Source organism: Podarcis raffonei, chromosome 2, assembly GCF_027172205.1.
Source record: "Podarcis raffonei isolate rPodRaf1 chromosome 2, rPodRaf1.pri, whole genome shotgun sequence".
Classification (NCBI taxonomy): Eukaryota; Metazoa; Chordata; class Lepidosauria; order Squamata; family Lacertidae; genus Podarcis; species Podarcis raffonei.
Genome location: NC_070603.1, coordinates 109,205,022 through 109,277,110, shown reverse-complemented (window position 1 = coordinate 109,277,110; position 72,089 = coordinate 109,205,022). Strand labels below are relative to the sequence as shown.

Here is a 72,089-nt window from a genome sequence, read left to right as displayed (position 1 = left end):
CACAAAATGACTAATCCACTCTGGCTTGCCCAGATGGATTATTTCTGGTGTCCCCTTTTCTTCCTCCTAAAATATAATAAAGACTCAGAAGTCTGTCTTTAAAAGTATAACAATAAGTTTACTCACAAGTTGTTCACAGTACACATCCTGGAAGGCAGGCTTTAAGCTTCAGGTTACAAACATACAATGTGGCTTACATCCTTTGTGAGGATGGGCCCAAGTGCTGCTAGCTGAGAGCCAGCAGCCAACAAAATGGAGGGGACTGAGTCGAACAGAGCTGAGACAAAATGGCTGCGTGACTCTGCTTTTATAGAGTCACACTCATTTGCTGAGTCACTTATGGGGGAACAGGAAGCGACACACATCCCACATTCAGCTGTCAGACTACTCACCGGGGCAAGACAGTTTGAGCATATAACACCAATCCTGGCCTAATTACACCAACAGCCAATCAGTTTTTGGACCCAATTCGAAGCGCTGGTTTTAACCTATAAAACCATACATGGCTCAGACCTCAAGGACGGCCACTCCCCATATGTATTGACCTCCTGGACCCTGCAGTCATCATCTGAGGCCCTTCTCTATGTGCTTTCTATGGAGGAAGTAATACAAAAATGATCCTTTTCTGCAGTGGCTTCCCATTTGTGGAATGCTCTCGCCAGAGAGGCTCTCCTGGCACCATCATTATATAACTTTAGATGCCAAGCAAAAACATTCCACTCCTCCCGGACCTTTGGCTAATTAAACAATCTATGGCCTTTAATAATGTGTGTGTGTGGGGGGGGAGGTTCTTTGTTTTCATTTGTTATTATGGTATGTATGTTTGTGTTTTTATATTGTAAGGCACCCAGTGATCTTTGGACGGAAGTTGGTATAAAGAGTTAATAAAGAATAAGAATAACCTTGAGCAGATCAGGATGAATGCTTAATAAATGGAAGAGCCCAAAGTTTTGCTAATGCATAATAAAATTACTGTGCATAATAAATTTACTACAGCAGTTATTATTTTCTGGTCAGGCTCTGAATTCTCTTGGTAATGTAAGGAGTAACATCTTCCTAAAAATCACTGCAACCCCGCCTCCCCACCCACAAGGCCTGGGTTGCTGTGTGTTAGAGTAACCTGGTGGACAAGCAGCGGCAAGGACAGGCCCATCCGCTTCATCCAACCAAGTCTCTGTTACACATGCCAGGTTAAGTCCTCCATCCAGTCATGGATGGCAGTGGTCTTACGAATCATTGACCTGGCATTGCACAGCAACACTTTCAGGTCATGTGGGTTTCCCTTGCTGATTACTGTATCCTTCCGGTCAGGACCAGACCTGGAGGCAGGGATAGTCCTCAAACAACGACTAAACCTGCCTCCTCAGTAATGACATGGTCTGGTCTTAGCATAACTCCTCCTCCTGCCCATGATCACTGAGATCGGTTGTCCCAGTGCACCCCCCCCCCCGTGGAACCTGCCCCAGCCATTTTGTTGGCTGGGACCCACTCCCAGGCAGCCCTGACCCCTCCCATTAAGAACAAAATTAAATTAATTTAAAAAACACACAAAAAAACCCAATACAAACCAAAAACAGGGATAAACATCTATCCCACCCCACCCCCCCACCAAAAATAATTTTAAAAGGTAAAAACACAATTATTTTTTTTGAAAAATAAAACATATTTAAAAGAACTCTGTGCTGTTCTGAGTTCTCCAGGGCAACAGCAGCAGCAGCGGCAACAGTCCCTATGAGGCCTGTCAGGCCCTGCCTAGGCCAGGTGGTGAGTGGCAGGGACAGAACCTGCAGGCACTCACAGCAGGGGAGTCCTCTGAAAAACACCAGACATTTCCAAGGAAAATGGAGTATTAGAAAGCTTTTCCCCAACTCCATTTTGAACATGTGGATTCAATTGTGCAGGTGGGGAGATTCATGGACATATCAATGCAAGACAGACTGTGCAACAGTCTTCCAGCAGTACTGGAAGAGCTGCTTCATTAGAGTCTTGAATGCCAGCTATATTCTTATATTAAACCACATTACATAGAGGGACCTTGCTTAAGAAGATGAAATGTTGGAGAGGGGCAGGAAAGTAAGGTTCCTGCTTCAAGGAACTAACTGGCATGTCACTTGTAAAGTAGCCTATTTCATTCTGAAGGAAAGGTATTTCGGATTCATCCTTGAAAACAGTGGTGGAGTTTCTGAGATTTGAGGGTTTGTTTTATTTAGACATGTATTTTGCACATGTTTTAACGTTATTTTATTTTAATGTTGACACTTTAGTAGTTTTAGCATGGGAAAAAATTCAGTTCTAGGTATGCATTTGTCAATGGAGCTTAAAATGGAGTTTATTTCAATGTGCTGTGAGCTTTGTCTGTTCTTTTGGTATGAACTATGGACTCGACTCACTAGTTAGTATCAACATAAGGACTTCTCTTTCTCTCGTCAGATCCAACAAACAAGTTGCAGATCCAATTTTGTGGCGAAGGTCTTTATGAAAAATTCTGCGGACTAGAAGAAGAGAAAGTTAAAATACAATGCTGTGATACTGACATGTGTTTTGACTGATTTTACTGTTCTATTCTTATATTGTTTTAACCCATCCAGAAACCTCATGGTAAAGGGTGGGCAGCCAATCTTTCTCCTTCTCTTTCACTTTCTCCTTTGAAAGACATAATATTAGAACATTTCATACCCTTTGCTTTTGACGGATGTCTGGTCTTCCTCCTGCCATTGCAATTCAAATGACAGAGCAAACACAGAAAAGCAACAAACCCCAATTGTCACAACTTTGGTGGTTTAGGCATTGGGTAGCCTTAGCCTTGGTTGGAGGGGGGGTTGTCCCCTGGCCTTCCACTCAAGAAATAGGGTATGCTGTTAAAGGGGTCCATGATGGAGTTGCGTCTGTCCATTTGCCCAGATGGGGGGAAGGGCTTGGGCCTCGGTGTTCCTAGGGGTGGGGATCCCTGCAGGGATCCCCCTCTTTGATGTAAGTCATGGGACTCTCCACTGCCGGGTTGACCCTGATGTCATTTCCGGTAGCCAGATCGGAAATAAATGCTTACCCAATGCCTATAGCCAAACCACTTCATCTGTAGTCAATACAGTTGTGGCCTGATTTGATCTCATTCCACTGTGTGGCCTCCTTTATTGGTAGCTCACTTGAGCAGAGGAAGGGTGCACACCCTGGGCCTGTAGACTCTGGGAGGCTTCCAAGAGAATATAAAAATACATAAAACCATCCGGCATTGAAAACTTCTCGATACAGGACTGCCTTCAAATGTCTCAAGGTCAGTCCTTAATTGCCTTGTTAGAGTATCCCATCCCATACTCACAGTCAAGATGGTCAGGGGGGAGGCTGGAGCCACTTCCATCCAGACTCTCCTAGGTCATTGTCCATCAGATTCTCAATTCATCTCTTCCTGGAGCTCATGGGTCACTGTTCTTCCCAACCCCTCCTTGGTTGGAGAGCTCAAATGTTTTCTGTTCTCTTTCTTGAACATTGCAATGTAACTGGAATGTAGCAAAGCTTTTAAGTAGTTTGGACTGGTGGGAGTTCTAGGTGGTCAATCAAGATAGAGATCAATAATAATAGTTAAAATTACTGCTAGTTTTGCATGCAGAAATAACGTGAGAATAATAGCTTGTAATAATTGTTTTACCTTACATATCAATGCTTTCTTTCATTAAAGTTTAAAAGTGAAGTTGTAGTCTGTATTTTATTTTGGTTCCTGTGTAATTATTGTACCTTGACCACACAAGAAATTGCTGTGCAGTGGTACCTTGGTTCTCAAAATCTACCGTTCTGAAAGTCCATTCCAAAACCAAAGCATTCCAAAACCAAGGTGTGCTTTTCCATAGAAAGTAATGCAAAAGGGACCTCCAAGATGTTATTGTTTGCAGACCATAAAGTCATCTGCGGGGCATACCAGGAGAGGCAGTCCCATAGGTACGAGTGTCCCAGGTCATATAGGGCTTTAAAGGTTAGAACCAGCACCTTAAACTTAACCCTGTACTCCACTGGGAGACAGTGCAGCTGATATAGCACTGGTTGGATGTAGTCCCATGGTGAAGACCCTATAAGTAGTCTTGCCACAGCATTCTGCACCTGCTGGAGTTTCTGGGTCACCTTCATGGGAAGCCCTGCATTGAGTCAGTTACAGTAATCAATCCTGGTGGTGACCATTGCATGGATCATAGTGGCTAGATCAGGGTGAGAAAGATAAGGAACCAACTGCTTGACACGGCGGAGATGGAAAAATGCTGCCTTTGCTGTAGCTGTAATCTGCGCCTCCATAGAGAGGGAGGCGTCGAGGGTTACACCCAGAGTTTTGACAGAAGGTGCTGGCACTAATTGCTCCCCTGCAAGGGATAGGAGTTTACCCCCCAACCCTATGTCGTCTCAACCCAACCAGAAGACCTCTGTCTTTAAAGGATTTAGCTTCAACCGGCTCCCATGCAACCATCCAGCCACAGTTTCCAAACATCTGGTCAGTGTATCTGGGGCTGAATCAGGATGGCCATCCATCAACAGATAAAGTTGGTGTCATCAGCATATTGATGACAACCCAGCCCGAAGCTCCGAACAAGCTAGGCAAGAGGGTGCATAAAGATGTTAAAGAGCATTGGGGAGAGGATTGCGCCCTGTGGCACTCCACACGCCAAGGGGTACCACGATGACAACTCCTCCCTTAGCACCACCCTCTGTCCCTGACCTGAAAGGAAATAGTGCAGCCATTGTAAGACAGTGCCTTGAATCCCCACGTCTGCAAGGCGATGGTCCAATAGTTCATGGTCAACCATGTCGAAGGCTGCTGACAGATCTAGAAGAAACAGCAGCCCAGACCCACCTCAGTCCAGCTGCCTACAGAGATCATCTGTTAGGGCGACCAGGGCCACCTCGGTCCCATGTCCAGGGTGAAAGCCAGACTGGAATGGATCCAAGGCCAATGTTTCACCCAGAAACCTATCAAGCTGTTCAGCAGCCGCTCTCTCAATTACCTTACCCAGGTACGAGAGGTTCGAAACCGGGCGGTAATTGGATAGATCTGGAGGATCTGATGATGTTTTCTTTAAGAGCAGACGCACCACTGCCTCCTTCAACTCCCCTGGGAATGTCCCTGTGCCAAGGGACAAATTGATGATATCACCCCGGGGGACCCGCACCTCGTTCGGGCACACTCTAATCAGCCAGGACGGGCACAGGTCAAGGGGGCAAGTGGTGGGCTTTCCAGCTTGGAGTAGTCTGTCCACATCGGCTGGGGGAGTATCTGGTCGAAGTGGTCCAGTGGAGGACCCAAAGACCACCGAGGTGCCTCTAGTTCTGTTGCTGTATCCAAATTGGCAGGGAGGTCACGGTGGAGTAGCAAGACTTTATCCGAGCTCGCAAATGTCTCACAGCTATGAATCAAATTCGTATTTAAATTCGGTTGTTTCTCTGGGGACGTTAAAGACCTAATTATACTAAAAAGTTGTGCCGGGTGAGAGCTAGCGGATGCGATGGAAGCTGAGAAGTAAAACTTCTTAGCAGCTTTCACTGCCATCTCATAGGCTTTCATAAGCGTCCTATAAGATGTTCTTGAGGCTCCATCACGAGCACGCCACCATATTCACTGTAGCCATCTAAGGTCTCCCTTCACTTTCCAGAGCTCCTCGGTAAACCAAGGGGCCCTGTTTCAGTGGGGTCGCAGAGGGCGCCTAGGTGCGATCTCATTGATGGCTGCCAAGAGTCAGTTATTCCAACCCTCAACGAGCTCATCTAATGAGCCGCTGGGGGAGCAGGGCCGCAAGTCCTGACGGAATCCATCAGGATCTATCAGCCTTCACAGATAAGCCCAAATAGGCTTGCCACCCAGGCAGGGGTGGGTGGGAAGTCAATCCTAGCTTTCAGAGCGTAGTGATTGGACCATGGCACCACCACAGGGTCTGATCATGTCTATACCTGTGCCAAAGATCAAGTCCAGCGTGTACTATCCAGAGTCCCTATCCAGAGACTATCTAGAGCATGTATTATCCACCACGTGCTATCCAACGTGATCAACTCCTGCCCGGAAACCAGTATCCCCACTGTGGAAGTACGTGTGGATCCAGAATTGGCCTCCACAATCACTTACGGACTCATTGTTAAAACCGTGTTTATCGAAGACAGTCTTACTCGGCTACAAGTGATCACCAAAGAAGAAGAAAGAAGATCCAGCGTGTACTATCCAGAGACTGTGAATCTGTTAACTCTCTCTTTTCTAGTGTTTCTTCTGCTAGCTATTCCCCATCCAGTATTTCCCTGCCTTCTGAACTATGTCCCTCTGCAAACCACTGTTCCAAATCTATACTGAAGGAATGGGTTTCTGTGCAGTCAGTTTGAAACTGACCCAAAATCCGCATTTTTCCTTCTCCAAGGGAGCATTTCTAAAATGCATTAACTTGAGCTGTTGAGCAAATGCATAACAGAAACCCAGCTGTATAGACAAGTGCTCAAAGCCCTCTCCCTTATCAGTCCGTGGCGGCAATGTATGGCCTTGACTGTTCCAGTGGAGCAGGGATGACGCATCTGGGTCTTATCTTACACTGAGGCACAGACCTTGTCAGCCACCCGGGAACGGCACCAGGACTTGGTGACCTCTTACTCCAAGATAAGAGTGCCAGAACAGGAATACCCTTATATGGACAAGAGTACAGGAAGAGGAAAACCCTTTTATGGTTAAGAGTACCGAAGCAGGAACATCTGTGATGTCAACCTGTGTGTATAAGCTGACGTGGCTGGATTCCTGGGGAAGGGGGGAGAGGGTGCCTGGAGGATATATATACTGCATGAAATTTCTCATTTCTTCTGCTATCCGGAGAGCAGAATAAACTCTTTCTCTGAACCAACCCTCGGTGTCATTTGACTTCCTTCCTCCCATCCAGGAGCAACGCTCACCCTACCAATTGGTAAAGTCCAATAAGGCTACAATACTGTCCTCCTGCTCCTGGGATGATTCAGGAGGAAGGGGTGGCTCCCACCATTCTTCCTCAGTGCAGCCTTCCTCAGCATGATCCCTGACACCCAGCACTCAAGGCATGCCTCTGAAAACCAGTTACTGAGAATTACAATTCAGGAGAGTGCTGTTACACTAAGGACCTGCTTTCTGTCTTCCTCCAGGGATGTAGTTGGCTGGTGTTAAAACAAGATGCTGGACTGGATGGGCCACTGGTCTGATCCTGTAGGTACTTCTTATGTTCTTATCCAATGCATTCTGTGCAGCATCCAGGTGATCTTTCAATCTGTTTGTATTTCTCCCATTAATGAGTCCATTGTATCACCAAATAGCTAGAGGAAACTGCTGCCCACATCTCCTGTGTCCTTCAGAGCCACCCCAAAATATTGCTAGAGACGTATAGGTAAAAATGAAGAGATGCTGCACAACACTCCTCTGTCATATATGGTGCTGTTCAAATAAAAATATGTACATAAATCATGGCTCAAAGTCCCTAAATTACATGAGCCCAGTCAGCAACTGGACTTGGCAACCCTAGAGTATTAGCTAAGCCATAGCTTTTTATTAGTAGCGTCCACCCTGTGGAACGCCCTCTCACCAGATGTCAAAGAGAACAACAACTACCAAACTTTTAGAAGACATTTGAAGGCAGCCCTGTTTAGGGAAGCTTTTAATGTTTGATGTATTACTGTATTTTAATATTTGGTTGGAAGCCGCCCAGAGTGGCTGGGGAATAAATAATAATGATGATGATGATAATAATAATAATAATAATAATAATAATAATAATAATAATAATTAGAATCAGTGCTATTTTTCTAGAAAAAGAAGTGCCGGAACTAACTGTGAATGTCTCTCTTGTTCTCATAATGACACTGGCACCCACCTGAGAGGCACCAGAACTCAGTTCTGGTGAGTACCTGCTGGGGGGACCTCAATTAGGATGTTTCTGCAAGTCTGCATTGCAGTAAGTTGGACTAAATGATCCTTAGGGTCCCTTCCAACTCTACAATTCTATTACTCCTTTCGGAAATGGGGTGATTAAGGAAACAAGTCCTGAGTGACTGAAGTAAGGCTGCCATAGTGGGATTTCAAAGGCGGGATTGACGTCTGGGGGAATTTCTGAAAGGTGGTGCTTTGTTGTGGATCTTAGAGAAGTCAATATTTAATTGTGAACGACTTGACGACAATATAATCACAATGGATTATTATTTATCCAGGGAGCTCCAGTCACAGTAATTTGGAGAAAGGATGCTAACTTAAAAGTATCTGTTTTTCAGATAGTTCTGCAACTTTTGTCTAAGAAAGCATGGCTTTTCAAAGAGTGGTGGACAATTGCCATCCTTCCCAATCGCTTTCTGTTTCCTGACTAGCAATACAAAACTCAAAGTGGATCTTTTAAAGGTCTAACAGCCAATTTCTACGCTTTACCTTGCTGCACATTTTGTGATCTTAAATCTCTGCTGGGGCTCTCTCACCAAATGCTACTTGCCCCAAATCTGAATTTAGGCACTTGTGGAATTCTCCTTTTATTCTTTAACTAAATTACTGAAAGCCAACAGTCTCTGCTCCATTCATCCTCACTCAGGACAGTCAGATCTGAAGTCATCGCCTCAGGTGATCAAATTGATCAAAAAGAGCTAGTGAGAAATATGCTTCCTGGAATCTTTGTCCCATGAGACATCATGAGGATCTAGTGAAGCAAAACCATGGATCTCGGCTAGTGAGTAAGTAGCCTGATGAAATGCAGTCTGAGAAGGACAGAAACAACAGTAAGAATGGTGGCAGGAGCTGAGCTGGGCATAGGTGCAGAGCTGGGTCTTGCCACAGGAGGGGGAGAGGAGAAAGCTGATATCAGAAAGAAGAGTCTCTTTAAGCTGGCACCGTGCATCTAGAAGAAAGCTTAATTGCATTGAAACAGGAGTAGGCTGAGAGACTCCCTGGGATGAAGACATAGGAGTAGGCTAAGATGCAGTCTGAGATGCAGGAAGAGCCCCAGACGTAAACTTCCTTGAAGTCTCAGGTGAGCCCTCAAACCCAGCAAAAGCCTCATATCAGCAAGCCAGCTCTGCTGCTCTGGATGAGGTCACTGGGGTATCACAAGCACTTAGCAATGTTAAAATTAAAAGCTGTTTGTAACTCTTTGTTCTGGGCCTCAGAGCCCAATCAGCTTCTGAACTTGCCTGCCCTGGTGCACCATGCTCCTGTTTTGGTTCGTGTGGCCCACTCAACCAAGAAATGTGGAGCTGTGCAGAGAACCCATTAAAAGGAACAGGCCTGCCTCCACAAAAGATAGCATCAGAGGACCACTGAGGTCTGGGACATTCTGTAGAGCATCCAGCTAAACTCACGTCCCATTAGGATTTGTTAAACAATCAGGACACGATGCACTTAATGGCTCAAGGAACCACCACCCACATCTCTGCTGCTCTTCAGAGCCCCCCCAGAGCCCTCTTGAACCTTGAAGCCCATTAGAATGGGGCGAGCAGCCAAGAAGGCCCCTCTCGGCCTTATATAATGACTGTCTTGAGCCTCAGACGGAGAGACGTGTTGCTCAACAGAGAAAGAGCTGCCCCTTCTACTTTCTGCCAGGAAACCTAGTCTGCTGTCTCCAAGCTTACAGCCTTCAAAACAGCCTCAACGTACCAAAAGTCTTTCCCATGGGGCAGGGCTTTTTCCTTGCTAACTGGACACCACGCTTAGCTCACGCCTGGCCGCTTGGAGTCTGTGTTTTTGCTCTGCCTTAGTTGTGGAGGTAAGTCCCACCTGCCAGTGGAAAAACATGGTAGGCCACCAGTTCAAATGTGCTGTATGTCTCTGGAGAAGAAAATTTCTTCCTGCCAGCAGCACTCTGACAGAAGCATCTTCTGTCCTTGTAATCCCTGCACAGTCCCAACTTTGGGTAGTTTTCTGCCGGAATGACGTTATGTTGGGGGGTGGGTATTATTTACTTGCTTAATAAATAGCCTCCTACAATCTCCTTTTGTAAACAAAAACAAAAACCAATTTCCAAGCAGTTTACTGTATTCATAGCACATCCTCCACCCCCATCCCCATAAAAACATAGTTCACCGGCTAAGTATTCTGCAGAAAGAGTTTGATAATTGTCTGCGTGGCTTAATGTATCAGCTGCAGGCAGCACTCCTATGAACACGCCTTTAGAGTTTAATGTGTGCAATCCAGTGGAAGCTGCAGCCTCTGCTCCTTCTAAGAAAGATGCCCTGTCTCCTTCTTAGGACTCTCTACTGTTAACACTTGCTGAAGTTGCCATTCCAGCTGCTGCTGCTGCTGCTGCTGCTGCCTGCTACTCACAGGAGGCTCAATGAAGGACCCTTTCTCCAAGATAGCTTCAATGCTGGAGCTGTCCTGACAATTAGATACCTGTTATGGGGATGTGGTTGTAGGCAGCCTGAGACGCAGCCAAAACTCATTGAAAGGAACAAGCATGCCTCCATCCATCAGATGGCCTCAGAGGTCTGGCACATTCTGTAGAGCATCCATCAGAACCCATGAGGATTTGTCTGGACAATCAGTACATGATGCACTTAACAGCTGAAGGAACCACAACCTCTGCTGCTCTCCAGAGCAACCCCAACTTATTGCCAGAGACTTCATGTACCTTTCAAGGCCATTAAAATAGGGTGAGGAGCCAAGAAGGCCCCTCTCGGCCTTATATAATGACTGTTTTTAGCTTGGCTCCTCAGACAGAGAGTTCAGTAAAGGCGGAGCTCTTCCTCCTTCTTATTACCAGGAAGCCTAGCCTGCTGTGTCCAAGCAATCACTCTTCAAAACAGTCTTTCTAATCGAACAGGGCTTTTTCCTTGCTAACATGAAGCCACGCTTGGCTCAGGTCTGGCTGCTTGGAGTCTGTCTTTTGCTCTGCCTCAGCTGTGGAGGTAAGTCCCACTTCCCAATGGAAAAACATGGTAGGCCACCAGTTCAAATGTGCTGTATGTCCAGCACCTATCTTCCTAAGAACTGGCGAACCCGTAAGCTTTTTTCTTTTTAGCTCTGGCACCTACTTGGGGATAATGATTGAAAGTCTAACTTTGGAAATAACGCAGACCTGGAGAAAAGTTTAGATGCTATTAAGTAACAGATCAATACAGCATCATCACCCACCATGCTTGGGTCAATGTCAGGGTATTGGCAGAGATGATTTCCACAGATCCCACTATGTCTCCTGTCCTTGTTATCCCTGCACAGTCCCAACTTCGGATAGTTTTTCAGTGGAATGATGCTGTGTTGCCATTCTAATGAAGTTGCTGTAGGGTTGCCATATGTCGGTGTCCGGGTGGAAATCGCTAAAAAATAGCAACCCATGTTGGCAGTATCGTTTTTGGCGATTTCCCTTTAAAATAGCTCAAAAACTTCATTCTTAACTTTTTTTAGGTCTTTCCAATTTTGCCCAAAAAGGTCAACAGCTTTGGCCAAAAGAAAATAATAATAATAATAATAAAAGACCGACATCTTTTGTGTTCGGATTTTCACTTTTTGAAATATGGCAACTCTAAGCTGCTGCTTGGCACCTGCCACTCTCAGGAGGCTCAGTAGAGGACCCTTTCTACAAAGTCTCTACAATGCTGGAGGTGGCTGCACACTAAGTTGCCTGTTATGGGGATGTGGCAGAGGGGAGGGTCCTCCTGGTTGTAGGCAGCCTGAGACGCAGCCAATCACGTTCTGCGGAACTCCATGGGGCTCAATTTACACCTTGTGTAAGAACCCCCAATGTCCTTTTTAGACTCAGGGCATCTCAGAATTTTTCGTTTTTGAAGGAAACAACGAGTTTAGTGACTTAGACTTTCTTTCTTTTGGTGACTTTATTTCTTCTTTTAACAGCAAATGCCTTAAAATGTAGTGTGTGCACTTCAGGAGGTCCAGAAGAGCCGTGTATACCACATCCCCCCAAAATAGAGACATGCTCTGATCATCCAAGTACAGGACACCCTGCAGCCTGCGTCTTGTACACAATCTCAGCAAGTGAGTGATCCTTCTCGTCTTTCTCTCCCCCTTATTTTCAGTGCATTTCCATGGGTGGGTGGTGGGCATGGCTAGTACAACTGGGTGCAGAAGGGGCTGGGGATCTTGCAACTTCAATAGTACAAGAACGAGAGAAGCACCTCGTTCCAATGGAAGCTCTAAGCTACGCTAATGCAATTTCTATACGAAAACTGATTGCAAGCACTCAGGAACATGACGGAACGTATCCCCCTTAAAATTCTTTGAAGCAACAATACCTGCAGGCAGTGAGAGAAACATGAATTTTCTAAGTTTACCTTTAATTCTTGAGGTATCTCAAGTCAGGGGCCAGGTTTGGCGCTCTGGCCAGTGGCATCCCAACTGCAGTGCTTCACTTAATACAAGGGAAGAGTTGCCATTCATTCTTGAGGATAAGCAGGGGTGTTGGGTGCTATACCTGGCAACAGTGGTGGCAAAAACCTGCCTTTCAGCACAGACCCCCATTTCCCCAGCTGTCTCTGATGCAAAGAGTGCATCCTTCCATTTCCGTCAGGCATCTTTCACTACTTGTTAACAGTAACCCGGATACTTTTCTTTCTCTTCCCAGCGTTTTCCGGTACTAAAAATGTGATGCGCTACTACAAAAAATGTGGCTACTATACAAAAGAGTGTGGAACTCGAAAAGTCGATAAGGATTTACCGCAAGAGTATGAGCTCAAGTGCTGTAAAGGCATAGACCACTGCCTTTGAATGCTGTCTAAGGAGGATGCTGTATTAAAAGAACTCCTATGTGAACAAATGGCTGTGCAATTTGTGTTAGGTTGTGTTGCTGTGTGGGGATGTCTATGTGAGTGGGCTCTGTGTGTGCCCAGTGGCGTGCGTGGGTGCTGGGTCTCAGCAGGTGACTGGGTGGGCATCGCAGGTGAGCTGGGATTTCAACAAGGTTTCTCCTGGCTGTATGCCATGGCTGCATTGAGCCTGGGTCTTCAAACCAACTGACATCTTCCTTACTAGAGGTTCAGCTACTATGACTACTTATTGCCTGGTATTTTCTGCCTAGGAACAAGTGGGTGGGACCACCTCACCATAACAATCCTTTTGCAGAGAGCTGATTATCCAGAGAACGGGAGATCGACAGAAAAATATTCAGGATTCTCTCTCCATTGAAATTCAGTACTGGAGGTTGGGGGAAATAGAGAGAGTGTAGTTTGGGAATCTAGTGGAAACTTAAGAATAAGTAGTAGTAGACCAGCCTCCACTGAACTTAGGTTTTTCATCTGGAGAGAGGACTGCTTTCCGTTCATATCTTTCTGGTGAATGAGTGATTGGAAAAATCCAAAATTTTCTGCTGTGACGGAGGCCAAGCAAGAGGCTTCGAAACTCATTTCTTCAATTCATTGTAAAGTGGCTTTTTACTGAAGATTCTGGGTGAAGTCTTTTTGAGGGGAAAAGGTTCCATTTAATTAGTCCAACTTACCACCCTTGGGAGCTTCTGAGGACCGTAGAGAAATCCACTCAGTGGCTGCAGGGTCAGTAGCTGTGTGGCCTCCCAGCCCATTCACCCGGTAGAGCTGGTGAAATATGCCCTTTAGGTCCTCGAGTAAAATATACCCTTCTGTATCCAAACCTTTTAATATAAAAACTGGTCTTTGATCCAGGTCTGATGGTGCCTAGTCAGCTGAAGTTTCGTGTGAGGCAACAATCACGTATGCCTGGCTGCAGCTTCCTGGTGGGGAACACATACTGCAATCCTTCCCCATAAGATAGCATCAGGGGCCCAGGGAGGCCTAGGACTATGAAACAACCATGTGAGTAGCACATATGGGCCTGGCTGAAGCTTCCTGGTGGTGAACAAGTAATCCCTACATGTAAGAGGGTCGCTGAAGTCTGGGACACTCTGTACTGCATCCGGCTGGTTCCTCAGCTTCAGCCCATTTGGATTTCTCCAAACAAGCAGTATATTATGCACCTAAAAAGCTCCTTGTGCCTTTCGAGCCTAGCAGGGACAGGTGCCCTGAGGCACAAAGAAGGTGCCTCTGAGCCTTATATAATGAAAGTCTTGTTAATTGAAAGGAATACACTTCCTTCCCATGTAAGACAGCATCATTTGGAAGATGAGCTCTAGGACATTCTGTACAGCATTTGGAATCTCCAGTTGGATCAGTCCCAGCTCCGGCCAACCTTGCAGTCCAAAAGTGCGGCAGTGCAAGTAGATAAATAAGTACCGCTGTGGCGGAAAGGGACATTGCATTACCGTGCACTCTGGCTTCAGTCATGTTGTCCCGTTGTGCCAGAAGCAGTTTAGTCCTGCTGGCCACATGACCCAGAAAGCTGTCTGTGGACAAATGCCGGCTCCCTCGGCCTGAAAGCGAGATGAGCGCCTCAACCCCATAGTTGCCTTCGACTGGACTTTACCATCCAGGGGTCCTTTACCTTTTTACTGGGGTATCACAAGCACTTAGGATTCTTAAAATTAAAAGCTGTATGTTCTGGGCCTCAGAGCCAAATCAGCTACTGAACTTGCCTACCCTGGTGCACCATGCTCCTGTTTTGGTTTGTGTGGCTCAGTCAACCAAGAAATATGGAGCTGGGTAGAGAACCCATTGAAAGGAATGGGCCTGCCTCCACAAAAGATAGCATCAGAGAACCACTGAGGTCTGGGACATTCTGTAGAGCATCCAGCTAAACTCACGTCCCATTAGCATTTATTAAACAATCACGACATGATGCACTTAACGGCTCAAGGAACCACCACCCACATCTCTGCTGCTCTTCAGAGCCAGTCCAGAGTCCTCTTGTACGTTTAAGCCCATTAGAATGGGGCGAGCAGCCAAGAAGGCCCCTCTCGGCCTTATATAATGACTGTCTTGAGCCTCAGACGGAGAGACGTGTTGCTCAACAGAGAAAGAGCGGCCCCTTCTACTTACTGCCAGGAAGCCTAGTCTGCTGTCTCCAAGCTATCACTCCAAGCTATCATTTCTTCAGTTCATTGTAAAATGTCTTTTTCCTGAGGATTCTGGGTGAAGCCTTTTTGAGGGGGAAAGGTTCCATTTAATTAGTCCAACTTACCACCCTTGGGAGCATCTGAGGACCGTAGAGAAATCCACTCAGTGGCTGCAGGGTCAGTAGCTGTGTGGCCTCCCAGCCCATTCACCTGGTAGAGCTGGTGAAATATGTCCTTTAGGTCCTCAAGTAAAATATACCCTTCTGTATCGAAACCTTTAAATGTAAAAACTGGTCTTTGATCCAGGTCTAATGGTGCCTAGTCAGCTGAAGTTTCGTGTGATGCAACAATCACGTATGCCTGGCTGCAGCTTCCTGGTGGGGAACACATACTGCAATCCTTCCCCATAAGATAGCATCAGAGGCCCAGGGAGACCTAGGACTATGAAACAACCATGTGAGTAGCACATATGGGCCTGGCTGAAGCTTCCTGGTGGTGAACAAGTAGTCATGCTGGCCACATGATCTGGAAAGCTGTCTGTGGACAATCACCGGCTCCCTTGGCCTGAAAGTGAGATGAGTGCCTCAACCACAAAGTTGTCTTTGACTGGACTTAACCGTCCAGGGGTCCTTTACCTTTTACCTTTTTACTGGGATATCACAAGCATTTGTTGTTGTTTAGTCGTTTATTCGTGTCCGACTCTTCGTGACCCCATGGACCAGAGCACGCCAGGCACTCCTGTCTTCCACTGCTTCCTGCAGTGGTCCTTTCCACTTTTGTCTTTTATTATTGTAATCTTTGTCCGAAATGTTCCTTTCATATCTCCAATTTTCTTGAACAGATCTCTGGTTTTTCCCATTCTATTGTTTTCCTCTATTTCTTTGCATTGCTCGTTTAAGAAGGCCTTCTTGTCTCTCTCCTTGCTATTTTTTGGAAATCTGCATTCAATTTCCTGTATCTTTCACTATCTCCCTCACAAGCACTTAGGATTGTTAAAATTAATGCTGTATGTTCTGGGCCTCAGAGCCCAATCAGCTTCTGAACTTGCCTGCCCTGGTGCACCATGCTCCTCTTTTGGTTTGTGTGGCTCAGTCAAGCAAGAAATGTGGAGCTGGGTAGAGAACTCATTCAAAGGAACAGGCATGGCTCCACAAAAGATAGCATCAGAGGACCACTGAGGTCTGGGACATTCTGTAGAGCATCCAGCTAAACTCACGTCCCATTAGCATTTGTTAAACAATCAGGACATGATGTACTTAACGGCTCAAGGAACCACCACCCACATCTCTGCTGCTCTTCAGAGCCACCCCAGAGCCCTCTTGTACCTTGAAGCCCATTAGAATGGGGTGAGCAGCCAAGAAGGCCCCTCTCGGCCTTATATAATGACTGTATTGAACCTCAGACGGAGAGACGTGTTGCTCAACAGAGAAAGAGCTGCCCCTTCTACTTACTGCCAGGAAGCCTAGTCTGCTGTCTCCAAGTTTTCAGCCTTCAAAGCAGCCTCAACGTACCAAAAGTCTTTCCCATGGGGCAGGGCTTTTTCCTTGCTAACATGACGCTACGCTTAGCTCACGCCAGGCCGCTTGGAGTCTGTGTTTTGCTCTGCCTCAGCTGTGGAGGTAAGTCCCACCTGCAAATGGAAAAACATGGTAGGCCACCAGTTCAAATGTGCTGTATGTTCACCACCTATCTTCCCAAGAACCCGTAAGCTTTTTTCTTTCTCTTTTTGGCTCTGGCACCTATTTGGGGATAATGATTGAAAGGCTAAGTTTGGAAATAACGCAGACCTGGAGAAAGGTTTAGATGCTATTAAGGGCCAGATCTATACAGGCATCATCACCCACTGTGCTTGGGTCAGGGTATTGTTGTTGTTGTTTAGTCGTGCCCAACTCTTCGTGACCCCATGGACCAGAGCACGCCAGGCACTCCTGTCTTCCACTGCTTCCTGCAGTCTGGTCAGACTCATGTTCGTAGCTTCGAGAACACTGTCCAACCATCTCGTCCTCTGTTGTCCCCTTCTCCTTGTGCCCTCCATCTTTCCCAACCTCAGGGTCTTTTCCAGGGAATCTTCTCTTCTCACGAGGTGGCCAAAGTACTGGAGCCTCAGCTCCAGGATCTGTCCTTCCAGTGAGCACTCAGGGCTGATTTCCTTAAGAATGGATAGGTTTGATCTTCTTGCAGTCCATGGGACTCTCAATAGTCTCCTCCAGCACCATAATTCAAAGGCATCAATTTTTCGGTGATCAGCCTTCTTTATGGTCCAGCTCTCACTTCCATACATCACTACTGGGAAAACCATAGCTTTAACTATACGGACCTTTGTTGGCAAGGTGATGTCTCTGCTTTTTAAGACGCTGTCTAGGTTTGCCATCGCCTTTCTCCCAAGGAGCAGGCGTCTTTTAATTTCATGACTACTGTCACCATCTGCAGTGATCATGGAACCCAAGAAAGTAAAATCTCTCACTGCCTCCATTTCTTCCCCTTCTATTTGCCAGGAGGTGATGGGACCAGTGGCCATGATCTTCGTTTTTTTGATGTTGAGCTTCAGACCATATTTTGCGCTTTCCTCTTTCACCCTCATTAAAAGGTTCTTTAATTCCTCCTCACTTTCTGCCATCAAGGTTGTGTCATCTGCATATCTGAGGTTGTTGATATTTCTTCCGGGAATCTTAATTTCAGCTTGAGATTCATCCAGCCTAGCCTTTCACATGACGAATTCTGCATATAAGTTAAATAAGCAGGGAGACAATATACAGCCTTGCCATACTCCTTTCCCAATTTTGAACCAATCAGTTGTTCCATATCCAGTTCTAACTGTAGCTTCTTGTCCCACATAGAGATTTCTCAGGAGACAGATGAGGTGATCAGGCACTCCCATTGCTTTAAGAACTTGCCATAGTTTGCTGTGGTCGACACAGTCAAAGGCTTTTGCATAGTCAATGAAACAGAAGTAGATGTCTTTCTGGAACTCTCTAGATTTCTTCATAATCCAGCACATGTTTGCAATTTGGTCTCTGGTTCCTCTGCCCCTTCGAAATCCAGCTTGCACTTCTGGGAGTTCTCGGTCCACCTACTGCTTAAGCCTGCCTTGTAGAATTTTAAGCATAACCTTGCTAGCGTGTGCAATGAGTGCAATTGTGCGGTAGTTGGAGCATTCTTTGGCGCTGCCCTTCTTTGGGATTGGGATGTAGACTGATCTTCTCCAATTCTCTGGCCACTGCTGAGTTTTCCAAACTTGCTGGCATATTGAGTGTAGCACCTTAACAGCATCGTCGTTTAAAATTCTAAAGAGTTCAGCTGGAATATCATCACTTCCACTGGCCTTGTTATTAGAAGTGCTTTCTAAGGCTCATTTGACTTCACTCTCCAGGATGTCTGGCTCAAGGTCAGCAACCACATTACCCGGGGTGTACGAGACATCCATTTCTTTCTGGTATAGTTCCTCTGTGCATTCTTGCCACCTCTTCTTGATGTCTTCTGCTTCTGTTAGGTCCTTTCCACTTTTGTCTTTTATTATGGTAATCTTTGTACGAAATGTTCCTTTCATATCTCCAATTTTCTTGAACAGATCTCTGTTTCTTCCCATTCTATTGTTTTCCTCTATTTCTTTGCATTGCTCGTTTAAGAAGGCCTTCTTGTCTCTCCTTGCTATTCTTTGGAAATCTGCATTCAATTGCCTGTATCTTTCACTATCTCCCTCGCATTTTGCTTGCCTTCTCTCCCCCGCTATTTGTAAGGCCTCGCTGGACAGCCACTTTGCTTTCTTGCATTTCCTTTTCAATGGGATGGTTTTAGTTGCTGCCTCCTGTATAATGTTACGAGCCTGCATCCAGAGTTCTTCAGGCACTCTGTCCACCAAATCTAAATCCTTAAACCTGTTTCTCACTTCCACTGTGTATTCATAAGGGATTTGACTTAGATTGTATCTTACTGGCCCAGTGGTTTTTCCTACTTTCTTCAGTTTAAGCTTAAATTTTGCTATAAGAAGCTGATGATCTGAGCCACAGTCAGCTCCTGGTCTTGTTTTTGCTGACTGTATAGAGCTTCTCCATCTTTGGCTGCAGAGAATATAATCAATCTGATTTCGATGCTGCCCATCTGGTGATGTCCATGTGTAGAGTCGTCTCTTGTGTTGTTGGAAAAGCGTGTTTGTGATGACCAGCTTGTTCTCTTGGCAGAACTCTATTAGCCTTTGCCCTGCTTCGTTTTGAACTCCAAGGCCAAACTTGCCAGTTGTTCCTTTTATCTCTTGACTCCCTACTTTAGCATTCCAATCCCCTATAATGAGAAGAACATCCTTCTTTGGTGTCATTTCTATAAGGTGTTGTAAGTCTTCATAGAATTGGTCAATTTCAGTTTCTTCAGCAGCAGTGGTTGGTGCATAAACTTGGATTACTGTGATGTTAAAAGGTCTGCCTTGGAATCGTATCGAGATCATTCTATCATTTTTGAGATTGCATCCCAGTACAGCTTTCACCACTCTTTTGTTGACTATGAGGGCCACTCCATTTCTTTTACGGGATTCTTGCCCACAGTAGTAGATATGATGGTCATCCGAACTGAATTCACCCATTCCCGTCCATTTTAGTTCACTGATGCCCAGGATGTCAATATTTATTCTTGCCATCTCATTTTTGACCACATCCAACTTACCAAGGTTTATGGTTCTTACATTCCAGGTTCCTATTCAATATTTTTCTTTACAGCATTGGATTTTCCTTTCACTTCCATGCATATCCGCAACTGAGCGTCCTTTCGGCTTTGGCCCAGCCGCTTCATCAGCTCTGGATCTACTTGTACTTGTCCTCTGCTCTTCCTCAGTAGCATGTTGGACGCCTTCCGACCTGAGGGGCTCATCTTCCAGCGTTATAACTTTTATATGCCTGTTGCCTATGTCCATGGAGTTTTCTTGGCAGGGATACTGGAGTGGCTTGCCGGTTCCTGCTCCAGGTGGATCACGTTTGGTCAAAACTCTCCACTATGACCTGTCCATCTTGTGTGGCCCTGCACGGTATAGCTCATAGCTTCTCTGAGTTATTCAAGCTCCTTCGCCACGGCAAGGCAGTGATCCATGAAGGGGCCGGGTATTGGCAGAGATGATTTCCACAGATCCCGCTATGTCTCCTGTCCTTGTAATCCCTGCACGGTCCTAACTTCAGGAAGGGGAATGATGCTCTAATGCACAGGGCAGGGGGGCTTATTTTAACTTTATTTATTTACTTATTAAAACATTTGATTTTAAAAAACATAGTAATTTGCAATAGTCATAAGTGCAGCCTTTCCCCTCCCCACGCAGTTCACCAACTAGCTTTGAAAAAATGTTGAATTGTCTGCATAAACTTGACAGCTTACAATAGCAGCTGCAGGCAGTGCTCCTCCTATCATAGCTGCAGTGACCCCTCCCCCAGTTGGTGCAAACTCTCTGGTGTTCACATCTGCTGATGTTGCCTATCTGGCTGTTTTAGGGTTGCCATATGTCGGAAGCAGTGTCCAAGCAGAAATCACTAAAAATGTCCGTGGAAATCCAGACATATGGCAACCCATGTCAGCATTATTGTATTGGGAAATTTCCCTTAAAAATAGCTCAAAAACCTCTTTATTGTTTTCTCTCTTTTTTGCAATTATGTCCCAAAAATCAACAACACTAGCTAATAAGGAGAAGAAGAATAAAAGCTCTACAACGTTAGTGTCTAGATTTTTACTTTTTGAAATATGGCAATTCTAAAGTCTGCTTGGCACCTGCCACTCTCAGGAGGCTCACTAGAGGACCCTTTCTGCAAAGTCTCTACAATGCTGGAGCTGGCTGCACCCTCAGATGCCTGTTATGGGGATGTGGCAGAGGGGAGGGTGCTCCTGGTTGTAGGCACAGCCAATCACGTTCTGCGGAACTCCATGGGGATCAATTTACACCTTGTGTAAGAACCACCAATGTCCTTTTTAGACTCAGGGCATCTCAGCATTTTTCTTCTTTGAAGTAAACAACAAGTTTGGTGACTTAGAAGCTCAGGAAGGGACAAGACATGTAAACAGAAAAGCATGCCTTACAGCAGGTACCTTCCTCCCTCCCTCCCTCCCTCCCTTTCTTTTTTAACAGCAAATACCTTAATCTGTAGCCTGTGCAGTTCAGAGGGTCCAGGACAGCCGTGTATACAAGCTGCCCCATATGAAGAGAAATGCGCTGATGATCCACATTCAGGACACCCTGCAGCCTGCGTCTTGTACAGAATCACTTCAAGTGAGTGGTCCTTCTTGTCTTTCTCTCCCCGTCCCCCTTATTTTCAATGCATTTCCATGAGTGGCTGATGGGGCATGGCTAGTATGACTGGGTGCAGAGGAGGCCGGGGATCTTGCAACTTCAGTAGTACAAATAGTACAATGGAAGCTTAGAGCTTCCATTGGAATGAGGTGCTTCTCTTGTTGTTCAAGCACCTCGTTCCAATGGAGCTCTAAGCTATCCTAATGCAGCCTCTATACGAAACCTGATTGCAAGCCTTCAGTCATATGACGGTACATATCCCCCTGGAAATTCTTTGAAGCAACAATACCTGCAGGCAGTGAGAGAAACATGAATTTTCTAAGTTCACTTTTGATTCTCCAGTCAAAGTCTAGCATGCCAAGGTACAGATGGGATCCTGGATAAGTCCATGTGATGCAGTCCACCTGGCTGAGGTATCTCAAGTCAGGGGCCTGGTTGGGCCCTCTGGCCAGTGGCGTCCCAATTGCAGTGCTTCACCTAATGCCAGGGAAGAGTTGCCATTCATTCTTGAGGATAAGCAGGGGGGTTGGGTGCTATACCTGGCAACAGTGGTAGCAAAAACCTGCCCTTCAGCACAGACCCCCATTTCCCCAGCTGTCACTGATGGGGACCTAGCAAGGGGTGGATCCTGACATTATCATCAAGCATCTTTCACCAGTTACTAACAGTAACCCAGATACTTTTCTTTCTCTTCCCATCAGAAAGTGGACGTGTGTTGCGCTACTACAAAAAATGCGGCTTCTATACCAGCGACTGCAACACTCGAAAAGTCTCCGATGACATACCGGAAGTGCACGAGCTCCACTGCTGTAACAACAGAGACCACTGCCTTTGAATGCCGTCTAAGGAAGATGCTGTATTAAAAGAACTCCTATGTGAACAAATGGCTGTGCAATTTGAGTTACGTTGCTGTGTGGGGATGTCTATGTGAGTGGGCTCTGTGTGTGCCCAGTGGCGTGCGTGGGTGCAGGGTCTCAGCAGGTGAGTGGGTGGGCATCGCAGGTGAGCTGGGATTTCAACAAGGTTTCTCCTGGCTGTATGCCATGGCTGCATTGAGCCTGGTTCTTCAAACCAAGTGACATCTTCCTTACTAGAGGTTCAGCTACTATGACAACTTATTGCCTGGTATTTTCTGCCTAGGAACAAGTGGGTGGAATCACCTCACCACAACAATCCTTTTGCAGAGAGCTGATTATCCAGAGAACGGGAGATCGACAGAAAAATAATCAGGATTCTCTCTCCATTGAAATTCAGTACTGGAGGTTGGGGAAAATAGAAAGAGTATAGTTTGGGAATCTAGTGGAAACTTAAGAATAAGTAGAAGTAGACCAGCCTCCACTGAACTTAGGCTTTTCATCTGGAGAGGGGACTGCTTTCCGTTCATATCTTTCTGGTGAATGAGTGATTGGAAAAATCCAAAATTTTCTGCTGTGACGGAGGCCAAGCTAGAGGATTCGAAACTCATTTCTTCAATTCATTGTAAAGTGGCTTTTTACTGAAGATTCTGGGTGAAGTCTTTTTGAGGGAAAATGGTTCCATTTAATTAGTCCAACTTACCACCCTTGGGAGCTTCTGAGGACCGTAGAGAAATCCACTCAGTGGCTGCAGGGTCAGTAGCTGTGTGGCCTCCCAGCCCATTCACCTGGTAGCGCTGGTGAAATATGCCCTTTAGGTCCTTGAGTAAAATATACCCTTCTGTATCCAAACCTTTTAAAGTAAAAACTGGTCTTTGATCCAGGTCTAATGGTGCCTAGTCAGCTGAAGTTTCGTGTGATGCAACAATCACGTATGCCTGGCTGCAGCTTCCTGGTGGGGAACACATACTGCAATCCTTCCCCATAAGATAGCATCAGGGGCCCAGGGAGGCCTAGGACTATGTTTTTGGTTTTTTTTAAAGATATTTATTAGAATTTTACAAAATGAAAAAAGAAAAAAGAAAAATACAAAGTAAAAATAGTTTAAAAAACAATTCCATCTTTCCATCACTTATCTTTCATTTGCTTGTTTCCCGGACCTCCTCACACCTCCCTTTTTGTATTCCCGTTCAATTTGTTAGTTCAGCAAATCCTTCCCCTCTTTATTTATCCTAATCTTTAATCTTAAGATAATGTAACATTAAATTTTTGTCTGTTAATAGTCCATTTTTTTCATGCTCCTTATAGCGTTATAGCTAAAAACCACATAACTTTTCATCCAACATCATTCTAACATTCATTAATTTTACAATATTTCTGTAAATAGTCTTTAAATTTCTTCCAATCTTCTTCCACCGACTCTTCTCCCTGGTCTCGGATTCTGCCGGTCATTTCTGCCAGTACCATGTAATCCATCACCTTCATCTGCCACTCTTCCAAGGTGGGTAGATCTTGTGTCTTCCAGTACTTTGCGATGAGTATTCTTGCTGCTGTCGTGGCATACATAAAGAGAGTTCTATCCTTCTTTGGCACCAATTGGCCCACGACGCCCAGGAGAAAGGCCTCTGGTTTCTTCAAGAAGGTATATTTAAATACCTTTTTCAATTCATTATATATCATTTCCCAGAAACCCTTAATCCTTGGGCACGTCCACCAAAGGTGAAAGAATGTACCTTCAGTTTCTTTACATTTCCAACATTTGTTATCGGGCAAATGATAGATTTTTGCAAGCTTGACTGGAGTCATGTACCACCTGTATATCATTTTCACAATATTCTCTCTTAAGGCATTACATGCTGTAAACTTCATACCTGTGGTCCATAACTGTTCCCAGTCAGCAAACATAATATTGTATCCAACATCTTGTGCCCATTTAATCATAGCAGATTTCAGCGTTTCATCCTGAGTATTCCATTTCAACAGCAAGTTATACATCCTTGACAAAGTCTTAGTTTTGGGATCTAACAGTTCTGTTTCCAATTTTGATTTTTCCACCTGGAATCCAATTTTTTTATCCTGATTGTATGCCTCCATTATTTGATAATAATGAAGCCAATCTCGCACTTTGTTTTTTAGTTTTTCATAACTCTGCAATTTCAGTTTGTCTCCCACTTGTTCCAAAATTTCCCAATATTTCGGCCATTTGGCCTCCATATTGAGTGTTTTTGTGAGCCTTCGCTTCCATCGGTGACAACCACCTTGGGGTTTTATTTTGTCCAAACAAGCAGTATATTATGCACATAAAAAGCTCCTTGTGCCTTTCGATCCTACCAGGGACAGGTGCCCTGAGGAACAAAGAAGGTGCCTCTGAGCCTTATATAATGAAAGTCTTGTTAATTGAAAGGAGTACACTTCCTTCCCATGTAAGACAGCATCATTTGGAAGCTGAGCTCTAGGACATTCTGTACAGCATTTGGCATCTCAAGTTGGATCAGTCCCAGCTCCGGCAAACCTTGCAGTCCAAAAGTGTGCCAGTGCAAGTAGATAAATAGGTACCGCTGTGGCGGAAAGGGACATTGCATTACCGTGCACTCTGGCTTCAGTCATGTTGTCCCGTTGTGCCAGAAGCAGTTTAGTCCTGCTGGCCACATGACCCTGAAAGCTGTCTGCGGACAAACGCCGGCTCCCTCGGCCTGAAAGCGAGATGAGTGCCTCAACCCCATAGTTGCCTTCGACTGGACTTTACCATCCAGGGGTCCTTTACCTTTTTACTGGGGTATCACAAGCACTTAGGATTCTTAAAATTAAAAGCTGTATGTTCTGGGCCTCAGAGCCCAATCAGCTTCTGAACTTGCCTGTCCTAGTGCACCATGCTCCTGTTTTGGTTTGTGTGGCTCAGTCAAGCAAGAAATGTGGAGCTGTGAAGTTGCAGAGTTTTGAGAAACTAAAAGATAAAGTGCGAGATTGGCTTCATTATTATCAAATAAGAGAGGCCTATAATTTGGATAAAAAAATTGGCTTCCAGGTGGAAAAATCAAAATTGGAAACAGAATTGTTAGAACCGAAAACTAAGATATTGTCAAGAATGTATAACTTGCTGTTAAAATGGATGAAATGGTCAAATCAGTTATGATTAAATGGGCGCAGGATATAGGTCATAACATTATGTTTGCTGACTGGGAACAGTTGTGGACCACCGGTATGAAGTTTATGGCATGTAATGCCTTAAAGGAGAATATTATGAAAATGATTTATAGGTGGTACATGACCCCAGTTAAGCTTGCAAAAATTTATCACCTGCCTGATAGCAAATGTTGGAAATGTAAAGAAACTGAGGGAACATTCTTTCATCTTTGGTGGACGTGCCCAAAGGTTAAGGCTTACTGGGAAATGATTTACAATGAACTGAAGAGGGTATTTAAATTTACCTTTCTTAAGAAACCAGAGGCCTTCCTCTTGGGCATAGTCGGCCAATTGGTGCCAAAGAAAGACAGAACATTTTTTTATGTACGCAACAACAGCAGCAAGAATACTTCTCGCCAAATACTGGAAGTCACAAGATTTGCCCACCGTGGAAGAATGGCAGATGCAAGTGATAGACTATATGGAGATGGCAGAAATGACCGGCAGAATCCGAGACCTGGGAGAAGAGTCGACGGAAGAGGACTGGAAAAAGTTCAAAAACTATTTACAGAAACATTGTAAAATGTTTGAATGTTAAAATGATGTTGGATATAAAGGTAATATGGCATTAGTGACATGGTTAGAAGGGGTATGCAAAAATGATTAAAAAGAGAAGGTGGTTAAGACCAGAGTAAAATTATGACAAAGGTATATAAAGTGGCATAAGAGATTAAGATATGAAAATTAGGTAAAAAACGAAGTGGAAAGGGAAGGGAAATTAGAGACATAATAGGTTGAAACATATAATTATAAATGAGGTTTGAAAGAGGGTCAGAATTTGCTGAACTTGATTGAATAAAGGGGAACACAAAAAAGGGAGATGTGAGGAAGTCAGGAAAGAGGGATATAGAACTATGAAACTAAAAATTGGTTTTTTTCTTTCTCTGTGTTTCTTTTTTTATCTTTTTTCTTTTTTGATATATTTGTTTTTGTTGGATGTTTGTTTCACTTATGTTTATGTTTTGTAAAATCTCAATAAACATTTATGGGGAAAAAAGAAATGTGGAGCTGGGTAGAGAACTCATTGAAAGGAATGGGCCTGTCTCCACAAAAGATAGCATCAGAGGACCACTGAGGTCTGGGACATTCTGTAGAGCATCCAGCTAAACTCACGTCCCATTAGGATTTGTTAAACAATCAGGACATGATGCACTTAATGGCTCAAGGAACCACCACCCACATCTCTGCTGCTCTTCAGAGCCACCCCAGAGCCCTCTTGTACCTTGAAGCCCATTAGAATGGGGCGAGCAGCCAAGAAGGCCCCTCTCGGCCTTATATAATGACTGTCTTGAGCCTCAGATGGAGAGACGTGGTGCTCAACAGAGAAAGAGCGGCCCCTTCTACTTACTGCCAGGAAGCCTAGTCTGCTGTCTCCAAGCTATCACTCCAAGCTATCATTTCTTCAGTTCATTGTAAAATGTCTTTTTACTGAGGATTCTGGGTGAAGTCTTTTTTGGGGGAAAGGTTCCATTTAATTAGTCTAAATTACCACCCTTGGGAGCATCTGAGGACCATAGAGAAATCCACTCAGTGGCTGCAGGGTCAGTAGCTGTGTGGCCTCCCAGCCCATTCACCTGGTAGCGCTGGTGAAATATGCCCTTTAGGTCCTCGAGTAAAATATACCCTTCTGTATCCAAACCTTTTAATATAAAAACTGGTCTTTGATCCAGGTCTGATGGTGCCTAGTCAGCTGAAGTTTCGTGTGATGCAACAATCACATATGCCTGGCTGCAGCTTCCTGGTGGGGAACACATACTGCAATCCTTCCCCATAGATAGCATCAGGAGCCCAGGGAGGCCTAGGACTATGAAACAACCATGTGAGTAGCACATATGGGCCTGGCTGAAGCTTCCTGGTGGTGAACAAGCAATCCCTACATGTAAGAGGGTCGCTGAAGTCTGGGACACTCTGTACTGCATCCGGCTGGTTCCTCAGCTTCAGCCCATTTGGATTTCTCCAAACAAGCAGTATATTATGCACCTAAAAAGCTCCTTGTGCCTTTCAAGCCGAGCAGGGACAGGTGCCCTGAGGCACAAAGAAGGTGCCTCTGAGCCTTATATAATGAAAGTCTTGTTAATTGAAAGGAGTACACTTCCTTCCCATGTAAGACAGCATCATTTGGAAGATGAGCTCTAGGACATTCTGTACAGGGTTTCAGAATCTCGAGTTGGGTCAGTCCCAGCCTCTGCCAACCTAGCAGTTTGAAAGCACACCAATACAAGTAGATAAATAGGTACCGCTGTGGCAGGAAGGTACAGTGGTATCTCGGGTTAAGATCTTATTTCTTTCTGGAGGTCCATTCTTAACCTGAAACTGTTCTTAACCTGAGGTACACTGTAGCTAATGGAGCCTCCCACTGCCATTGTGCCGCTGCCACACAATATTTGTTCTCAGCCTGAAGCAAAGTTCTTAACCCGAGGTACTATTTCTGGGTTAGTGGAGTCTGTAACCTGAAGCATCTGTAACCTGAGGTATCACTGTACATGGCGTTTCCGTGTGCTCTGGCTTTTGTCGTGTTGTTCTGTTGCTCCAGAAGCGGTTTAGTCATGCTGGCCACATGACCTGGAAAGCTGTCTGTGGTCAAATGCCGGCTCCCTCGGCCTGAAAGTGAGATGAGCGCCGCAACCCCAGAGTCGCCTTTGACTGGACTTAACCGTCCACGGGTCCTTTACCTTTTACCTTTTTACTGGGGTATCACAAGAACTTAGCATTGTTAAAATTAAAAGCTGTATGTTCTGGGCCTCAGAGCCCAATCAGCTTCTGAACTTGCCTGCCCTGGTGCACCATGCTCCTGTTTTGGTTTGCGTGGCTCAGTCAACCAGGAAATGTGGAGCTGGGCAGAGAACACATTCAAAGGAACAGGCCTGCCTCCACAAAAGATAGCAGCAGAGGACCACTGAGGTCTGGGACATTCTGTAGAGCATCCAGCTGAACCCACATCCCATTAACATTTGTTAAACAATCAGGACACGATGCACTTAATGGCTCAAGGAACCACCACCCACATCTCTGCTGCTCTTCAGAGCCCCCCCCCCAGAGTCCTCTTGTACCTTGAAGCCCATTAGAATGGGTTGAGCAGCCAAGAAGGCCCCTCTCGGCCTTATATAATGACTGTCTTGAGCCTCAGACGGAGAGAAGCATTTGAGCTCTTCCTCCTCCATATTACCAGGAAGCCTAGTCCTCTGTCTCCAAGCGATCACTCTTCGAAATAGTCTTTCTAATCAGACAGAGCTTTATCCTTGCTAACATGAAGCCACGCTTGGCTCAGGTCTGGCTGCTTGGAGTCTGTCTTTTGCTCTGCCTCAGCTGTGGAGGTAAGTCCCACCTGCCAATGGAAAAACATGGTAGGCCACCAATTCAAATGTGCCGTATGTCCACCACCTATCTTCCTAAGAACTGGCAAACCCGTAAGCTATTTTCTTTCTCTTTTTAGCTCTGGCACCTATTTGGGGATAATGATTGAAAGGCTAAGTTTGGAAGTAATGCAGACCTGGAAAAAGGTTTAGATGCTATTAAGTGCCAGATCTATACAGGCATCATCACCTCCATGTTTGGGTCAGGGTATTGGCAGAGATGATTTCCACAAACCCACTATGTCTCCTGTCCTTGTAATCCCTGCACAGTCCCAACTTCAGAAAGTTTTTCAGGGGAATGATACTCTATTGCATGGGGGGGCATATTTCAACTTTATTTATTTACTTGTTAAAAACATTTGATTTTTAAAAATCAAAGTAGTTTGCAAGTCATAAGTGCAGCCTTTTCGCTCCCCAAGCAGTTCAACAACTAGTTTTGTAAAAATGTTTAATTGTCTGCATAAACTTGACAGCTTACAGTGGCAGCTGAAAGTGCTCCTCCTATCATAGCTGCAATGCCCCCCCCCCCAGTTGGTGCAAACTCTCTGGTGTTCACATCTGTTGATGTTGCCCATCCGGCTGTTGTAGGGTTGCCATACGTCGGAAGCAGTGTCCAAGCAGAAATCACTAAAAATGTCTGTGGAAAGCCGGACATATGGCATTCCATGTCGGCATTATCGTTTGGGGCAATTTCCCTTAAAAATAGCTCAAAAACATCATTATTCTTTTCTCTCTTCTTTGCAATTTTGTCCCAAAAGCTCAACAACCCTCACTAATAGTAATAATAATAATAATAATAATAATAATAATAATAATAATAATAGCTCTACAACTTTAGTGTCTAGATTCTCACTTTTTGAAATATGGCAACTCTAAGGTGCTGCTTGGCACCTGCCACTCTCAGGAGGCTCACTAGAGGACCCTTTCTGCAAAGTCTCTGCAATGCTGGAGCTGGCTGCACTCTCAGGTGCCTGTTATGGGGATGTGGCAGAGTGGAGGGTGCTCCTGGTTCTAGGCACAGCCAATCACTTTCTGCCGAACTCCGTGGGGCTCAATTTACACCTTCTGTAAGAACCCCCAATATACTTTTTAGACTCAGGGCATCTCAGTATTTTTATTTAATTTTTTTCTTTTAGAATTTTTATTGCAAAGTAAATACATCAATACCAAGCCATAGATAAAGAATAATAGAAAGAAAAATAAATAAATAAAGGGGGAAAGGGGGAAACAGCAAAGAAAAGTAGACCGTAAAAGAATAAAGAAAAGTATAATATTTCAATACAATAAACACTATTTTACAAAATAATAATAGTAATAAACTTCCATCACTCTCACAACACTTCCTTTCACATTTCATATTTTATCTGTATTTCAGTATTACTTTCAATATATTGATTGATATTGTCAGGGAACTGACATCGGAGCGAGAGGCGAAGGGGAGGCTCCCAGATGATGCTGGCGAAGGACCCAGCACCAGAGGGAGAAGCAGCTCAGTAGAGGGGGAAGCTAATCAGCGCAACACCAGGGATAAAGGGGGGCAGATGGGGGAATCGGAGAGAGGGCTCCAGGACTCTTCACTGGACATCAGTGAGGAGAGCACAGGTCCTCCGCTACCCACGCCCTCCCTGCGCAGAAGACTCCCGCGCAGTGAGAGGAGGAGGAGACTGGGTGTCAAACAGCTTTTATGTTGGAAGAGGTTTAAGAAACGCCCACTGACGGATTCTGCTAGCGACTGAGGCAGCCACGATGAGAAGGGCTGTGCAGTCAGAACGGTTTAACAAAGCAATTTAGCCTAGAGAGGCGGCAGTTTACGCACAAGTAACTCACACCCATTCCAGATATATATATGTATATATGTATGTTTCCCCTTTTCCATTCACGAGGTCATTCTAGACACAGCCAAATTTTTACTTTAGAACCTTGTCTTTCTAAATAATCATTCAAGCACTTCCTTTCCTTCTTGACTGTATTCATTGCCTTTAGTCTTATTATATCTGTCAATTTGGCCAGTTCCAAATGTTCACGTAATTTACATAACCATTCTTCTTTGGTCGGTACCTGGTTACCCTTCCAGTACTTAGCCACCAGGATTCTCACCGCTGATGTCACGTAGAGAAAGAATTTAGTATTTTCTCTAGAAATATCACCATTCAATACTCCCAAAAGGTATGTTTCTGGTCTTTTGCTATGTGAAGTTCTTAGTAACTTTTTTATTTCTTCATGGATCATGTCCCAGAACTTTCTGATCAGCATTTTTCTTCTTTGAAGGAAACAACTAGTTTGGTGACTTAGAAGCCCAGGGAGGGACAAGACATGTAAATAGAAAAGCCTTTCTTACAGCAGATGATTTTCTCTTTCTTTCTTTCTTTCTTTCTTTCTTTCTTTCTTTCTTTCTTTCTTTCTTTCTTTCTTCTTCCATTGACAGCAAATGCCTTAATGTGTAGTGTGTGCAATTCAGAGGGTGAAGGACAGCCATGTGTACCAGTTGCCCCATATGTACAAAAATGCCCTGATGATCCACGTACAGGACATCCTGCAGCCTGCGTCTTGTACAGAATCTCTTCAAGTGAGTGGTCCTTCTCGTCTTTCTCTCCCCCTTATTTTCAGTGCATTTCCATGGGTGGGTGGTGGGGCATGGCTAGTATGACTGGGTGCAGAGGAGGTCGGGGATCTTGCAATTTCAGCAGAACAAGAACTACGAGAGAAGCACCTCGTTCCAATGGAAGCTCTAAGCTACGCTAATGCGAAACCTGATTCCAAGCCCTCAGTCACATGATGAAATGTATTCCCCTGGAAATTCTTTGAACCAACAATACCTGCAAGCAGTAGGAAAAACATGAGTTTTCTAAGTTCACTTATAATTCTCCAGTTAAACTCTAGCATGCCAAGGTACAGAAAGGATCCTGGATAAGTCCATGTGATACAGACCACCTGGCTGAGGTATCTCAAGTCAGGGGCCAGGTTGGGCCCTCTGGCCAGTGGCATCCCAATTGCAATGCTTCACCTAATGTCATGGGAAATTTCCATTCATTCTTGAGGATAAATGGGGGTGTTGGTTGCTGTACCTGGGAACAGTGGTAGCAAAAACCTACCTTTCAGCACAGACCCCCGTTTCCACAGCAGTCTCTGATGGGGACCTTGCCATGAGCGGATCCTTCCATTACCATCACGCATCTTTTGCTAGATTCTAACAGTAACCCAGATACTTTTCTTTCTCTTCCCAGTGGTAACTAAACATGTGTTGCGCTACTACAAACGATGCGGCTTCTATACCAGCGACTGCAAAACTCGAAAGGTCTACCATTCTGTAAAGCAATTGCATGAGCTCCACTGCTGTAATGACAGAGACCAGTGCCTTTGAATGCAGTCTAAGGAAGATGCTGTATTAAAAGAACTCTGATGTGAACAAAGGGCTGTGCGTTACGTTGCTGTGTGGGGATGTCTATGTGAGTGGTCTCTGTGTGGGCCCAGCGGCATGCAGTGGTCTTGGCAGGCAAGTGGATGGGCATGCTTTTTTAAAATAAAAAATAAAAAAATTCTGTGCCACATTTCAGCATTCTTGGAGGCCAGGGAGGAGGGGAGCTTGTCACAGCTGGAGGAGAAGACTCCCTGGCTTCTTCAGCAGTCCCTTGATCACCACTGCCGTCCTTTGCTTCAGCCTTGGAGTCTGAACTGCTCCCTGTCACAGGCTCTTCTTGCTCACTAAAGCCTGTTGCCCCTTTAGCTTCGGACACCTCCTCTCACCAATCTTCTCCCTTTGACCTCTCTGTCCCACCACCAATCCCCGGACTCTGAGCCTTCCTCCTCTGGGGCTTCCCCCAGCTTTAGCCTCCCCACCCCTGCTGACAGCCCTCTTCATTCCCACCTTGGGGAAGGGGCACTCTTCACAGTGACATAGCACTAACCTCATTGCTCTGGGAAACTTCTTGCCCTCGATTCATTGAACTGTTTCCCCTAACACACTCTGCCCATATTGTAGTGTGCTTTGTTTTCCCCTGTATTTTCAGGATACTTCTAACTTTTAGCAATCTGAATGCCACAGGTAGCTAAATTCAGGGTGCTGCTCTCCCATGAAGGGATTAATCTATGCCAACTCCCCACCCTTTCAGTGTTTCCCGATGCTGGTGGCAGCTTGCAACATCCTCTTGTGCATTTCCAAGCACAATTCAAAGTATTGGTGCTAACCTTTAAAGCCCTAAACGGCCTCGGTCCAGTATACCTAAAGGAGCGTCTCCACCCCCATCGTTCTGCCCGGACACTGGGGTCCAGCGCCAAGGGCCTTCTGGTGGTTCCCTTGCTGTGAGAAGCCAAGTTACAGGGAACCAGACAGAGCGCCTTCTTGGTAGTGGCATCCGCCCTGTGGAACACCCTCTGATCAGATGTCAAAAAGAAAAACAACTACCAGATTTTTAGAAGACATCTGAAGGCAGCTCTGTTTAGGAAAGTTTTTAATGTTTAATAGGTTATTGTATTTTAATATTCCGTTGAAGGCCGCCCAGAGTGGCTGGAGAAACCCAGCCAGATAGGCGGGGTATGAATAAATTATTATTATTATTATTATTATTATTATTATTATTATGCACCATCCTCTTCCTGGTGTCATGCCCCAATGAAGAGCTGCCTCCATCACCAACACCACATAAGCATATAGAGTTTTATTATTGCAATACAAACGCTTTAGACTCTCCTCCCTGGAAGAGAGGGGAGTGGTTGTGGGCGGGAGCCCGAGCCCCGCCCCTCCTCACCTGGCTGGCGCCCATGCCCACCGGAGGCAGCCAACCAGGTGTCTCCGGGGGGCGTGTTTAGCAGCTTAATGCTGCGGCTCCAGCTCCGCCTCCTCCTCAGTCGTCATCGTCCCGCAGTGAGTCATCAGCTAGGAGAGTCATCACAGAGAAGAGCCATGAGGTTTGGAGTCGGGGGGGCGGGTCTGGTTCCTTGCATGCCTTTTAACTTTAAGAGGCTTGCGTGCACTCATTGCTTTACTGCTTTAAAAAACCCAGGCATCCAAATTACCACCCTTGGGAGCATCGGAGGACCGTAGAGAAATCCACTCAGTGGCTGCAGGGTCAGTAGCTGTGTGGCCTCCCAGCCCATTCACCCGGTAGCGCTGGTGAAATATGCCCTTTAGGTCCCCGAGTAAAATATACCCTTCTGTATCCAAACCTTTTAATATAAAAACTGGTCTTTGATCCAGGTCTGATGGTGCCTAGTCAGCTGAAGTTTCGTGTGATGCAACAATCACGTATGCCTGGCTGCAGCTTCCTGGTGGGGAACACATACTGCAATCCTTCCCCATAGATAGCATCAGGAGCCCAGGGAGGCCTAGGACTATGAAACAACCATGTGAGTAGCACATATGGGCCTGGCTGAAGCTTCCTGGTGGTGAACAAGCAATCCCTACATGTAAGAGGGTCGCTGAAGTCTGGGACACTCTGTACTGCATCCGGCTGGTTCCTCAGCTTCAGCCCATTTGGATTTGTCCAAACAAGCAGTATATTATGCACCTAAAAGGCTACTTGTGCCTTTCGAGCCTAGCAGGGACAGGTGCCCTGAGGCACAAAGAAGGTGCCTCTGAGCCTTATATAATGAAAGGGTTTCAGAATCTCGAATTGGGTCAGTCCCAGCCTCTGCCAACCTAGCAGTTTGAAAGCACACCAATGCAAGTAGATAAATAGGTACCGCTGTGGCAGGAAGGTACAGTGGTATCTCGGGTTAAGATCTTATTTCTTTCTGGAGGTCCATTCTTAACCTGAAACTGTTCTTAACCTGAGGTACACTGTAGCTAATGGAGCCTCCCACTGCCATTGCGCCGCCGCCACACAATATTTGTTCTCAGCCTGAAGCAAAGTTCTTAACCCGAGGTACTATTTCTGGGTTAGTGGAGTCTGTAACCTGAAGCATCTGTAACCTGAGGTATCACTGTACATGGCGTTTCCGTGTGCTCTGGCTTTTGTCGTGTTGTTCTGTTGCTCCAGAAGCGGTTTAGTCATGCTGGCCACATGACCTGGAAAGCTGTCTGTGGTCAAACGCCGGCTCCCTCGGCCTGAAAGTGAGATGAGTGCCTCAACCCCATAGTTGTCTTTGACTGGACTTATCCGTCCACGGGTCCTTTACCTTTTACCTTTTTACTGGGGTATCACAAGCACTTAGGATTCTTAAAATTAAAAGCTGTATGTTCTGGGCCTCAGAGCCCAATCAGCTTCTGAACTTGCCTGCCCTGGTGCACCATGCTCCTCTTTTGGTTCGCGTGGCTCAGTCAACCAGGAAATGTGGAGCTGGGCAGAGAACCCATTCAAAGGAACAGGCCTGCCTCCACAAAAGATAGCATCAGAGGACCACTGAGGTCTGGGACATTCTGTAGAGCATCCAGCTGAACCCACATCCCATTAACATTTGTTAAACAATCAGGACACGATGCACTTAATGGCTCAAGGAACCACCACCCACATCTCTGCTGCTCTTCAGAGCCACCCCAGAGTCCTCTTGTACCTTGAAGCCCATTAGAATGGGTTGAGCAGCCAAGAAGGCCCCTCTTGGCCTTATATAATGACAGTATTGAGCCTCAGACGGAGAGAAGTATTTGAGCTCTTCCTCCTCCATATTACCAGGAAGCCTAGTCCTCTGTCTCCAAGCAATCACTCTTCGAAATAGTCTTTCTAATCAGACAGAGCTTTTTCCTTGCTAACATGAAGCCACGCTTGGCTCAGGTCTGGCTGCTTGGAGTCTGTCTTTTGCTCTGCCTCAGCTGTGGAGGTAAGTCCCACCTGCCAATGGAAAAACATGGTAGGCCACCTGTGATGGGATGGTGAGCTGCTTGTGCGTAAAATCCTAGTCCCTCAGAGTTTGGCTAAGTCCACAAACCTCTGTCTGTGACGGAGCTCCTTAAGCATGGCTCCATCAGTCGCTCGTTGAATCGGACAGTGGGCGTTTACGGAACTTCTTCCAGCATAAAAGCTCCTTAACGGAAACGCGTCTTCTGGACTCTCGGCGTGACAGTTTCCGGCGAGGAGTGGGTGTCCCTCTAGGAGGTCCTGAAACCTCCCCACTGTTCTCGCTTGAAGTGTCTCTGAGCCGTCCCTCCGACTCACTTTCCCTTGGAACTCCACTTCTCCCCCTGCTGGTCCCCTCCTCAGCTGAATGGTCTCTCTCACCCTCCGTGAGCCCCTTCACTTCCTGCGTCTCAGATGGCAGTTCCCTGACATCCACCTCCCCTCCAGGGCCCCCTTCACCCCCTTCCCTCCCCTCTTCTGCGGGAGGCGAGGGAGCAAAACCCCTGAAGGAACCTCCCTCATCTTCCGAAGTTTCGAACACTTCCCTCCACCTGTTGCTGTTTCCGGTTTCCAAGTACTCCTCCTCATCGGAGTCTGTTCCTTCTTCCAACTCCGATTCCCTGAATCCTTCCAGTTCCTCCTCATCGTCGGTGGTGCCAAAGTACTCCCTCCGGAACCTCGCTACTGGCTGAGGTTTCCTGGGGAACCTTTGGTGGAACGTTTCGATCAAGATCTCGTCACGGACCTCCTCTGCCGTCACCCAGGTGTTTTCCGACTCCGGCTCCCCTTCCCACGCGACCAAATACTCCACCTGATTACCCTTCCACCTGGAGTCGATGATTTCCGCCACATGGTTGCTGCCTTCCCTTTCTTCTATGGCTGGCCCCCGTGTGGATACCCCTTCACCTTCCCCCCTATATGGTGACAGTAATGACCTGTGGAAAACTGGGTGCAGTTTCATGTGGTTCGGTAACCGGAGTCTGAAAGCCACTGGGTTGACCTGTTGGATGACCTCAAATGGTCCCAATCTTTTGGGTCTCAATTTCTTGCAACCCCCCTTGAACGGCAACCCTTGGGTTGATAGCCAGACCTGACTCCCCACCCTAATGGTTTCACCTTCCCTTCTGCTCTTGTCTGCCTGCCTCTTATATTCTTCTTTGGCCCTTTCTAAGTTGAGTTGGAGTTGACGATGGATCGCTTCCATCTCTTCTACAAAATGTTCAGCGGCCGGGACACTCCATCTCTCCCCTCCTCCCCCTGGAAACGCCCTGGGGTGGCACCCATAATTAGCCAAAAAGGGGCTCATCCCGGTGGACACATTCTCTGCATTATTGTAAGCAAATTCCGCTAGCGCCAACTTTTCGACCCAATCGTTCTCTCTGTCATTGACATAACACCTCAGGTATTGTTGGAGGATACCGTTTGCCCTCTCCGCCTGCCCATTGGTCTCAGGGTGCCTGGCAGTCGAAAAGTTGACCTCTACATGCAACAAGCTCATAAATTTCCTCCAGAATCTGGACGTGAACTGTTTCCCTCTGTCGGAGACCACCCTCAAGGGGGCGCCATGCAGCCTAAAAATATGTTCTACAAACAATTTCGCTGTCTCTTCCGCCGTGACTGCATGTGAGCAAGCTACAAAGTGACCCATCTTAGTTAACAGGTCTACTACGACTAGTATGGCGGTTTTCCCCTGGGATTTGGGCAGATCAGTCATAAAATCTATCGATACCGCCTCCCACGGTCGTTCTGGTGTGGGTAACGGTTCTAATAACCCCGCTGGCGCCCGCCTTTCTCCTTTGGCTCTCTGGCATTGGTCACACCTTCTCACATACTCCCGTACATCCTCCCTCACCTTGGGCCACCAAAACTCCCTGGTCACCAACCACATGGTCTTGTGTTGCCCAAAATGCCCCGCTGTGGGGTTGTCGTGCATCTGTTTGAGTACTCTCCCCCTCAATTCCCCTTCGGGTATATATAGTGCCCCTTTGTAATACAATGCCCCGTTTCTTTCTTCAAAACCTCCGGGGTCTTCTCCCTCTCTCCTTAAACCTCTGAGCTTATCCTGGGCGTATTCATCATTTACCGTTCCCTCTACCAGTTCTCTTTGCCCCACCCAGGCCGCCCCACACACCCAGTGGTCCTCTGGGATAATATGTCTCTCTTCAGGCGCTCCCTCCCCCTCCAAATATTCAGGTTTGCGTGAGAGAGCGTCCGCTCTAATGTTTTCTGGACCTGGCACATAGCAGATTTCAAAAATGGAATTTGGAGAACTCCTGGGCCCACCTCACTTGTTGGTTGAGCACTCGTGCCGTTCTCCAATACTCCAAATTCTTGTGGTCCGTACACACTTGCACCTTATGCTGTGCGCCAATTAGTAAATGTCTCCATCTCCGGAACGCTTCGTGAATGGCGAGTAGTTCTCGGTCATATACGGTGTAGTTCCTCTCGGATTTGTTCAGCTTACGCGAAAAGAAGGCACACGGTCTCCATTCCGACTTATTGCTCCCTGGCTGAAGCAGCACCGCCCCCACCGCCCGGTCTGAGGCATCAGTTTCCACTCTCATGGGTTTTTGTAAATCCACATGCAGGAGCTGTTCTTCCGAAGCGAATGCCCTTTTCAATTCCTCAAATGCTTGCTCCGCCTCCGCCGTCCAAACGAATTTCTTCTTGCTGCTTAGACAGTCCGTGATGGGAGCCGTTAAGTGGGCAAAGTTCTTGATGAATTTACGGTAAAAGTTCCCAAACCCTAAGAACCTTTGCACATCCTTTTTCGTTTTCGGTGTCTTCCATTCCAGCACCGCCTGGACCTTGCCTGGATCCATGGCTAATCCCTTGTCTGATAAGCGGTACCCCAGGAATTCCACCTCCTTGGTGTGAAACTGACACTTCTCCAATTTCACCCACAGCTGGTTTGCTTGCAGCTGGCTCAGCACTTCCCTGACATCCTTTACATGCTGCTCCTCATTCTCTGAATATATCAGCACGTCATCGAGGAAGGCCACGCAATTCTTGTAGAGCAAAGGTCCCAGGACATGGTTCATGAGCGATTGAAAACAGGCGGAGCCTGATTGTAATCCGAATGGCATAACGAGATATTCAAAAGCCCCCAAAGGGGTGAACATGGTGGTTTTCCATTCATCCCCTTTCTTTATTCGTATCAGGTTGTATGCCCCTCTCAGGTCCAATTTCGTGAATATCTTTCCCTTCCTCACCCTGGTCAAAATGTCATCAATCCTGGGCATGGGGAAAGTCACTGGTTCTGACACGGCATTTAGCCGCCGGTAGTCCACTACAAGCCTGGGTTTATCCGTGTTTTTTTTGTCCACAAAAAACACTGGGCTCCCCCCCACCGCTCTGGACTCTCTGATGAAGCCCCTCTTCAGGTTTTTATCAATAAACTCCCTTAACTCCTGCATTTCCCTGTCTGACATGGCGTACAGCTTGCCCACGGGGAGCTGGGCCCCAGGGACCAGGTTAATTTGGCAGTCAAAGTCTCTATGCGGTGGTAGTTTATCTGCTTCCCTTTCGCTGAAGACCTTGCTCAGGTCAGCGTATTGTTTGGGCACCTTCCCTTTATCCGCCACTTCCGTCCCTGCTAGAAAGGCTTTTGCCCCTTCTGGCACCTTTCCTTCTCTGCAGTGTTCCAGGCAATGTGCTGACCCAAAGGAGACCACTCTCTGATGCCAGCCCACTAGCGGGTCATGCAACGCTAGCCAGCTCATTCCCAAAATGACGGGAGCCCCTCCCAGGGTGGCCACATTGAACGCTATCCTTTCGGTGTGCCTGGCCACCCTCATAACCATTGGGACGGTCTGTAGGCTAACTTCTCCTCCCAACAGCTCCCTCCCATCGATCGTGGTCACCTGCAGGGGGTTGCTTAAAGGGAGTATCTGTATCTGGTGTTCAGCTGCAAACTCCTTACTCATAAAATTACAGGAGCTGCCTGAGTCCAACAGCGCCTTTGTCTTTAGTGGGTATCCGTTTGCCAGCTCTAGCAACACCTCTATTACTAGGGCTGGTCTTGGAGGTTCCGGAGTGGGCACTTTTACTGCTCCTTGGCCTGGCTGCAGTGCCCTGACGGTGGCAGCCAGGCGTTGGCTTTTACTGGCTCCTGGACTCCCTCCTCCTTCCCCCCAACAGCTCCCGCCATCCCTTGCCATTCCTTTCTTTGCGGGCAGACTCTGGCAAAGTGACCTGGCTGCTGGCACAGATAACATTTCTTGGCGCTCTTTTCCTCCTTCTTCCTCCCTTCACTGGGATTTGAAACTGCGCGCGCGCACGCTGTTCCAACTTCCATCGGCTCTCCTGGCGGGAAACTCGGCTCTGGAATCTCTGGAATGCGGAAATCCCTCCAACGCTCTCCTTTCCCCTCCCGCTTCTCCAAGGCTCTTGCCTCCTGGCGCGCTCCAATGGTCAGTGCTGATTTGGTCAGCTGGTCCATAGACTCCGCCCTGGGCGCTCGGGAAAGTTCGTCTTTCACCGCCGAAGAAAGCCCCTCTTCAAAGAGCATTTGAATGGGTTCCGCCGATAGGTCCCACCCTAATTTATGTATCAACATTGTAAACTCAGTCCAGTACTCACGAACCGATCGGCTACCCTGTTTGCAAGCCATCAATTGTCTGCGCACCAGTCCCTGTTCAATCTCGCTGGAAAACATCAAATCCATGGCGCGAAAAAACTTCCTCGTGTCCTTCAGCATTTCACTATTCCCTGCCATCAGGGGTCTAACCCAGTCTCTCGCCCCCCCTTCGAGATGGCCAATCACAAACGCCACTCGCGATGCCTCGTCGGGAAAGTCGTTAAACTGCAGTTCGAGAGCATACTGCATCTCTGTCCTAAAGGCTTGGTAGTTCCTGGGGTCCCCCCCAAACTTCTGCACCAAACCTGGCATCTTTCTTGCTAGTGTAGCGCCTTTTGCCTTTTCTGCATCCTGCGCCCTCCTTTCCTCTAGCCTCGCCGTTTGCAGTGCTAGCTGGACTTCCAAGACCCTGTACCTTTCTTCCAGGCTTGGACCCTCTCCAGCTCCTCCTGCTCCCCCGGCTCCGGCTGGGTTGCTCATGATGCCTCTCTGCACAAGCTGCTTTCAGGGACTGTCCGATTGCTGTGGTGGGATGGTGAGCTGCTTGTGCGTAAAATCCTAGTCCCTCAGAGTTTGGCTAAGTCCACAAACCTCTGTCTGTGACGGAGCTCCTTAAGCATGGCTCCATCAGTCGCTCGTTGAATCGGACAGTGGGCGTTTACGGAACTTCTTCCAGCATAAAAGCTCCTTAACGGAAACGCGTCTTCTGGACTCTCGGCGTGACAGTTTCCGGCGAGGAGTGGGTGTCCCTCTAGGAGGTCCTGAAACCTCCCCACTGTTCTCGCTTGAAGTGTCTCTGAGCCGTCCCTCCGACTCACTTTCCCTTGGAACTCCACTTCTTCCCCTGCTGGTCCCCTCCTCAGCTGAATGGTCTCTCTCACCCTCCGTGAGCCCCTTCACTTCCTGCGTCTCAGATGGCAGTTCCCTGACACCACCAATTCAAATGTGCCGTATGTCCACCACCTATCTTCCTAAGAACTGGCAAACCCGTAAGCTATTTTCTTTCTCTTTTTAGCTCTGGCACCTATTTGGGGATAATGATTGAAAGGCTAAGGTTGGAAATAACGCAGACCTGGAAAAAGGTTTAGATGCTATTAAGTGCCAGATCTATACAGGCATCATCACCTCCATGTTTGGGTCAGGGTATTGGCAGAGATGATTTCCACAAACCCACTATGTCTCCTGTCCTTGTAATCCCTGCACAGTCCCAACTTCAGAAAGTTTTTCAGGGGAATGATACTCTATTGCATGGGGGGGCATATTTCAACTTTATTTATTTACTTGTTAAAAACATTTGATTTTTAAAAATCAAAGTAGTTTGCAAGTCATAAGTGCAGCCTTTTCGCTCCCCAAGCAGTTCAACAACTAGTTTTGTAAAAATGTTTAATTGTCTGCATAAACTTGACAGCTTACAGTGGCAGCTGAAAGTGCTCCTCCTATCATAGCTGCAGTGACCCCCCCAGTTGGTGCAAACTCTCTGGTGTTCACATCTGTTGATGTTGCCCATCCGGCTGTTGTAGGGTTGCCATACATCGGAAGCAGTGTCCAAGCAGAAATCACTAAAAATGACTGTGGAAAGCCGGACATATGGCATTCCATGTCGGCATTATCCTTTTGGGCAATTTCCCTTAAAAATAGCTCAAAAACATCATTATTCTTTTCTCTCTTCTTTGCAATTTTGTCCTAAAAGCTCAACAACCCTCACTAATAGTAATAATAATAATAATAATAATAATAATAATAATAATAATAGCTCTACAACTTTAGTGTCTAGATTCTCACTTTTTGAAATATGGCAACTCTAAGGTGCTGCTTGGCACCTGCCACTCTCAGGAGGCTCACTAGAGGACCCTTTCTGCAAAGTCTCTGCAATGCTGGAGCTGGCTGCACTCTCAGATGCCTGTTATGGGGATGTGGCAGAGTGGAGGGTGCTCCTGGTTGTAGGCACAGCCAATCACGTTCTGCCGAACTCCGTGGGGCTCAATTTACACCTTCTGTAAGAACCCCCAATATACTTTTTAGACTCAGGGCTTCTCAGTATTTTTATTTAATTTTTTTCTTTTAGAATTTTTATTGCAAAGTAAATACATCAATACCAAGCCATACATAAAGAATAATAGAAAGAAAAAAAAAAATAAAGGGGGAAAGGGGGAAACAGCAAAGAAAAGTAGACCGTAAAAGAATAAAGAAAAGTATAATATTTCAATACAATAAACACTATTTTACAAAATAATAATAGTAATAGACTTCCATCACTCTCACAACACTTCCTTTCACATTTCATATTTTATCTGTATTTCAGTATTACTTTCAATATATTGATTGATATTGTCATAACTCATACCCATTACAGATATATATATGTATATATGTATGTTTCCCCTTTTCCATTCACGAGGTCATTCTAGACACAGCCAAATTTTTACTTTAGAACCTTGTCTTTCTAAATAATCATTCAAGCACTTCCTTTCCTTCTTGACTGTATTCATTGCCTTTAGTCTTATTATATCTGTCAATTTGGCCAGTTCCAAATGTTCACATAATTTACATAACCATTCTTCTTTGGTCGGTACCTGGTTACCCTTCCAGTACTTAGCCACCAGGATTCTCACCGCTGATGTCACGTAGAGAAAGAATTTAGTATTTTCTCTAGATATATCACCATTCAATAGGTATGTTTCTGGTCTTTTGCTATGTGAAGTTCTTAGTAACTTTTTTATTTCTTCATGGATCATGTCCCAGAACTTTCTGATCAGCATTTTTCTTCTTTGAAGGAAACAACTAGTTTGGTGACTTAGAAGCCCAGGGAGGGACAAGACATGTAAATAGAAAAGCCTTTCTTACAGCAGATGATTTTCTCTCTCTCTCTTTCTTTCTTTCTTTCTTTCTTTCTTTCTTTCTTTCTTTCTTCTTCCATTGACAGCAAATGCCTTAATCTGTAGTGTGTGCAATTCAGAGGGTGAAGGACAGCCATGTGTACCAGTTGCCCCATATGTACAAAAATGCCCTGATGATCCACGTACAGGACATCCTGCAGCCTGCGTCTTGTACAGAATCTCTTCAAGTGAGTGGTCCTTCTCGTCTTTCTCTCCCCCTTATTTTCAGTGCATTTCCATGGGTGGGTGGTGGGGCATGGCTAGTATGACTGGGTGCAGAGGAGGTTGGGGATCTTGCAATTTCAGCAGAACAAGAACTACGAGAGAAGCACCTCGTTCCAATGGAAGCTCTAAGCTACGCTAATGCGAAACCTGATTGCAAGCCTTCAGTGACATGACGGAACGTATTCCCCTGGAAATTCTTTGAAGCAACAATACCTGCAGGCAGTGAGAGAAACATGAATTTTCTAAGTTCACTTATAATTCTCCAGTTAAACTCTAGCATGCCAAGGTACAGAAAGGATCCTGGAAAAGTCCATGTGATACAGACCACCTGGCTGAGGTATCTCAAGTCATATATATATATATGGTATGACAAGGTAAAAATTCATAAAGGTTTCAAAAACCATATTGTTAGGAAAGCATTATACAATGTTTGGATTCGTTATAAAGACCTGTTGGAAAATAAAACCCCTAGGTGGTTGTCACCAATGGAGGCTAAGGAAGTTAAAAAACTCAATATGGAATCTAAATGGCCAAAATATTGGGAAATCATAGAACAAGAAGGTGGAAATGTGAAATTACAGAGTTATGAGAAATTGAAATCTAAAGTAAGAGATTGGCTTCATTATTATCAGATAAATGAAGTTTTTAAACAGGACAGGAAAATCGGCTTCCAGGTGGAAAAGTCAAAGTTAGAAACAGAATTGCTAGAACCCAATACTAAGAATTTGTCAAGAATGTACAACTTGCTGTTGAAATGGAATACACAGGATGAAACGGTTAAATCAGCTATGATTAAATGGGCACAGGACATTGGTCATGACATTATGTTTGCTGACTGGGAACAGTTATGGACCACCGGTATAAAGTTCACGGCATGTAATGCCTTAAGAGAGAATATCATGAAAATGATTTATAGGTGGTACATGACCCCAGTCAAGCTTGCAAAAATTTATCATTTGCCCAATAACAAATGCTGGAAATGTAATGAAACTGAAGGTACTTTCTACCACCTTTGGTGGACGTGCCCAAGGATTAAGGTCTTCTGGGAAATGATTTATAATGAAATTAAGAAGGTGCTTAAGTGTACCTTTCATAAGAAACCAGAGGCTTTTCTCCTGGGCATGGTAGGCCAATTGGTGTCAAAGAAAGATAGGACGTTTTTTATGTATGCTACAACAGCAGCAAGAGTTCTACTAGCAAAGTATTGGAAGACACAAGAACTACCCACGCTGGAAGAGTGGCAGACGAAGGTGATTGACTATATGGGACTGGCAGAGATGACGGGCAGAATCCGTGACCAAGGGAGAGAGACGGTGGAAGAAGATTGGAAGAAATTTAAATTTTATCTTAAAAATTGTTGTAAAATTAGTGAGTGTTAAAATGCCATGGGTAAAGCATAGCAGATTTGCAGAGATAAATGATTGGACAAGAGGAAAGAAAAGGGTTAAAGAAAGGAATTTTATAAGTAATCTAGATCAAGGGTTGCTGAAAAAGTTTAAAATAGGGATGCAGAAAAGGGAGGCATGGGGAAGTCGTTGAAATTGGGTACATGAAAAAATTCATGAAATTATACATGTTTTTATGTTTGTTTGTTTGTGTTTGTCGTTTGTGATGTCTTATAATGTATGTTGAAAAGCCAATAAAAATATTATAAAAAAAAAGAGGTATCTCAAGTCAGGGGCCAGGTTGGGCCCTCTGGCCAGTGGCATCCCAATTGCAATGCTTCACCTAATGTCATGGGAAATTTCCATTCATTCTTGAGGATAAATGGGGTGTTGGTTGCTGTACCTGGGAACAGTGGTAGCAAAAACCTGCCTTTCAGCACAGACCCCCGTTTCCCCAGCTGTCTCTGATGGGGACCTTGCCATGAGCGGATCCTTCCTTTACCATCACGCATCCTTCGCTAGATTCTAACAGTAACCCAGATACTTTTCTTTCTCTTCCCAGTGGTAACTAAACATGTGTTGCGCTACTACAAAGGATGCGGCTTCTATGCCAGCGGGTGCAAAACTCGAAAGGTCTACTATGCTGTAAAGCAATTGCATGAGCTCCACTGCTGTAATGACAGAGACCAGTGCCTTTGAATGCAGTCTAAGGAAGATGCTGTATGAAAAGAACTCTGATGTGAACAAAGGGCTGTGCGTTACGTTGCTGTGTGGGGATGTCTATGTGAGTGGTCTCTGTGTGGGCCCAGCGGCATGCAGTGGTCTTGGCAGGCAAGTGGATGGGCATGCTTTTTTAAAATAAAAAATAAAAAAATTCTGTGCCACATTTCAGCATTCTTGGAGGCCCAGGAGGAGGGGAGCTTGTCACAGCTGGAGGAGAAGACTCCCTGGCTTCTTCAGCAGTCCCTTGATCACCACTGCCGTCCTTTGCTTCAGCCTTGGAGTCTGAACTGCTCCCTGTCACAGGCTCTTCTTGCTCACTAAAGCCTGTTGCCCCTTTAGCTTCGGACACCTCCTCTCACCAATCTTCTCCCTTTGACCTCTCTGTCCCACCACCAATCCCCGGACTCTGAGCCTTCCTCCTCTGGGGCTTCCCCCAGCTTTAGCCTCCCCACCCCTGCTGACAGCCCTCTTCATTCCCACCTTGGGGAAGGGGCACTCTTCACAGTGACATAGCACTAACCTCATTGCTCTGGGAAACTTCTTGCCCTCGATTCATTGAACTGTTTCCCCTAACACACTCTGCCCATATTGTAGTGTGCTTTGTTTTCCCCTGTATTTTCAGGATACTTCTAACTTTTAGCAATCTGAATGCCACAGGTAGCTAAATTCAGGGTGCTGCTCTCCCATGAAGGGATTAATCTATGCCAGCTCCCCACCCTTTCAGTGTTTCCCGATGCTGGTGGCAGCTTGCAACATCCTCTTGTGCATTTCCAAGCACAATTCAAAGTATTGGTGCTAACCTTTAAAGCCCTAAACGGCCTCGGTCCAGTATACCTAAAGGAGCGTCTCCACCCCCATCGTTCTGCCCGGACACTGGGGTCCAGCGCCAAGGGCCTTCTGGTGGTTCCCTTGCTGTGAGAAGCCAAGTTACAGGGAACCAGACAGAGCGCCTTCTTGGTAGTGGCATCCGCCCTGTGGAACACCCTCTGATCAGATGTCAAAAAGAAAAACAACTACCAGATTTTTAGAAGACATCTGAAGGCAGCTCTGTTTAGGAAAGTTTTTAATGTTTAATAGGTTATTGTATTTTAATATTCCGTTGAAGGCCGCCCAGAGTGGCTGGAGAAACCCAGCCAGATAGGCGGGGTATGAATAAATTATTATTATTATTATTATTATTATTATTATTATTATGCACCATCCTCTTCCTGGTGTCATGCCCCAATGAAGAGCTGCCTCCATCACCAACACCACATAAGCATATAGAGTTTTATTATTGCAATACAAACGCTTTAGACTCTCCTCCCTGGAAGAGAGGGGAGTGGTTGTGGGCGGGAGCCCGAGCCCCGCCCCTCCTCACCTGGCTGGTGCCCATGCCCACCGGAGGCAGCCAACCAGGTGTCTCCGGGGGGCGTGTTTAGCAGCTTAATGCTGCGGCTCCAGCTCCGCCTCCTCCTCAGTCGTCATCGTCCCGCAGTGAGTCATCAGCTAGGAGAGTCATCACAGAGAAGAGCCATGAGGTTTGGAGTCGGGGGGGCGGGTCTGGTTCCTTGCATGCCTTTTAACTTTAAGAGGCTTGCGTGCACTCATTGCTTTACTGCTTTAAAAAACCCAGGCATCCAAATTACCACCCTTGGGAGCATCGGAGGACCGTAGAGAAATCCACTCAGTGGCTGCAGGGTCAGTAGCTGTGTGGCCTCCCAGCCCATTCACCCGGTAGCGCTGGTGAAATATGCCCTTTAGGTCCCCGAGTAAAATATACCCTTCTGTATCCAAACCTTTTAATATAAAAACTGGTCTTTGATCCAGGTCTGATGGTGCCTAGTCAGCTGAAGTTTCGTGTGATGCAACAATCACGTATGCCTGGCTGCAGCTTCCTGGTGGGGAACACATACTGCAATCCTTCCCCATAGATAGCATCAGGAGCCCAGGGAGGCCTAGGACTATGAAACAACCATGTGAGTAGCACATATGGGCCTGGCTGAAGCTTCCTGGTGGTGAACAAGCAATCCCTACATGTAAGAGGGTCGCTGAAGTCTGGGACACTCTGTACTTCATCCGGCTGGTTCCTCAGCTTCAGCCCATTTGGATTTGTCCAAACAAGCAGTATATTATGCACCTAAAAGGCTACTTGTGCCTTTCGAGCCTAGCAGGGACAGGTGCCCTGAGGCACAAAGAAGGTGCCTCTGAGCCTTATATAATGAAAGGGTTTCAGAATCTCGAATTGGGTCAGTCCCAGCCTCTGCCAACCTAGCAGTTTGAAAGCACACCAATGCAAGTAGATAAATAGGTACCGCTGTGGCAGGAAGGTACAGTGGTATCTCGGGTTAAGATCTTATTTCTTTCTGGAGGTCCATTCTTAACCTGAAACTGTTCTTAACCTGAGGTACCACTGTAGCTAATGGAGCCTCCCACTGCCATTGCGCCGCCGCCACACAATATTTGTTCTCAGCCTGAAGCAAAGTTCTTAACCCGAGGTACTATTTCTGGGTTAGTGGAGTCTGTAACCTGAAGCATCTGTAACCTGAGGTATCACTGTACATGGCGTTTCCGTGTGCTCTGGCTTTTGTCGTGTTGTTCTGTTGCTCCAGAAGCGGTTTAGTCATGCTGGCCACATGACCTGGAAAGCTGTCTGTGGTCAAACGCCGGCTCCCTCGGCCTGAAAGTGAGATGAGTGCCTCAACCCCATAGTTGTCTTTGACTGGACTTATCCGTCCACGGGTCCTTTACCTTTTACCTTTTTACTGGGGTATCACAAGCACTTAGGATTCTTAAAATTAAAAGCTGTATGTTCTGGGCCTCAGAGCCCAATCAGCTTCTGAACTTGCCTGCCCTGGTGCACCATAATCCTCTTTTGGTTCGCGTGGCTCAGTCAACCAGGAAATGTGGAGCTGGGCAGAGAACCCATTCAAAGGAACAGGCCTGCCTCCACAAAAGATAGCATCAGAGGACCACTGAGGTCTGGGACATTCTGTAGAGCATCCAGCTGAACCCACATCCCATTAACATTTGTTAAACAATCAGGACACGATGCACTTAATGGCTCAAGGAACCACCACCCACATCTCTGCTGCTCTTCAGAGCCACCCCAGAGTCCTCTTGTACCTTGAAGCCCATTAGAATGGGTTGAGCAGCCAAGAAGGCCCCTCTTGGCCTTATATAATGACAGTATTGAGCCTCAGACGGAGAGAAGTATTTGAGCTCTTCCTCCTCCATATTACCAGGAAGCCTAGTCCTCTGTCTCCAAGCAATCACTCTTCGAAATAGTCTTTCTAATCAGACAGAGCTTTTTCCTTGCTAACATGAAGCCACGCTTGGCTCAGGTCTGGCTGCTTGGAGTCTGTCTTTTGCTCTGCCTCAGCTGTGGAGGTAAGTCCCACCTGCCAATGGAAAAACATGGTAGGCCACCTGTGATGGGATGGTGAGCTGCTTGTGCGTAAAATCCTAGTCCCTCAGAGTTTGGCTAAGTCCACAAACCTCTGTCTGTGACGGAGCTCCTTAAGCATGGCTCCATCAGTCGCTCGTTGAATCGGACAGTGGGCGTTTACGGAACTTCTTCCAGCATAAAAGCTCCTTAACGGAAACGCGTCTTCTGGACTCTCGGCGTGACAGTTTCCGGCGAGGAGTGGGTGTCCCTCTAGGAGGTCCTGAAACCTCCCCACTGTTCTCGCTTGAAGTGTCTCTGAGCCGTCCCTCCGACTCACTTTCCCTTGGAACTCCACTTCTCCCCCTGCTGGTCCCCTCCTCAGCTGAATGGTCTCTCTCACCCTCCGTGAGCCCCTTCACTTCCTGCGTCTCAGATGGCAGTTCCCTGACATCCACCTCCCCTCCAGGGCCCCCTTCACCCCCTTCCCTCCCCTCTTCTGCGGGAGGCGAGGGAGCAAAACCCCTGAAGGAACCTCCCTCATCTTCCGAAGTTTCGAACACTTCCCTCCACCTGTTGCTGTTTCCGGTTTCCAAGTACTCCTCCTCATCGGAGTCTGTTCCTTCTTCCAACTCCGATTCCCTGAATCCTTCCAGTTCCTCCTCATCGTCGGTGGTGCCAAAGTACTCCCTCCGGAACCTCGCTACTGGCTGAGGTTTCCTGGGGAACCTTTGGTGGAACGTTTCGATCAAGATCTCGTCACGGACCTCCTCTGCCGTCACCCAGGTGTTTTCCGACTCCGGCTCCCCTTCCCACGCGACCAAATACTCCACCTGATTACCCTTCCACCTGGAGTCGATGATTTCCGCCACATGGTTGCTGCCTTCCCTTTCTTCTATGGCTGGCCCCCGTGTGGATACCCCTTCACCTTCCCCCCTATATGGTGACAGTAATGACCTGTGGAAAACTGGGTGCAGTTTCATGTGGTTCGGTAACCGGAGTCTGAAAGCCACTGGGTTGACCTGTTGGATGACCTCAAATGGTCCCAATCTTTTGGGTCTCAATTTCTTGCAACCCCCCTTGAACGGCAACCCTTGGGTTGATAGCCAGACCTGACTCCCCACCCTAATGGTTTCACCTTCCCTTCTGCTCTTGTCTGCCTGCCTCTTATATTCTTCTTTGGCCCTTTCTAAGTTGAGTTGGAGTTGACGATGGATCGCTTCCATCTCTTCTACAAAATGTTCAGCGGCCGGGACACTCCATCTCTCCCCTCCTCCCCCTGGAAACGCCCTGGGGTGGCACCCATAATTAGCCAAAAAGGGGCTCATCCCGGTGGACACATTCTCTGCATTATTGTAAGCAAATTCCGCTAGCGCCAACTTTTCGACCCAATCGTTCTCTCTGTCATTGACATAACACCTCAGGTATTGTTGGAGGATACCGTTTGCCCTCTCCGCCTGCCCATTGGTCTCAGGGTGCCTGGCAGTCGAAAAGTTGACCTCTACATGCAACAAGCTCATAAATTTCCTCCAGAATCTGGACGTGAACTGTTTCCCTCTGTCGGAGACCACCCTCAAGGGGGCGCCATGCAGCCTAAAAATATGTTCTACAAACAATTTCGCTGTCTCTTCCGCCGTGACTGCATGTGAGCAAGCTACAAAGTGACCCATCTTAGTTAACAGGTCTACTACGACTAGTATGGCGGTTTTCCCCTGGGATTTGGGCAGATCAGTCATAAAATCTATCGATACCGCCTCCCACGGTCGTTCTGGTGTGGGTAACGGTTCTAATAACCCCGCTGGCGCCCGCCTTTCTCCTTTGGCTCTCTGGCATTGGTCACACCTTCTCACATACTCCCGTACATCCTCCCTCACCTTGGGCCACCAAAACTCCCTGGTCACCAACCACATGGTCTTGTGTTGCCCAAAATGCCCCGCTGTGGGGTTGTCGTGCATCTGTTTGAGTACTCTCCCCCTCAATTCCCCTTCGGGTATATATAGTGCCCCTTTGTAATACAATGCCCCGTTTCTTTCTTCAAAACCTCCGGGGTCTTCTCCCTCTCTCCTTAAACCTCTGAGCTTATCCTGGGCGTATTCATCATTTACCGTTCCCTCTACCAGTTCTCTTTGCCCCACCCAGGCCGCCCCACACACCCAGTGGTCCTCTGGGATAATATGTCTCTCTTCAGGCGCTCCCTCCCCCTCCAAATATTCAGGTTTGCGTGAGAGAGCGTCCGCTCTAATGTTTTCTGGACCTGGCACATAGCAGATTTCAAAAATGGAATTTGGAGAACTCCTGGGCCCACCTCACTTGTTGGTTGAGCACTCGTGCCGTTCTCCAATACTCCAAATTCTTGTGGTCCGTACACACTTGCACCTTATGCTGTGCGCCAATTAGTAAATGTCTCCATCTCCGGAACGCTTCGTGAATGGCGAGTAGTTCTCGGTCATATACGGTGTAGTTCCTCTCGGATTTGTTCAGCTTACGCGAAAAGAAGGCACACGGTCTCCATTCCGACTTATTGCTCCCTGGCTGAAGCAGCACCGCCCCCACCGCCCGGTCTGAGGCATCAGTTTCCACTCTCATGGGTTTTTGTAAATCCACATGCAGGAGCTGTTCTTCCGAAGCGAATGCCCTTTTCAATTCCTCAAATGCTTGCTCCGCCTCCGCCGTCCAAACGAATTTCTTCTTGCTGCTTAGACAGTCCGTGATGGGAGCCGTTAAGTGGGCAAAGTTCTTGATGAATTTACGGTAAAAGTTCCCAAACCCTAAGAACCTTTGCACATCCTTTTTCGTTTTCGGTGTCTTCCATTCCAGCACCGCCTGGACCTTGCCTGGATCCATGGCTAATCCCTTGTCTGATAAGCGGTACCCCAGGAATTCCACCTCCTTGGTGTGAAACTGACACTTCTCCAATTTCACCCACAGCTGGTTTGCTTGCAGCTGGCTCAGCACTTCCCTGACATCCTTTACATGCTGCTCCTCATTCTCTGAATATATCAGCACGTCATCGAGGAAGGCCACGCAATTCTTGTAGAGCAAAGGTCCCAGGACATGGTTCATGAGCGATTGAAAACAGGCGGAGCCTGATTGTAATCCGAATGGCATAACGAGATATTCAAAAGCCCCCAAAGGGGTGAACATGGTGGTTTTCCATTCATCCCCTTTCTTTATTCGTATCAGGTTGTATGCCCCTCTCAGGTCCAATTTCGTGAATATCTTTCCCTTCCTCACCCTGGTCAAAATGTCATCAATCCTGGGCATGGGGAAAGTCACTGGTTCTGACACGGCATTTAGCCGCCGGTAGTCCACTACAAGCCTGGGTTTATCCGTGTTTTTTTTGTCCACAAAAAACACTGGGCTCCCCCCCCACCGCTCTGGACTCTCTGATGAAGCCCCTCTTCAGGTTTTTATCAATAAACTCCCTTAACTCCTGCATTTCCCTGTCTGACATGGCGTACAGCTTGCCCACGGGGAGCTGGGCCCCAGGGACCAGGTTAATTTGGCAGTCAAAGTCTCTATGCGGTGGTAGTTTATCTGCTTCCCTTTCGCTGAAGACCTTGCTCAGGTCAGCGTATTGTTTGGGCACCTTCCCTTTATCCGCCACTTCCGTCCCTGCTAGAAAGGCTTTTGCCCCTTCTGGCACCTTTCCTTCTCTGCAGTGTTCCAGGCAATGTGCTGACCCAAAGGAGACCACTCTCTGATGCCAGCCCACTAGCGGGTCATGCAACGCTAGCCAGCTCATTCCCAAAATGACGGGAGCCCCTCCCAGGGTGGCCACATTGAACGCTATCCTTTCGGTGTGCCTGGCCACCCTCATAACCATTGGGACGGTCTGTAGGCTAACTTCTCCTCCCAACAGCTCCCTCCCATCGATCGTGGTCACCTGCAGGGGGTTGCTTAAAGGGAGTATCTGTATCTGGTGTTCAGCTGCAAACTCCTTACTCATAAAATTACAGGAGCTGCCTGAGTCCAACAGCGCCTTTGTCTTTAGTGGGTATCCGTTTGCCAGCTCTAGCAACACCTCTATTACTAGGGCTGGTCTTGGAGGTTCCGGAGTGGGCACTTTTACTGCTCCTTGGCCTGGCTGCAGTGCCCTGACGGTGGCAGCCAGGCGTTGGCTTTTACTGGCTCCTGGACTCCCTCCTCCTTCCCCCCAACAGCTCCCGCCATCCCTTGCCATTCCTTTCTTTGCGGGCAGACTCTGGCAAAGTGACCTGGCTGCTGGCACAGATAACATTTCTTGGCGCTCTTTTCCTCCTTCTTCCTCCCTTCACTGGGATTTGAAACTGCGCGCGCGCACGCTGTTCCAACTTCCATCGGCTCTCCTGGCGGGAAACTCGGCTCTGGAATCTCTGGAATGCGGAAATCCCTCCAACGCTCTCCTTTCCCCTCCCGCTTCTCCAAGGCTCTTGCCTCCTGGCGCGCTCCAATGGTCAGTGCTGATTTGGTCAGCTGGTCCATAGACTCCGCCCTGGGCGCTCGGGAAAGTTCGTCTTTCACCGCCGAAGAAAGCCCCTCTTCAAAGAGCATTTGAATGGGTTCCGCCGATAGGTCCCACCCTAATTTATGTATCAACATTGTAAACTCAGTCCAGTACTCACGAACCGATCGGCTACCCTGTTTGCAAGCCATCAATTGTCTGCGCACCAGTCCCTGTTCAATCTCGCTGGAAAACATCAAATCCATGGCGCGAAAAAACTTCCTCGTGTCCTTCAGCATTTCACTATTCCCTGCCATCAGGGGTCTAACCCAGTCTCTCGCCCCCCCTTCGAGATGGCCAATCACAAACGCCACTCGCGATGCCTCGTCGGGAAAGTCGTTAAACTGCAGTTCGAGAGCATACTGCATCTCTGTCCTAAAGGCTTGGTAGTTCCTGGGGTCCCCCCCAAACTTCTGCACCAAACCTGGCATCTTTCTTGCTAGTGTAGCGCCTTTTGCCTTTTCTGCATCCTGCGCCCTCCTTTCCTCTAGCCTCGCCGTTTGCAGTGCTAGCTGGACTTCCAAGACCCTGTACCTTTCTTCCAGGCTTGGACCCTCTCCAGCTCCTCCTGCTCCCCCGGCTCCGGCTGGGTTGCTCATGATGCCTCTCTGCACAAGCTGCTTTCAGGGACTGTCCGATTGCTGTGGTGGGATGGTGAGCTGCTTGTGCGTAAAATCCTAGTCCCTCAGAGTTTGGCTAAGTCCACAAACCTCTGTCTGTGACGGAGCTCCTTAAGCATGGCTCCATCAGTCGCTCGTTGAATCGGACAGTGGGCGTTTACGGAACTTCTTCCAGCATAAAAGCTCCTTAACGGAAACGCGTCTTCTGGACTCTCGGCGTGACAGTTTCCGGCGAGGAGTGGGTGTCCCTCTAGGAGGTCCTGAAACCTCCCCACTGTTCTCGCTTGAAGTGTCTCTGAGCCGTCCCTCCGACTCACTTTCCCTTGGAACTCCACTTCTTCCCCTGCTGGTCCCCTCCTCAGCTGAATGGTCTCTCTCACCCTCCGTGAGCCCCTTCACTTCCTGCGTCTCAGATGGCAGTTCCCTGACACCACCAATTCAAATGTGCCGTATGTCCACCACCTATCTTCCTAAGAACTGGCAAACCCGTAAGCTATTTTCTTTCTCTTTTTAGCTCTGGCACCTATTTGGGGATAATGATTGAAAGGCTAAGGTTGGAAATAACGCAGACCTGGAAAAAGGTTTAGATGCTATTAAGTGCCAGATCTATACAGGCATCATCACCTCCATGTTTGGGTCAGGGTATTGGCAGAGATGATTTCCACAAACCCACTATGTCTCCTGTCCTTGTAATCCCTGCACAGTCCCAACTTCAGAAAGTTTTTCAGGGGAATGATACTCTATTGCATGGGGGGGGCATATTTCAACTTTATTTATTTACTTGTTAAAAACATTTGATTTTTAAAAATCAAAGTAGTTTGCAAGTCATAAGTGCAGCCTTTTCGCTCCCCAAGCAGTTCAACAACTAGTTTTGTAAAAATGTTTAATTGTCTGCATAAACTTGACAGCTTACAGTGGCAGCTGAAAGTGCTCCTCCTATCATAGCTGCAGTGACCCCCCCAGTTGGTGCAAACTCTCTGGTGTTCACATCTGTTGATGTTGCCCATCTGGCTGTTGTAGGGTTGCCATACATCGGAAGCAGTGTCCAAGCAGAAATCACTAAAAATGACTGTGGAAAGCCGGACATATGGCATTCCATGTCGGCATTATCCTTTTGGGGAATTTCCCTTAAAAATAGCTCAAAAACATCATTATTCTTTTCTCTCTTCTTTGCAATTTTGTCCTAAAAGCTCAACAACCCTCACTAATAGTAATAATAATAATAATAATAATAATAATAATAATAATAATAATATCTCTACAACTTTAGTGTCTAGATTCTCACTTTTTGAAATATGGCAACTCTAAGGTGCTGCTTGGCACCTGCCACTCTCAGGAGGCTCACTAGAGGACCCTTTCTGCAAAGTCTCTGCAATGCTGGAGCTGGCTGCACCCTCAGATGCCTGTTATGGTGATGTGGCAGAGTGGAGGGTGCTCCTGGTTGTAGGCACAGCCAATCACGTTCTGCCGAACTCCGTGGGGCTCAATTTACACCTTCTGTGAGAACCCCCAATATACTTTTTAGACTCAGGGCATCTCAGTATTTTTATTTAATTTTTTTCTTTTAGAATTTTTATTGCAAAGTAAATACATCAATACCAAGCCATAGATAAAGAATAATAGAAAGAAAAATAAATAAATAAAGGGGGAAAGGGGGAAACAGCAAAGAAAAGTAGACCGTAAAAGAATAAAGAAAAGTATAATATTTCAATACAATAAACACTATTTTACAAAATAATAATAGTAATAGACTTCCATCACTCTCACAACACTTCCTTTCACATTTCATATTTTATCTGTATTTCAGTATTACTTTCAATATATTGATTGATATTGTCATAACTCATACCCATTACAGATATATATATGTATATATGTATGTTTCCCCTTTTCCATTCACGAGGTCATTCTAGACACAGCCAAATTTTTACTTTAGAACCTTGTCTTTCTAAATAATCATTCAAGCACTCCCTTTCCTTCTTGACTGTATTCATTGCCTTTAGTCTTATTATATCTGTCAATTTGGCCAGTTCCAAATGTTCACGTAATTTACATAACCATTCTTCTTTGGTCGGTACCTGGTTACCCTTCCAGTACTTAGCCACCAGGATTCTCACCGCTGATGTCACGTAGAGAAAGAATTTAGTATTTTCTCTAGAAATATCACCATTCAATACTCCCAAAAGGTATGTTTCTGGTCTTTTGCTATGTGAAGTTCTTAGTAACTTTTTTATTTCTTCATGGATCATGTCCCAGAACTTTCTGATCAGCATTTTTCTTCTTTGAAGGAAACAACTAGTTTGGTGACTTAGAAGCCCAGGGAGGGACAAGACATGTAAATAGAAAAGCCTTTCTTACAGCAGATGATTTTCTCTTTCTTTCTTTCTTTCTTTCTTTCTTTCTTTCTTTCTTTCTTTCTTTCTTTCTTTCTTCTATTGACAGCAAATGCCTTAATCTGTAGTGTGTGCAATTCAGAGGGTGAAGGACAGCCATGTGTACCAGTTGCCCCATATGTACAAAAATGCCCTGATGATCCACGTACAGGACATCCTGCAGCCTGCGTCTTGTACAGAATCTCTTCAAGTGAGTGGTCCTTCTTGTCTTTCTCTCCCCCTTATTTTCAGTGCATTTCCATGGGTGGGTGGTGGGGCATGGCTAGTATGACTGGATGCAGAGGAGGTCGGGGATCTTGCAATTTCAGCAGAACAAGAACTACGAGAGAAGCACCTCGTTCCAATGGAAGCTCTAAGCTACGCTAATGCGAAACCTGATTCCAAGCCTGCAGTCACATGACGGAACGTATTCCCCTGGAAATTCTTTGAAGCAACAATACCTGCAGGCAGTGAGAGAAACATGAATTTTCTAAGTTCACTTATAATTCTCCAGTCAAACTCTAGCATGCCAAGGTACAGAAAGGATCCTGGAAAAGTCCATGTGATACAGACCACTTGGCTGAGGTATCTCAAGTCAGGGGCCAGGTTGGGCCCTCTGGCCAGTGGCATCCCAATTGCAATGCTTCACCTAATGTCATGGGAAATTTCCATTCATTCTTGAGGATAAATGGGGGTGTTGGTTGCTGTACCTGGGAACAGTGGTAGCAAAAACCTCCCTTTCAGCACAGACCCCCGTTTCCCCAGCTGTCTCTGATGGGGACCTTGCCATGAGCGGATCCTTCCTTTACCATCACGCATCTTTCGCTAGATTCTAACAGTAACCCAGATACTTTTCTTTCTCTTCCCAGTGGTAACTAAACATGTGTTGCGCTACTACAAAGGATGCGGCTTCTATGCCAGTGGGTGCAAAACTCGAAAGGTCTACTATGCTGTAAAGCAATTGCATGAGCTCCACTGCTGTAATGACAGAGACCAGTGCCTTTGAATGCAGTCTAAGGAAGATGCTGTATTAAAAGAACTCTGATGTGAACAAAGGGCTGTGCGTTACGTTGCTGTGTGGGGATGTCTATGTGAGTGGTCTCTGTGTGGGCCCAGTGGCATGCAGTGGTCTTGGCAGGCAAGTGGATGGGCATGCTTTTTTAAAATAAAAAATAAAAAAATTCTGTGCCACATTTCAGCATTCTTGGAGGCCAGGGAGGAGGGGAGCTTGTCACAGCTGGAGGAGAAGACTCCCTGGCTTCTTCAGCAGTCCCTTGATCACCACTGCCGTCCTTTGCTTCAGCCTTGGAGTCTGAACTGCTCCCTGTCACAGGCTCTTCTTGCTCACTAAAGCCTGTTGCCCCTTTAGCTTCGGACACCTCCTCTCACCAATCTTCTCCCTTTGACCTCTGTGTTCCACCACCAATCCCCGGACTCTGAGCCTTCCTCCTCTGGGGCTTCCCCCAGCTGGAGCCTCCCCACCCCTGCTGACAGCCCTCCTCATTCCCACCTTGGGGAAGGGGCACTCTTCACAGTGACATAGCACTAACCTCATTGCTCTGGGAAACTTCTTGCCCTCAATTCATTGAACTGTTTCCCCTAACACACTCTGCCCATATTGTAGGTGCTTTGTTTTCCCCTGTATTTTCAGGATACTTCTAGCTTTTAGCAATCTGAATGCCACAGGTAGCTAAATTCAAGGTGCTGCTCTCCCATGAAGGGATTAATCTATGCCAGCTCCCCACCCTTTCAGTGTTTCCCGATGCTGGTGGCAGCTTGCAACATCCTCTTGTGCATTTCCAAGCACAATTCAAAGTATTGGTGCTAACCTTTAAAGCCCTAAATGGCCTCGGTCCAGTATACCTAAAGGAGCGTCTCCACCCCCCATCATTCTGCCCGGACACTGGGGTCCAGCGCCAAGGGCCTTCTGGCGGTTCCCTTGCTGTGAGAAGCCAAGTTACAGGGAACCAGACAGAGCGCCTTCTTGGTAGTGGCATCCGCCCTGTGGAACACCCTCTGATCAGATGTCAAAAAGAAAAACAACTACCAGATTTTTAGAAGACACCTGAAGGCAGCCCTGTTTAGGAAAGCTTTTAATGTTTAAAAGGTTATTGTATTTTAATATTCCATTGGAAGCTGCCCAGAGTGGCTGGAGAAGCCGAGCCAGATAGGCGGGGTATAAATAATAAATTATTATTATTATATTATTATAAATTATTATTATGCAATGCGCCATCCTCTTCCTGGTGTCATGCCCCAATGAAGAGCTGCGTTGTCATGCCCCAACGACGACTGCCTCCACCACCAACACCACATAAGCATATAGAGTTTTATTATTGCAATACAAACGCTTTATGCTGGTTTTCCTATACAACACCAACGAACAGAAACAAGGGAAAGATTTATTCCTTCAGAGAAAGAGAGAGGAGAGACTGCGAACCCTGCGCTGCCCCCAAATTTGTTCCAGACGGCTGAGGGAACCCCTAGAACGTATGCAATGGTCACATAGGAGGGAGCCTTATTGCAAAAGCGGAAGTCCTTGCACTGGCAGGACACTTAACTTAGTACCACCTCAGATACAACTCACGAGAGCACATCTGAACAAAAACTGGGGTTGCCATATGTCTGGAAGCTTTTGTGTCCGGATCATCTTCACTATACACTTCAGTTGACCATTCCATGAGGCATCAAACACCCATTTTCATCACAGCAGGCAAAAGCGTAGATTTCTTTTCTGTCGTCGCTCAGGAATTTGCGCCTGCACATGTTTGTGGCTTTGGAAATGCAGTTCCTACGTATATGTTTTACGGTATCTGTTTCGACTGTGGAGACAAAGGCCAAATGAACGTGCAGGATACGTCCTCGGTACAAGTAGAATGCTAAGCCAGGCTGGTCCACCCATGAGGCAAGGGGAGGTAACCGCCTCAGGCGGCAGGATCCACGGGGGCAGCAGAACTGGCCTCCATCACCCACCACTGCTGCCACGGTGCCAATGACAGCTGCAGCATGCACTTTGAAGGCCACATATGGCTCCTTCTTGGCAGCTCCCATCACCATACTGCCTCCACTCTCAGTAATTAGGAGGTACTGCTGGTCTCCTCCCACCACCACAGGTAAAGGACTCCTGGATGGTTAAGTCCAGTCCAAGATGACTATGGGGTTGTGGCGCTCATCTCGCTTTCAGGCTGAGGGAGACGCCATTTGTCCACAGACAGCTTTCCAGGTCATGTAGCCAGCAGGACTAAACCGCTTCTGGTGCAATAGGACACTGACAGAAACCAGAGCATATGGAAACACTGTTTATCTTCCTGCCACAGCAGTACCTATTTATCTACTTGCACTGGTGTGCTTTCGAACTGCTAGGTTGGCAGGAGCTGGGACAGAGCAACGGGAGCTCACCCCGTCACAGGGATTCAAACCGCCGACCTTCTGATCGGCAAGCCCAGGAGGCTCAGTGGTTTAGACCACAGTGCCACCCACCCCAGCAATAATTCAAAACATACAAAAAGTCAGAATGGTGGACTGAAATTAAAAGAACACCTGGAGTGCCAAAGCTTCTCCACAGCTGTTTTAGGAGTTGGAGCAGAGACAATGACAAGCACCCTCGACAGAATCCTTACCATCAATAGTTATTAACTGCAAGCAATATCCATCCCTCATTGTGCAATTGCTTCTTCTAGGCCAGCACTGCATGCTCTCCTCCGGCACCAGTTTGCAGACCTGGCAGTTGATTGCTACTGCTGTAAAAGAAATGCCTCATTTCAGCTCTTCCTGGCAAGCAACCTGCCTAGGTGAGAAGGGTCTAAGAAGAGTTCTGCTGTGCCAGAAGAGCAGCCCCAGACATCCACCAAGCTCACCGTCTCGTTTTTTGCAGCGACAAGCTGGGTGCTTCCCAGAACCCTCCCACAAATTTATTTGCAACATTTCTGCCCTGCCCATTCAGAGGCTGATAGCTACCATCTATCTATCATCTATCTATCATCTATCTATCATCTATCTATCATCTATCTATCATCTATCTATCTATCATCTATCTATCTATCTATCATCTATCTATCATCTATCTATCTATCATCTATCTATCTATCTATCTATCTATCTATCTATCATCTATCTATCTATCTATCTATCTATCTATCTATCATCTATCTATCTATCAATGCCTGTTGTCTTTGTCCATGGAGTTTTCTTGGCAAGGATACTGGAGTGGCTTGCCGGTTCCTCCTCCAGGTGGATCACGTTTGGTCAAAACTCTCCACTATGACCTGTTCATCTTGTGTGCCCTGCTCGGCGTAGTTCATAGCTTCTCTGAGTTCTTCAAGCCCCTTCGCCACGGCAAGGCAGTGATCCATGAAGGGGAAGCTCTATACAGTCAGCAAAAACAAGACCTGGAGCTGACTGTGGCTCAGATCATCAGCTTCTTATAGCAAAATTCAAGCTTAAACTGAAGAAAGTAGGAAAAACCACTGGGCCGGTAAGATACAATCTAAGTCAAATCCCTTATGAATACACAGTGGAAGTGAGGAACAGGTTTAAGGATTTAGATTTGCTGGACAGAGTGCCTGAAGAACTATGGATGGAGGCTCGTAACATTGTACAGGAGGCAGCAACGAAAACCATCCCAATGAAAAGGAAATGCAAGAAAGCAAAGTGGCTGTCCAACGAGGCCTTACAAATAGCGGAGGAGAGAAGGCAAGCAAAATGCGAGGGAGATAGTGAAAGATACAGGAAATTGAATGCAGATTTCCAAAGAATAGCAAGGAGAGACAAGAAGGCCTTCTTAAACGAGCAGTGCAAACAAATAGAGGAAAACAACAGAATGGGAAGAACCAGAGATCTGTTCAAGAAAATTGGAGATATGAAAGGAACATTTCGTACAAAGATTACCATAATAAAGGACAAAAGTGGTAAGGACCTAACAGAAGCAGAAGACATCAAGAAGAGGTGGCAAGAATACACAGAGGAATTATACCAGAAAGATATGGATGTCTCGTACACCCCAGGTAGTGTGGTTGCTGACCTTGAGCCAGACATCCTGGAAAGTGAAGTCAAATGGGCCTTAGAAAGCACTGCAAATAACAAGGCCAGTGGAAGTGATGGTATTCCAGCTGAACTATTTAAAATTTTAAAAGATGATGCTGTTAAGGTGCTACACTCAATATGCCAGCAAATTTGGAAAACTCAGCAGTGGCCAGAAGATTGGAGAAGATCAGTCTACATCCCAATCCCAAAGAAGGGCAGTGCCAAAGAATGCTCCAACTACCGCACAATTGCACTCATTTCACACGCTAGCAAGGTTATGCTTAAAATTCTACAAGGAAGGCTCAAACAGTATGTGGATCGAGAACTCCCAGAAGTGCAAGCTGGATTTAGAAGAGGCAGAGGAACCAGAGACCAAATTGCAAACATGCGCTGGATTATGGAGAAAGCTAGAGAGTTCCAGAAAGACATCTACTTCTGCTTCATTGACTATGCAAAAGCCTTTGACTGTGTCGACCACAGCAAACTATGGCAAGTTCTTAAAGAAATGGGAGTGCCTGATCACCTCATCTGTCTCCTGAGAAATCTCTATGTGGGACAAGAAGCTACAGTTAGAACTGGATATGGAACAACTGATTGGTTCAAAATTGGGAAAGGCGTACGACAAGGCTGTATTTTGTCTCCCTGCTTATTTAATTTATACGCAGAATACATCATGCGAAAGGCTGGGCTGGATGAATCCCAAACTGGAATTAAGATTGCCGGAAGAAATATCAACAACCTCAGATATGCAGATGACACAACCTTGATGGCAGAAAGTGAGGAGGAATTAAAGAACCTTTTAATGAGGGTGAAAGAGGAGAGTGCAAAATATGGTCTGAAGCTCAACATCAAAAAAACGAAGATCATGGCCACTGGTCCCATCACCTCCTGGCAAATAGAAGGGGAAGAAATGGAGGCAGTGAGATATTTTACTTTCTTGGGCTCCATGATCACTGCAGATGGTGACAGCAGCCACGAAATTAAAAGACGCCTGCTTCTTGGGAGAAGGGCAATGACAGGCCTAGACAGCATCTTGAGAAGTAGAGACGTCACCTTGCCAACAAAGGTCCGTATAGTTAAAGCCATGGTTTTCCCAGTAGTGATGTATGGAAGTGAGAGCTGGACCATAAAGAAGGCTGATCGCCGAAGAATTGATGCTTTTGAATTATGGTGCTGGAGAAGACTCTTGAGAGTCCCATGGACTGCAAGAAGATCAAATGCATCCATTCTTAATGAAATCAGCCCTGAGTGCTCACTGGAAGGACAGATCGTGAAGCTGAGGCTCCAGTACTTTGGCCACCTCATGAGAAGAGAAGACTCCCTGGAGAAGACACTGATGCTGGGAAAGGTGGAGGGCACAAGGAGAAGGGGGCGACAGAGGATGAGATGGTTGGATAGTGTTTTCGAGGTTACCAGCATGAGTTTGACCAAACTGCGGGAGGTAGTGGAGGACAAGAGGTGCCTGGCGTGCTCTGGTCCATGGGGTCACGAAGAGTCGGACACGACTAAACGACTAAACAACAACAACAACAATCTATCAATATCTATCTATATCATCTATCTATCTATCTATCATCTATCATCTATCTATCTATCATCTATCTATCTATCATCTATCATCTATCTATGTATCTATCTATCATCTATCTATCTATCTATCATCTATCTATCTCTATCTATCATCTATCAATCTATATCTATTTATCTATCTATCATCTATCTATCTATATCTATTTATCTATCTATCATCTATCTATCATCTATCTATCTATCTATCTATCTATCTATCTCTATCTATCTATCTATCTATCTATCTATCTATCTATCTATCTATCTCTATCTATCATCTATCGATCTATATCTATCTATTTATCATCTATCTATCTATCTATCTATCTATCATCTATCTATCTATCATCTATCATCTATCTCTATCTATCATCTATCGATCTATATCTATCTATATCTATCTATCTATCTATCTATCTATCATCTATCTATCATCATCTATCGATCTATCTACAGTGGTATCTTGGTTCTCAAACTTAATCCGTTCCGGTGTCTTGGGCGAGAGGTCGGCAGAAAAGGAGTAGGGAGGGAAAGGCATAGTGAAAACCCAGGTAGAAAGGAGGCTGCAGAACAGGAGGAGCTGGATGCTTGAGAATTGTGTGCAAAATTAAGTGTGCATAGTTTAAAACTGCAAGCTTGCTTCAAATTTTAGTTTAAAGAAACCATGTTGGACCTGATCCACTTAAACATGGCATCTTTTTAATGCTGGGAGCCGGCCAGAGTGGCTGGGGAAACTCAGCCAGATGGGCAGGATATAAATAATAAATTATTGTTATTGTTATTATTATGGGGCAGCAGTAGTAAGCAGAGTGCTTCATCGGCACACAGATTTCTCCTTGCACCTTTGAAATCCCCCCCAGGGAAACACAAAATCTGTTTCAGGGCTTTCTCCAAACTTTCCAGAGCAGCTTCTGTTTTTAGATGTCAGTGGCTCACCCTGGGACCTTACTGTAATCAATAAAAATAAAAATACGTTACTAACAGGAAGAATAAAAGGCTCAAATAATAGTTGGAACAATCCCCACTAGTTGGAGGTCTCCTCCTCCCCTCCATACACAACGTATCACTGCATTCTCCTAGAGAGAACCTCCTGCAAGGGACCATGTTATCAGGAGGTCCGTTCCACACCATTTAGGTCTTTGGTGTGTTGTGGCACCTGCCTACCCTTTGGAATTCCCTCCCCTCCATTTTTAGGCGGTTGCCACCTCCGCTGTCTTTTCAGCACCTGCTGACTTTCTGAAAAAGTATCCCCCCCCAAAAAAAAGGGATTCCGAGCACTGGTGTTGTAACTCCCCTCCTATCTCATAAGCGGGACTTACCTCCTAGCCCAAAGAAGAGGGTAACACAGGCAGCAAGTAGCCAAAGCTTAGCCAAGTGTGGCCTCTGGGTCTGCAGGGTGAAGCCGTAACACATCGTCCAGCCTGTTGGCATGGAGAAGGAGAAACTGACCTGACCTCTTGCTGCTGTGGACTCTGTTTTGGAGTTCACACCCCTGGACCTATGCTGCTCCTGGCAGTACAACCTGGCTTCACCACCACCACCACCCGCAGCCGGACACCTGGAGGTCTCCTCCTACCTCTGCCAGTTATCCTATCCTGGCTGGGGACGTGTTGGCAGGAGATTTGGCCAGGGAGGGACCACCCTGCCCACACAATAGAGGGCAGAACTTACCTGGGAATCCTCAGCCAGCTCCAGAGCTTCTCCCACTCTGCCCTCCCTCAGTTAAGCCTTCTTTTGCAGGTTAACCTCTTCTTCACAGGTACACGGGCGCTGCTACATCACGGTCGCTGCTGAAGGGCCGGAAAGAAATTTTCCTGCATTTGCAGGTTTTGCCTTCCCCGTAGCAAAACGTCACAACTTTGGCGGTTTCAGGCCTTGGGCAGAATCCTTTATCTTCCCTAATTTGGGGGGGGGGGTGAAGCAGTGACCCACGCCCCCCCTGCGGCGGTGATCCCAGGGTTTCCCGTTAAAGGGGTTGTTTGAGGGGAGGCGTTGGCCATACGCCAATAGGTTGTCATTGCTCTCCCCTGTGACGGTGGCAAAAAGGGGGGGTGGGCTCTCTGCTTGAACAGATGTTCTCCAGAGCCAGCCCAATCCCCACTCATTCTGGATAACCCTGATGTTTCCCAGCTTCCCGGCCGGGGACTGGGAGGGATAAACACCCAATGCCTAAGCCAAGGTCTCCCTACATCTGAAGTTTTAATAAAGTTGTTGCCAATTTTAATCCCATAACATAGTGTCTTGAGTCATTATTCCACCTGGGGGTTGCCTGGGGTTGGGGGGACTTTGCCTGTCCACGCAATCTTTCCCACTTATCTAATTCAATATTATGACCGAAATCTTGAGACCATTTAATCATAACCGACTTAACTTCTTCATCCTTTGTATGCCATTCTAATAATAACTTATACATCTTTGACAATGTTTTTCTTTTGCTATCTAGCAACTCTGTCTCTAGTTTTGATTTAGTATTACCAAAACCATTTCTCTTACTATCTTCCTTAAATATATCTTGCAATTGATGGTACTGCAACCAATCTGATAGCTTGCCTCTTATCTCTTCAAATGACTTTAGCTTCAATTTGTTGTCAACTTCCATTAACAAGTCTTTGTATGTAGCCCAATCAATTACCATATTTTTCTTTTTTACCACGAAGGCTTCCAGTGGTGAAAGCCACCACGGAGTTTACCATTCTAACAATGTTTTATATCTGTTCCAGACCTCATAAACTGATTTTCTTATAGTGTGGTTTAGGAAGCCTCTATGTACTTTAACCTTGTCATACTACAAATAAGTGTGCCAGCCGAATCTGTTATCGAATCCTTTTAAATCCAATACATCCATATTGTCCAAAAGCATCCAATCCTTCAACCAACAGGACGCCTCATAATAGATTTTGAGATATGGCAAGGAAAATCCTCCTCTTTCTTTTGCATCTGTCAAAAGCTTATACTTAATTCTCGTTTTTTCCCCTTGCCAAAAAAATTTCAAAAGTCTCTTTTGCCATATATTGAATTGTCCTGTTCCGCTGATAATCGGGATTGTTTGAAATAAAAATAACATTCTTGGTAGCACGCTCATTTTTATAGCAGAAATTCTTCCCATAAATGATAATTTCATTCTTCCCCAAATTTCCAAATATCTTTTGACTTAATTCCACACTTTCTCATAATTATCCTTATACAGATTTATATTTTTAGATGTAAGCCAGACTCCCAGATATTTTACTTTTTTTGCTACCATCATCATTCCTGTTTTCTGTTGCAGTTCCTCTATTTCCTTACTATCCATATTCTTAGTTAATAATTTCATTTTGGATTTGTTGAGTATGTTGTTGTTGTTGTTTAGTCGTTTAGTCGTGTCCGACTCTTCGTGACCCCATGGACCAGAGCACGCCAGGCACCTCTGTCCTCCACTACTTCCCGCAGTTTGGTCAAACTCATGCTGGTAACCTCGAAAACACTATCCAGCCATCTCGTCCTCTGTCGCCCCCTTCTCCTTATGCCCTCCATCTTTCCCAGCATCAGTGTCTTCTCCAGGGAGTCTTCTCTTCTCATGAGGTGGCCAAAGTACTGGAGCCTCAGCTTCACAATCTGTCCTTCCAGTGAGCACTCAGGGCTGATTTCCTTAAGAATAGATGCGTTTGATCTTCTTGCAGTCCATGGGACTCTCAAGAGTCTTCTCCAGCACCATAATTCAAAAGCATCAATTCTTTGGCGATCAGCCTTCTTTATGGTCCAGCTCTCACTTCCATACATCACTACTGGGAAAACCATGGCTTTAACTATACGGACCTTTGTTGGCAAGGTGACATCTCTACTTCTCAAGATGCTGTCTAGGCCTGTCATTGCCCTTCTCCCAAGAAGCAGGTGTCTTTTAATTTCGTGGCTGCTGTCACCATTGCAGTGATCATGGAGCCCAAGAAAGTAAAATCTCTCACTGCCTCCATTTCTTCCCCTTCTATTTGCCAGGAGGTGATGGGACCAGTTAAAACCTGCTAATTGCCCATATTCTTCTATTCTCTCCATTGCTTCCACTGCGCTGGATATCGGTTGTTCTAATGTCAGTACTAAACCTGTCTAGTTCCTTTTGTAATCTCAATCTTGTCGGTTAATGTGCTATTAACTAATAATTTAGCATATTGTGCAGAGTAAATAGCCTGAATACCATGAAGAAACATTGGACCCATATCCATAAGTTCTAAGTTTCTTTTCATAAAATACCAAGACACATTATCAAATGCCTTCTCAGCATCTATAAATATCAAAGCTGCTTGTTTATCTTTCCTGGAACCCAAATATTCAATTAAATCAATTATATTTCTAACATTATCTTTCATTTGTCTCCCAGGTAAGAATCCCGTCTGAGCGATAGCTCTATATTTATATTTACCACATTTGTCTCCCAAAATAAAATCTAAGGTGTGCACCTTCTGTGTGTACACATTACCAGCCTGTTCTGGATCAAAGTCATGCTGCAAGATTCCATCTTCTTATCTGGCCTCCCCAAATGTTCTGTTCTGTTATTATCATCCCACATTTCAAGCATTAGGTCTACAAAGCAGAGCAATCAATATGCAACGACTGCAGTGAATGGGATCTTGTAGGCTTTTTTAACACACACACTCACACACTGCATCACAACCCAAGCACAGAATTTCCTTGTGCCTTGAAGAGTATCCAGTGATGAGGCTCAATGGTGACAAAGGACAGAGCTGAGATGACCATTTGATAGACCAGAAACAAAATTTCGTGCATGCACACGAAAGCTCATACCAAGAACTAACTTAGTTGGTCTTTAAGGTGCTACTGGAAGAGAAAATTTTTTTTGCAGAAACAAAATGTTTGGCTTCCCTTGTACTCATTGCGCCACCTGTAAAGACTGTTCAAAGTAACTGGATTCATTTTACCCATGCTCACTAAGAGCTGATCTGGTACTGCACACAACCCAGCTGCAATCCTACACAATGCAGGTGACTAAGCCCCACTGATTTCTGAGTAAACAGGCATAGGGTTGCAGTGCAGATCTAAATCACTTATAGAAACATGCAAGTTGAGCTCAGGTGGATCCAGCCAAAGGCTTGTGCAGTCCACCATCCTGCTCACTCTCTGTCCATGGGCAGCCCACAAGTGGGGCATAATTGCACTCTCTCACTTACGATCTCCAGCAACAGGTATGCAGAGAGAGAGATATTACCCCAGATACCATACAGGCATTGTGATTAGCAGGTATGATAGCCTTAGGCTCCATGGAGAATCATTTATGTTGCCAAAAGGCAAAATTGCACCGGCATTTACAGGGCCTCTCAAGTGCCTTGGCTCAAGACATATGCTCTGGTCTAAGCAATGTAAGGCCTGGCCTGTCCTGGCCTGACTATACTGGCTACCAGTTAATTTCCATGCCTAATTAAAAGTGCTAGGTTTGATCTATACAGCCTTATGCTGCTCAAGACCCCAATAACATAAGAATCACCTCTCACCACACAAATTATGTTTTATATGTGCTGTAATCTGCCCAGAGTGGTTGGGGAAACCCAGCCAGATGGGTGGGGTATTATTATTATTATTATTATTATTATTATTATTATTATTATTATTACCACCCAGGCCCTGTGTTCTTCCCTGCTGTCTTCTACATACACCCTGATTTGAATGTTTGGGGTCAGTTGGCTCTGATTCTGATTCTCCTTCCTTGTTTTCTTGTGATATTTTAAGTTATATGCTGTTAAACCTCTATCTAGTTTTTGGGTCAAGTTCTTTAGTCCTATTTTTCAATGCAGATTGAATTGTGTATGGTTGAGCATTAATAGTAAATATACTCAACAAGGCCATTTTTTTAAAAAAAATATCTATTGTATTAAAACTATCTTTGCTGCTGCAAAGCGATATTAAGCCAAGTGAGGTTAAACTATTGAAGGCTGGATCCATCTGAAAGTCACATGGTCATCGGAGCTGAGAGAGTTCTCTGCCTAAAACTGGGGGCTGCAAGGGACTCTCACCCCCCCCCCATGACAGCCATCCTCATTAGCATTTTGGCACAAGTCTTATTGCTTTGGGAAAGCTCTCACAACCAATTCATTCACCTCTTCCCTCCACAGACTCTGCTAGTGTTGTGGTGTTCTCTCCTGGATTCTCAGGATACTGCTAAGCTTTGGCTGTCCAGATTCCATAGTTACCTAAATTCAAGGACTCTGAAGGTGCTCTTTTCCTATGGGGTGAGGGAATAAGTCCATGCCTGTTCCCCACCCATCAAGGTGAATGGCAGGGGGAGAAGAAGAGCCAGCCCCTGAAAGGAGCTGTATCGGTGTGTGTGTGCAGGCAGGCTTTCAAACAGCCCCACACAATGCTTTGGGTGTGTACATGGGTCCCTAGCAGCAGAATATGCATGTGTAGCCAAATTGAGCAGGGCTGAGCAGAGGTTGCAATCCTGTTGGCCACTGTCAGGCAGCAGAGGAAAGCCACTGGCAGAGGTAATTGTTAGGCAAATGAAGGGGGGAAGGAAGCGCCATCACCTTCCCCCAATGAAAAGGGTAGTCCGGTAGAGGACTCCGGGGAGCGTTGCCCTGTCCGAAACCTAGGGAGGTGAGGGCCCACGGCACGCCCCTGAGCGGTGACACCCGTGGGATCCTAGTTGGCGTACTTCAACAGGACTCCCACGGCTGGTGGATAACCCTTCCTGGTCTCCATGCCGGGTAGTCGATAGGAGACAATGCCTAAGGCCAATACCTTCCAATTCCTGTAATCAATAAAGTTGTGGCCTTTTACGCCCATTAACCTTAAATAATGTGTCCAGTGTCTTCATTTCACATGGGGGGAGGGGACTTGCCACACAACCAACCCCCACGGCAGGTTGCCAGGAACAGATAAGACAAGGAAAAGTCCTTACCACCTGCTTTTTATTCAATATTTACAGAGCGAGCCTTGGAATAATGGCGTTGTCCCGAGTAAATCTCCACACACACACACCTTCTCTCTGACTTCCTCATTCATCAACAGCACACACACACCCCTATGTTTGCTGCTTAGGGCCTTCTGCCTCCGGGCTCTTTGCTTTCCTACCTTTAAGGCTTGCCAGGTTCTGAGAATGGTGGGTCTGGACAGGGGCATACAAAGGGGGTTGCGGAGGGGGCAGGCCACCCCGGGCAGCATGCTGGGGGGTGACAAGATGGCCCGCTGCCTCCCCCCAGCTGTAGAGTGGCGGTGGGCGTGCATGCAGTCTGTGTTACAAAAAAGGAGCAATGCAGAAGCGAGCTCCAGGTGGCTGGAATGGAAAACAGGATGTTGACGTTATGGGACTGTACCGTGGGAACCAGGGACAGTCTATTCAGTGCCCTGAGCGCCGGATGTTAGCTCAGAATGTCACATGACCCTGTACTGGAAGTACATGGGTGGAGTTATTCTCTCTCTGCAGTTGGGATGAGAGAGTACAGATATGATTTCTCTGTACTGCTGGAAAGACAGGAATAAAGACATGTAAATATATTTCTGTCTGTCTCTTTCCCCTCCCTGGCTATGGGAGGGGGAGGAATGGTGTGTTCTTCTTCACGTTGGGAAGAATCGCCGATAAAGACCTCGCTTTGATCTTGCCGGGAGTCGCAGGCAGGGAGGTCAACAAGGATTCAAGCCGGGCACCTGGAGGGTGGCCAATTCCTCTGAACTTCGCTGGCTCTGCTGGCTTGAATTCGACAGTCTGTATGGGCGCTGCGTCTGTACAGGTGTCCATATGGGCTGCCGCTCGCACGGCAACTGTACACGTGCACAGACCGCACAGGCTGCTGCACGTGCGCAGTCCATACAGACATCAAACATGCGCCACTGGGTGGTTCGCCCCGCCCCAGGTGATGGAGAGGGTCCCTCCGCCACTGGGTCTGGAATGGTTTCTAGTGATAACATGTCAGCGAACTGTTCTCCTCCTCCTCTCCCATTATTTCCCAGCTTTCCCCCTCATCTTTCTCTGAGGTGTTGAAGGAAGGATTGAACAGAATTTATTCTGAACCCCAGCTTTGTGTAGAAAAGTAACTAGGCCTGTTTGCAAATGCATCCCAGTAACCAAGCCTGTTTGCAAATGTAAAAAGGAAAAACTTTCTCTCTGTGAGTTTGCAGCACAAAGGGTGAAGGAAAGTTTAGGTTGACCGAATGAACTGAACCTGTTAGCCACCCTGAGCCCAGTTTTTGAACCGGGAAAGGGCGGGGTATTATTATTATTATTATTATTATTATTATTATTATTATTATTATTGGGTCAAGAATATGCTGCAGGAGCTGGCTTTATTAAATCTGTTTATAGATTACCATAGGTGTCCTATAGATCCCTGGTGTCCTAAGATCCTGTTACAAAGAATGTCCACACTCCAAAAGCCAAGCCAACCCTCCAGATGTGGAAGATTAATTATTGTGGCCGACAGTCTGCCTGATCAATGCTGGAATTTTAAATCTTGGCCCTTTATAACCCCTCGTATCAAGTTCTAGGAGTTGCCCTAATCCCTCAGTGCTTTACTGAGTCCTAAACAGTCTCCCTCCTACACGTAACAGTGTAGGATGAACTCACAAACCCACAAACAGCGACAGACAGCTTTACATTTACCACATTCACCTCACAAAACAAAACTCAGTGTGTGCACACCTTCTGTGTACATGTGGCCACTCAGTCCTGGATCAAATTCGTGCATCCGTCTCTGAATATTCTGTTTCGTCATTTATCTTTCCACATGTCAAGCATTAGCTTTGGAACACAGAGCAATCCATATGCAGCGACGGCAGTAAATGGGAGCTTGGGGGGGGGGTGTTGCTTTTTTGAGATGAATCACATCACTACCCAAGCACATAACTTCCCTGAGCCTTGAAGAGTATCATAGAGATGAGGCTCAGTGGTTGCGAAGGGCAGAGCTGAGATGGCCGTTTGATAGAGCTAAAAGCCAAATGTTCAGCTTCCCTGGTACTAATTGAGCCACCTGTGAATACGGCTCACTGGGTTTATTTTACACATGTTGTGCTTGCTAAGGACTGATCTGATAAGAGAGAGAGAGAGAACAACAACGCAGATATACTATATAATCTGCCACATGTAGAACTGGGATGGATTAACCTAGTTCGTCATCACAGTCAGACATCTGCCTGTCCTGAAGCTCCATTGTGTGTTACTGCAGCTATCAAGCCCATGTTGATCAGGTGACCTGAGAGAAGCCAATAAGGCTTCATCTGGACTTATATCATAGATGGCTCTTTCCAGGTTCCTCCACTCAACCAACTGAGCTGCCCAGCTGCCAGGGTGGTAGAAACCCGACTGCCCACAGAAGAAAAAAAGGGAGCCCAGTGGCACGATCTCTTTTTCTCTCTCTTCATACCAAAGGGCTATAAAATGGGTTACGGCTTCATCCTGGAGATTCAAGAGCCTCGTGTGGCTCCAGCTTGGCTGCTTGCTGTCTGCGTTATGCTCTGCCTCATGCCAGGAGGTAAGTCCCACCTACACATAGGTGCCAACTCGAAGGGTCCCAGGTCCCTTCGGCCCCCAATAAAATATTTGCAGGGACTGGGGGGGGGGTTCCAAAGTCGATGGGCGTTGCTGCCTTTCTTGCTTTTCCACATTTGGACCTCATT

General features: G+C 46.3%; 2 long non-coding RNA genes across 2 annotated transcripts in view; both read left to right on the top strand.

The window, feature by feature from the left end:
- The window catches only part of LOC128408596 (uncharacterized), a 5,267-nt gene extending 1,582 nt beyond the window's left edge, over positions 1-3,685 (top strand). Inside the window, exon 3 of the long non-coding RNA XR_008329127.1 lies at positions 2,431-3,685. This is a non-coding gene — a long non-coding RNA (uncharacterized LOC128408596). The remainder of the gene's footprint in view (positions 1-2,430) is intronic.
- Positions 3,686-48,164: 44,479 nt separating this feature from the next.
- LOC128408594 (uncharacterized) lies at positions 48,165-56,820 on the top strand. Its single transcript, XR_008329124.1, has 3 exons — positions 48,165-48,431; positions 55,972-56,112; positions 56,771-56,820. It is a non-coding gene; the product is annotated as an uncharacterized LOC128408594 (long non-coding RNA).
- Positions 56,821-72,089: the final 15,269 nt, after the last annotated feature.